General features: G+C 38.3%; 1 pseudogene; it reads left to right on the top strand.

Annotated features, from left to right (window-relative positions):
- The first annotated feature begins 34,206 nt into the window (after positions 1 to 34,206).
- Positions 34,207 to 68,525, top strand: LOC132022359 (zinc finger CCHC-type and RNA-binding motif-containing protein 1-like; annotated as a pseudogene).
- The last annotated feature ends 3,564 nt before the right edge of the window (positions 68,526 to 72,089 follow it).

Genomic DNA, 72,089 nt, shown 5'->3' with positions numbered 1-72,089 from the left:
TAAATTGGTGATACCATCAAAGCTAATCATGACACAGGAGACCTCACCCTCAGAATTAAAAACAACTACTGAAAATACAATATTCTGGTTTTCTGTTCAGAAAACTCGGCTGAGTCCAGCTTAAAACCACATTCAGTGATTCCTCTAACATTTTAAGTGAGGGGTGATCTGGAGGTCGGCTTTGAGGTCACCAGTAGGGCAATGTGATGAAACTTCCATTTCATTGTCAACCATGCATTTGAATGCAGTTCTTTTTTATAGGCACAGTTAGAGCAAAAGGCCAGTAGGGATACTCTCACTTGTCAATTACTGCATGTTTTATGTCTTGAGTCATTGGCCCTAGAACCTGAAGAACTCTATTTGTTTGTTAAGAATTGACCCAAGATCCTTATTCTAACCGCAGAACATGCAGGAAATTTCAAGGTTATTATTTGCATTATAATTACGATTACTACTCTCAGCATTGTTCTGTTGACATATTGCTTTTAACACTTTTATTACCATCACTCCTAATCTCATTTGATTTTTCACAATAGACTTGTATTGATATTTTCATTAGACATATGAAAACACACTTGGTCATTTATCTTTTTTATTTTATTTATTATTTTATTTTATTGTTTTATTTTATATTTTAAGTAGTCTCCACACCGAGCCTGGAGCCCAACACAAGGTTTGAACTCAAAACCCTGAGATTAAGACCTGCACTGAGATCAAGAGTCGGATGCTTAATCAACTGAGCCATCCAGGGTCTCCTTGGTCATTTATTTTAAAGACCACAAGTCAGATGTTTTATCTATTTTAATACAGGACATTTTTCAGAATTAAAAATAAAAAACAGCTGTTCTTCTTAATTATATATCTCCCCTTACTAAATATCCTATGGCCAAATAAAAGAGATTTGGTCAGGTCATGTCCCTATCAAATCGCCTCACTCCTAGCTGAATGTTTGGGCAAAGATGAACTAATAACAGATTGGTTAGTAAATAGGAAATTAGCCCAGAGAAATTAATATAGTTTACAACTAGTCAGATGAATTACAGATAATAGAGGATTAGGAATCTGAATCAAATATCAAATTAGAATTCAGCAAACATCCATCAGGAACTTTTCATGGACAAGGCATTAGGCTAGGCACCAAAAGACTGATAATAAATAAGATATTGCTTTTATCTTCAAGATATTTTACAAATTCATTGAAAGAAATGTATTAATTTACTGAAGCTCATATAGGATTTTTTCACTGAACCTCCATCTAATTCAAGCATTTTCAAGGGAAAAAAAAAGTTAAAAGATTGTCAACTTTAAAGTTGAATACAGTCTATATTATAATTATGATGAATATGTAGTTATAATATTCTTTGATTTAAACCTTAACTGAAAAGTTTACATGTGTACAAGTCACCTGAGACTTGATCATAGAAGATTCATGGAACCCCGTAAAGACCTCTAAGCCTCATTTTCATTAAAAAAATCTGGCGGACTGAGTACTAGTTTTTCAATCAGAATACTTGGATACAATCCTGACTTTGCCATGAATTAGTGTGATCTTCAATCTTGGTCAAGTTACTTAACTTCATATTTAGAATGATGGTGGAACTGGGGTAGATACTGACCTAAGGCTTCCTTACTTCAAATCTCCATTACTTTAAAAGTGTATTGAATTATTAACATTAAGTATTATGAGATCTATGTATATACTAGCCCTACCCATGTCAAATAACAGCCCACTACCCACTTTCTACTGTGGAAGGTGAATAAGGTAACACTTTCTTAGAACTATGGTTTGAAATTTTCAGAGTTGATAGAGTTCTCTAATACTATATAATAGGTATGAGGGAGTGGTTTTCATGATCACAAAGAATAAATGATGCTAGAAATGGTGAAAATCATAGCAGAGAGCAGGAGGGTATAGAAATGAAGACATTTACAGAAAAGTTTTGGTTTTCAACTTGCATGGAAATAATTTGAGCCAGCTCCATTGGGCCTTTTACATTAAGCTCCTCAAATCAGAGTAACAAATGCATATGTACTCATGGAAATTTCCTATTAGGGAAATGGAAATATAAAATGGAGATATAAAAAATACATAACTGTTCAATAAACTAAAATACAGTCATAATGAATATTTATTAGAGAATCATATAGTGTTGCCTTGGTTCCTAAGAAGACTAATAGGGATTTTCAACTTTGCTCGGCTTAGTTCTTTTTTGGAGTGGAATATCAGCAAGAGTTCTAACCCTTGGAGCTGGAAGGAGTCTTTATCTCAATTGCCTTTAAATGGTGTTAGGCATGCCCATCCAGAGGAACCAAGGTGAAGGATCTTGTGTGGATTGACTGTTGGGTCTCTGACTGATAATTCCTACTGTGATACACTTCAATACCAGCCCACAACAAGAAGCTGGGATTGGATTTAGAGCCAATGTAGGCTCTAAATGGAGTTTTACTGTGAAACAAAACACCTGTCTTTCATCCCAAGCTAAATTGACAAGCAATAATTTAGTTGTCTAAACTGAGAGCTTTCAGGATTCTAAGCTGCATAATGTCAAAAGACAATGTATAAAGTTGCATTTGGAAGGTTCAAAGGTAGAATGCCATGTAGGCAAACATATTAAATGACTGGTCTCTCTCTCTCTCTCTAGTTCTTTCTTCTGTTCTCTCTCTCTGACTTTGCTCCTTAGTGTTTGGGGGTGGGGGAGTGGGGTGGGGTATGGTGCAGGGGGTTGAGGCTGGCTGTAGAAATTGAATGGGTGTGTAACAGTAACAAAGGAAATCATAAATCTAAAAAAACATTTCCTCACTTATATTTTCCACTAGGTGAGCATTTCCTATGATCAGCTAAACTAATCAGAGATTAAATGGAAGAAAAACAATAATATTGGGGCCCTTCAAACAAAACATGGGGTGAGATTACTAAATTCCTACCCTATCTCCCTACATAAATGTGAAGTAATGTAGCCTGGATTTTGTCGTAACTTTTTCCGCACAAATTATTCTGATTCCTCTATCTTCCACTTCAGTTGTGTTTGTTGCAATCTGGGTACTTGGCATCAGAGCGTCCAAATTTAGGCCCCTACACTTGACTAAGTTTCACACTTCTCCTTCAAGAATTTTGGGATAAATCGTAAAAATAATCATGGCCTTTGTTTCCCACGAGCTAGGACCACATATAGACATACACTGGGCATTTTTTTTCCTCTTTCTTTTCCTTTGCAGGTTCACATGCTGTCCCTTCTTCTGTTCTCTTTTACAGAAGAGCAAATGAAGGAAGCAGGGTTATTTAGTAAAATGAAACAGATGCTACAAAAGTAGCCAGTTAGTTGTCTGCAGAAATATCTGATTGGACTCTGCCAGCTGTCAATTAGCATTTCTGTGTTTTCTTGATGAAGTGGTATTTACTTTTCTAGACTGCCATTGGCTGAGATGGGTAGTGTAATGAATGCTAAACTGAGCCTAGATCATTTTTTAAATCATAGCTTGGGGCTTAACAGCCCTTTAAATGAATTGTATAAACAAGATAGCTGTTAATTCTCAATCAATGTATCATTAATCATCAAATAGTATGAAAAAAAGGAACTGTCTTTAAAAGCTCAATAAACTCTGTTAAAGTTACCAAATTATCCATTCAGGGGTTATTTTCTCATTCAGAGTGTGTCAAGATTTTAACAGAATTGCATTGAAGATACATATTTCTTTGGCCTAGTAACTAAGATAGATATCCTTTGAGAGATAGATATCTATCTATATCTATCTCTCTATGGATATCTATCTATCTATCTATCTATATATATATATTTGTCTTCATAAATTAATGTGGCCTCAAGAAATGAGTAACTATGATAGCCTTAAATCTGTAGTCATTAATAAAAACAGAAAATGGAATCCACAGTGAGTTCCAGGTGTCTTCAGATTACGGATACCTATTAGCAAGTACTCCATAAATTTCATGTTAGAAAATTAAGTGTGGCAAAAACTAGAAAATATGTATAAGCTATTCTTTCCTATAATACAAATGAAATAATTTAAAATTCATCTACAATTCCATGGGCTTAACCCTTGGGAAGCAGTCTAATGATTCTATCTCCATCTCTTCCACTGAACAATTCTGCCCCACTTGTCATGGGATCCTAGCTCAATGTCTGGCATACACCAAGCAATAAATACTTGTTTCATGAAGGAACAAGTGAATATGGGAGATATAAAGGCTTAGGGTTGTCAAGTCAAATGACATATATTAACTTTTTCTCCCCTCATCATTAAGCTGTATGTTTTATACCTATTATCTCCTGTAACCCTAATAATGACATTTTTACATAGGTAGTATTATTCTCATATGTAATATTTAATTTGATAGTTATTTATATATGAATTTATATACAAATATTTAAGAATATTCCTATGTTTAATTAAATTAATATAATGTAATCCATAATAATCATATTTAATAAATTATGACCTCATTTAAAGAAGTCAAATAATGACGAAAAGCTTATAGTGGTAGCTGTTTTTCTCTAAGGTCAGTTTCCTTGGAAGAGCCTTCTTCAGCCTCTTTTTCTGTGGGTATTATGATGCCTGGATACCATACAAAGAAGTGAGTAACAAATTCAGCCTGCGTTTTCCAGATGGACATAATAGTAGAAATATGTTGGAGAATAAACGAGATCTTTACCAGTTGGACAGAAATAGAAAGGAGAGCACTTTAAGTTAAAGGAAAAGCAAGTAGAAGCCTTAGGTTTGTGGACGTTGTTGGTACAGGTGTGTAGCTGAGACCATAAGATATCTGTGTGTGGTTGGGTAGTTGGAAGAATTCAGGCATCAGGAAATGAAGCTGGAAAGATAAAGTTGGACTGCTGCATAAAGGATTTATAGTGCTATGCGAAGGAATTTGCATTTTGTCATGAATGTAGAAAGCCAAGCAAAAGCTCCAGGAGGCATCAAGTCCCTGTTTTGGAAAGATTTGGCAACACTGTGGAGAATGGATTGGGGAGGAAGGGAAGCAGGGTTTAGTCCACTGTTTAGGAGGCTTTTACAGTCTTCCATACAAGAAACAATGGGGCCCGAACCACCATTGAGTACTCATTGTGGTCACTGTCTATGCCCTGCCTAATGGCCCAACTCTCACCCTATCATTGGAAATGGAATTCCAGTTGGGTTTGTGCATCCACTTCTCAGTGAGGCACCCACATCCCCAGATCAGGAGTAAATCCTTAGTTTAAGGCACTTGAGGAAAATCCACTTAATTTGCTAGCGATTGGCTGAGGGGCATGCCATGTGACACTGTCTGAACAAGTGGATGTGAAGGGACCTTGCTGGGAGCTTTTGAAAAATGGTTCTTATCTTTTAGGAAGAGATACTGGGCTGGACAGCACCTTCCACTAGATATTTTCATGCTCTGATGCAATGTTGTAAACTGTGACAAAACATCTGACCATGTGGGAGACTGGAAAGAAAGAACCTGGTCTTTTTATGATACTGTGGAACTGCTGAGTTAATTAATCCTTCCTCTAACTATTGTAAGAGATAATAAATTTTCCTTTTCCAAACTGGCACACCATGTACCCTTTTCTGCCTCCTCCTGCCACTACTACTACTACTACAAACGACACTGGGGGTCTGGGAGTGATACCACATGGTGAGCACCATCTAAAGACAACAACTCGACAAAACCAGATACCATTTTTATCCCCGTTCTACAGAGGAGAACATAAGCTCAGTAAGGTTAAGTAGCTTCCTGAATATCACACAGCGATTGAGGGATACAGCTAGCCAGAGTTTGAATTCACCTTCCTATCCAGACTATCAACTTTAACCTCAATACCATATTGCCCCTGAAGGGGGGATATTAAAGGAAGATAGGGTGGAATTCTGAAAAATGTATAAGAGGTTGTATCTGTATCTAAGCTTAGGAATTTGATATTTTGGATAACAGACAAAGTACCAGATGTAGTTACAGGCAATTTTTTTTTTTTTTTTAAACTAAGTGACATGATAAATGCTGCTAAGATTAACAGAGGACTAAGAGCAGAGGTTTGGGGCAAGGAATTAGAAATGCTATGTAGCTGAGTTTGGGACCTGTTAAAAGGAGAGTGTCTGGAATATGTTCAACAGATAGTTAGGAATGTGAGACTGAAATTTTTAGTTACTCCTGCATTGCTTTGTCTGGGCACTTCGTAAACGCATGTGTAGTAAAATCAATTGATAAATAAACCACCTGTGAATATGTAGATAAGCATGCTCTTTTCTCTGCCTCCAACTTCCACCACCTCACTCAGATAGATATATAATCAAACATTAATGTAACAAGGACAGAGAATATAAAATATCTCCACTGGAGCATGCTTAGCATTATGTATAACAGCTAATAAATAGTGAGGATGAAATCCTTTCTTTCCAAAAGATACATTGGTTGTATTTCTTACCTGTACATTTTCAAATATGAATTCAAAGTCAAATACACATCATAAATATTTTTATCCCTCTACTGGTATTTTTAGTCATCACTAACAATTAGATCATCCACAAGGTGGTTTTTCAAGTGCTTTGTGTATTTTTTTTCCCTGAAAGCATTTTACAGCAAGGGTCAACAGTGCTATGATGCTTTCGGAATGACAACCAAGTGACAACACACTGCGCTGATGCTTCTGTGGCCATCCAGGTGTTTCAGGTGCAGGGGGCAGAGATGTCAGTGAGGCCGCTGAGCACTCTGCTCTTGAGCAGGAAAGGGTGTTCTTTCAGTGAGCTAGTTTTTGCAGTGATAGAGTTAAATGAAGAGCGGGGAGGTTTTCAGCTGTGAGACACTTATCCAGGTCTCAAGGGTAACAATACAGTGAGAATGAGTCACTGACAGAAAATTACAGTCATGGGGCACCTGGGTGGCTCAGTCAGTTAAGCCTCTGCCTTTGGCTCAGGTCATGATCTCAGAGTCCTAGGATGGAGCCCCGAGTCTCTTGGACTCCCTGCTTATTGGGCAGACTGCTTCTCCCTCTCCCTCTTCCTCCACCCCTCCCCGCCCACTTGTGCTTTGTCTTTCTCTCAAATAAATAAAATATTTAAAAAATTCCAGTCGTCCAGTTGCTTTGTCCATTTATTCCAGTTATTGCTTTATTTGCGTGTCATTTATTGGTCATTTCCAATGGGCTAGACACTCTACCTGTGCATGCTCATTTCTGCTGCTAGACTAAACACAACTTGAAGACAGGAATGGCTCTTAGTCAGTGTTCTATCTCCAAGGCAGAGGCTAAAAGGCTCTTTGAGCTGATGTGAGTTATGCTAGACCTAAGGAGAAAGAGATATCAAAAGGAAAACTGGTCCACAGGATTCAAATACTGTAATGTACATGGTCTACATGGAAATGGCTCTACTGTTGCACAAACAGGTGGCTTTGCGGGACTTAAATTTTCAAAGGTGTTCACAGTTCATTCAGGTAATCAGCAAATAACTGAAATACTCAACCACTAGCTTGGAAGTCATTCCATTCAATTGGTTTTAAAAACACCAAATACAGGTATTTGCCCCTTTTTGAAAGTTCGATTACATTGCTACACTTTCAAGAAAGACCTATGTTAGTACTGCCTGTTTTTGCTAACCAGAAGGAATCCCAAAGGGATTTTCGCCTTTAGGAAAGGCAAAAAGTGGAAATAGCATTAGCGTTTGTTTTGCAGGGTCACCCTTCAGGCTCAAGAGCAGCCCCTCGCACCTTGAGCTCTTCCCCCCTGCAACTACATGCAGCATCTCAGCATCAAGCCACTAAGCCAGCATCGCCTTGTACCGTGTCTCTGAGCATTTGTGCTATAGCTCAGTTTATTCTGTGTATCCATTAGCAAGATGTGTCCTAGGCTATCAGAAAACTCAGGTTATTTTGATGGTCTGGGAATGCTCAAAAAGCTTTCCATATAAATTAATGGTGATTGCTTCTTTGCTTTATGCCATTTCAACCTACAAAAAGATTCATAGGGGTACTCCCTTTTCAGCTAGTGGGACAAAACCTGTACATTTGTGGTATTACAACACCTGGATTCAAACCGTGGATGTGCCACTTTCCAGCTCTATGTCTATGATTGAACCGGCTCTTACTTTAAAGTCTTGTTTCCTCACTTTTAAATAGTTTTGTTATAACTGTCACCTAGAGTGTTATTTAAACTAGATAGTGAATATAAAAAAACCCAAAGATACAGATGTAGTGAAAAGAAAGGCCATCTGTACCCCAATGTTCATAGCAGCAATGGCCACAGTTGCCAAACTGTGGAAAGAACCAAGACGCCCTTAAATGGACGAATGGATAAGGAAGATGTGGTCCATATATACCATGGAGTATTATGCCTCCATCAGAAAGGATGAATACCCAACTTTCCTATCAACATGAACAGGACTGGAAGATATTATGTTGAGTGAAATAAGTCAAGCATAGAGAGTCAATGATCATATGGTTTCACTTACTTGTGGAGCATAAGAAATAACATGGAGGACATGGGGAGATGGAGAGGAGAAGGGAGTTGGGGGAAATTGGAGGGGGAGATGAACCGTGAGAGACTGTGGACTCTGAAAAACAATCTGAGGGTTTTGAAGGGACAGGGGGGCAGGAGGTTGGGTAAGCCTGGTGGTGGGTATTATGGAGGGCACGTATTGCATGGAGCACTGGGTGTGGTGCATAAACAATGAATTCTGGAACACTGAAAAGAAATTTTTTAAAAAATAATAAAATGTTAAGCATGGCGTGGGGTAAAATAAGTGCTGAACTAAAGGTAATGCATGTAATTAATTCTTTTTGTCATCATGTTGCACATATAGTGTTTGACCAAGAGCTCCTGGTTGCTGTTCACTTTTGTTTTTGTTTGGCCTTAGACTTCGCTGACAGTTAGGCATTATCAGTGGTACAATGTTTCACCATTGCTTTTCAGCTGTGACTCTAAATAAAGAAGTACTCTAAAGGAAAAGCTGAAAAATATCGATAGCTACATGTAAATCCTAGGAGAGGAGCTGCCTTTGGCGGACACCACCATTGCTCTGTCCCACAGCTATAGGCAAGACTGTGCACTCAGTGTCTCAAGTTAAGAATGTCTTCAGCGGCAAATCAATACACAAGCAAACAAAACCTAGTAGCAGATTTAGGTAATCTAAGTTCAGTGCCACAGCTCAAAATTGTCCTTATGAATAGCATTTTCTCTCTTTGTGCTCCATCATCTGTGTACTGGCTTTGGACTTGTGTCCTATGGCTCTTGCCTTATGATTATAAGATGGCTGCTACAGCTCCAGGCTTTACTTCTGCTTTCCAGACACAAGAATGGCAAAGGTCTTATCCTTCTGAAGCTTTGTATTTTTATTCCAGGAGTACTGTCCTCGTTGGCAGGTTTCTAGTTATATCTTGCAGGCCAGAAGCGAGTTAGACATATGCCCATCTTTAGACCATTTGCTGGCTGAAGTAATGAGATTTCAATTACCAATTTTGATCAAGAGGATAGGTAGGAAACCTATCTAGGGGTTTTCACCCGTATTTGAACTCGTGGGAAAGAAAAGCAACAAATACCTATTGGGAAGGGAACAGGGTCTTCTACACTCCAAATACCTTGGGAGAGACTGTATTTGGTTTAAAATTGAGGACAATTCAAATATTTACATTACAAACAGGATGACCTTGGGCAAGTTCCTAAACTCCTTAGAGCATCAGTTTCCTCCTGTGTAAAATGGGGAGAAAAAATCAGTCTGGAGAGATTTGAGCTCAGGGTCCAGTCCCTCCCGGGGGCTTGACAGTCACCTCTCAGTAAGTGTTGGTTTCCTACCACAAGATTTGGGCCAACTTTTAAACTGTGAACCTCAGTTTCTTCATCAGCAATATGGGTGTAACAGTGAGGTAATTCATGGAAAGCATGCAAGAGAGCTTCAAAATCATACAGCTCGATGACTTTTGAGCATGATGATGATGGCAGAGGTTAAGAATAATGATGTCTGCTGGTTAGCCTGTTTGGGTGGTTTTGTTTGATAGTCCAAAGAAAAATATTTTGGCTGAAAACAGCTCCAGAACCTTGAAGCTTTATTCTTAAAGGGAAATTCTTTGGGGGCTCCTAAGGACCTTTGGTCACTGAGAATTTCTTCATTCGATTCAAAAAGTAGCCCTGAAGGTTGGTGGTTCTTAATTTTATTAGCTGTTATCAGCTAACACTTTAAAAGAGATGGGTGAGAAATATTTGAGCCTTTTCTGTAACTGTGTACTTACTCGTTTGGTAAGGTCAGAGAGAAAATACTATCTCCTCCTCCCACCTTCCTCTGCCTATAGATCTAAGAAAATTCATTTACAGGACTCCCGTTCTTGTCAAACAGACTCTCAAATCCAATTTTTCCCTTATGATTTTAAGAATTCGTTTCAGTAGGCCCAGCAGGACAGGCTTCTGCCTCAGGCTAGACAAGACCACCTAGCCCACGCTCTCAAGTTAAGCTCCAGGTGGCAAGCTCTGCCAAGGGGGGATTCAGCAAAGATGGAGAAACCTCTTGGCCTCCTACAGGGGACCCTGAGAGTTGTCTCCTCATACGTTTGTCTTCCTCCTTGTCGCCTATTCTCCCTTTCCTCATGGCCTAACAATTTTTCCATTAAAAAAAATTCCAAATATAAACCTTTTTCATACCTCTCCCGAAAACATGTTATCTTGCCTTCATTGGAGAAGTCCTGGAAGCCTAGGAATTTGGTGAAGAACTTTTAAGTAAAATCTGAGAATCAGGAAGGAACCTTTCAACTCTAAAACTTTTAAAATAGGCCGAAGAACCAGATAGTGTGAGGAAAGAAAAAATTTAGAAAGAAAATTAAAATGGTTTGGTTCTTTCTTTTCCTTCTCTTCCTTCTCCTTCTTCTTCAGCTGATGACTTCCTATTTTTTGATTCGGCCTCTGAATCTTGACATAATGCTTAATCATATATACATTATATTCTTTTCCTATTTTTAAAAACACTATCTTCCCAGTTGTACACATGGATGGAGTTTTCCTTCTTATGTAGTTCATTAATGATGCAACTGAATAAGAAAGAATTTACATGTATTTGGAATGTGGATTTGCTTCATGTGTATAAGAGAGAAGGTACATATTTGGAAAAAAAAAGCAATTAAATTTCTAGGCAAATATTAAAATTGGAACAAATCAACAAAAATGACTTTCTAAAAATGCTGAATAAATGAATGGATGGATGCCTTCAGACTCAGCTCCAATTCTAAAGCTTTAAAGCACTATTCACTACCCTTTTTCTTCTTGGGAAAAATTAGCTGCTGTAGCTTCATACTTACTCTATCGTATTATAAAGCCCCTCCACTTGTAGGCTGTAATCCTCGTGAGAGACGGGATCTAGCTCAGGGACAGGTCCATCCAGTGGATATTCATCAACATTTGCTGGTCCAAGTAGAACTGAAAGAGAAAAGAGCTGTTAATTATTTTTAGGATGGACATTAAAGACTACGGAATCCAAAATACTACACAAATTAGGATTAGCCATTTGGAAAGGCAAAGTTTTTCCAATACTAAAGGAATGGTCTTTCTTTGGTGGTCTGACCATTTTTTAAATGGACATGATATGGGTGGCTGGGTGGCTCAGTAGGGTAAGAGTCCGTATCTTGGTTTCAGTTCTGCCCATGATTTTGTGGCTGTGGGATCCAGCTCCATGTCAGGTTCCGTGCTCAGCGCACCGTCGGCATCAGATTCTTTCTCCCTCCCTCTCTCCCTCTCACTCACTCTCCCTCAAATAAATAAAATCTTAAAAGAAAGAAAGAAAGAAAGAAAACAGACATCATAGTCACATTTTTAATCATGTTTATCATCCTAAACACAAGTTTGTTGAAACTTGGGTACACCTAAATAATGGCATTATCACTGAGTAAAGAGATTAAGTGAAAAAAAAAAAAGAGTAAATTTCTCTCACACATCTTTACTCTTATTTTTCTTTTTGTATGTCTTTAACCCAATTAGGTACATACTTGATCTTCAGAAGAAACAGTCCCCAGCGCCTAAGGATGAAATGCACCATGTTCGCTCATTTTTCACCTTCTCAGACACCCAGTAGGAGGCGCTGTGCGGCGCACTGTGAAGGAGATAAACAGGGTAGAGACTATTTAAACAGTTGGCTTTCTAATTGCGAAGGTAGAAATAATGGATACTGAAATAGAGAAATTCATGTAATCATACCAACAACAACACTAATATGAACAGTCACTGTAATAATAGGTAACAGTTTAAAACTCTTCAGATTTACCAGACATTGTGCAAAAAGTTTTATACACATTTTTCCATTTCATTTTCATAGGGATCCAATAAAGATCTTATTAATGGCCCCATTTTATGGAGGCTGAGATTCGATAGAAGTTAAGAAATATACCTAGTCACACAGTTAGTGCCAGAGCTGGGAATTGACCCCAGAATCTATTGGACACCAGAGTCTATGTTCTAAGATTAAATCTAATAATGAAAAATTCAGAAGCTGGAAGCAGGAGGGGGATAGTTGCTAGGTCATCCAATATATCTCAAACCTAGGCAAGGACAACAGTTATTAAGGGGATTAGTAGTAATAGCCTGCAACTATTATTATTATTATCATTAATTATTTTTTCATGATGATGATAATGTTGAAATAGTAAATCAGGATTTTTTACATTCTTATCCATGTGAAGGAAAGATATTGAGTGTCTTAGTTGCAGATTATTCTTTTAGATCCTTTTTTATCCTTTTTCTCTGGCTTTCTTCTTTCCTTCCCTTTTGCTGTCTGATATTGATGCGTCGTACTTCCATATCAGATCAAAAGCATATGGGATTTTGAACTTATTGACACTGTTCTGTTAAAAATTACATTTAGAAGCATGTTAAAAGGTCACCTCTCTGGTTACTTATTTCTTGACACTTTACTAGCACGGACTGTAGCCTTGGTTCATTAGTCAAGGATATTAACAGCCAGGGTTCGGCTTTCTGAGGTCACATGCTACAGTCTGGGCCCACACATATTTCTAAGGCTTGTTAGAGTCTTTATACTTTAAGAATTTCCCATTAATCTCTGCCCAAGAAGTGCAATAATAGGTTAGTTAGTCATCAGATACAAATCAGAATCATTTCTACAAGTATCTTTAATAGCGTTCATTAGTTCTGTGCTTACATTTTAAGGGAAATGAAGGCAGGGGAAGAAAGTGCCCCCTCTCCAACCCAGAACCTTTCTCTTCTTCAAGAGCATCTCATTTCGGAATCTCTGAAATTAAGACACTGAGATGTGCCAAATCAAATGCAGAAAATGTGCTTTTCCTGTGGAAATGAGGGCTCCTATAATCCTGACTTTTTTTTCACATAGAGGCATCATCTTTGATCATTATCAGATTTTACAACTCATTGTTCCCTTCCAGTCCTCAGGGTGAGAGGATCATGTAAATGGACAGGCAAACACTTGGATTATAGAAGGCATCCGATATTAATAACAGCAATAAAAAAATGTTTACCTAACTTGAGTAGATTATGTGTAGAGATAGGATTTGTGTGTGTGTGTGTGAGAGAGAGAGAGAGAGAAAGAGAGTGTGTGTGTGTGTGTGTTCCCCCCTCTCTCTTGGAAAGGAAATATCAGAAGATCAGGAAATGCATTATAGGGTTTTTGTATGCAATATTAGTCCATTTCTTGGCGGAGACCCAAATCTATTGTGGCGAGAAAGTAATAGATGAACTAACTAGGGACTCAGACTTACTGGCTAGTGTCCAAGAAACATTAAAAAATTGAGTACTGAACATAACAAGTAGGATGGTGCATGCAAATTTAGATGTCTTATTGAAAACAGCACATTTATTAATATATTAGACTTGTAGACGTGAGGGTGTTTTAATACCTACTCAGAAATTACTCATGGGTCGGCTTCACAGAAATATCACTTGCATAAAGCGTGAGCTTACAGAAATGGTGCCTGCCATGAATGATTGTGGCTGGACTATTCTAAAGAAAACTAGGAAATAAGCAACATGTTATTGTCATGGGCAAGGCATCATCTTTCTTCTTAATTAACTCAGCACTAATTTACTGAATGCCTACTATGTGTCAGGCCCTATTCTCATATGCTGGGAATACCCAGATAAAAAATTCACAACATTATCGCACAGGAAGTAGGTTTTTTTTTTTTTTAAAGTCAGCTTCATTAAAATAGGATGTATGTACAGTAAATTTTGTCATTTTTAGAGATACAGTTTGATAAGTTTTGGCAAATGTGAAGGCATATAACCACCACCACAATTAATATACAGATCATTTCCAGAATATACAGAAAGTTTCTAGTTGATTCTCTGTAGTTAATATCCTCCTCTGATCCCCAGTCCCTGGCCACCACTAATCAAATTTCTCCCTCTAGTTTTGATTTTCCAAATGCCATATAAATGGAATCATACAAATCCTGGACCTTTGTGTTTAGCTTCTTTGACTTAGCATAATGCTTTTCAGATTCACCTCTTTTTCATGCATCAGTAGTTCACACCTGTTTATTGTTGAGTAGTATTCCATTTGCTACATTAACCAGCTGATGGGCTTTCAAATTATTTCTGGTTTTGGTGATGATGGATAAAGCTACTACAGATCTCTGTGTATAGGTCCAATCCGTCATGTGGGTCTATGTTTTCATTTTTTTTGGGTAAATACTCAGGAGCAGGACTGCTGGGTCATATGGTAAGTGTATGTTAAACTGCAAAAGAACAATTTGAAGAGTTTTCAAAAGGATTATGCCATTTTGTGTTCTCTCCACAACGTATGAGATTTTTAGATGACCCACATTCTCTTCAGCACTGGGTATCATTGGTCATTTTAAGTCATACTGATAGATATGTGTATTTCATTATTATATATATTATATATACTTGGCATTTCACTCATGATTAACAATGTTGATTGTCTTTTTTTTTAAGATTGTATCTATTTGTTTGACAGACAGAGATCACAAGCAGGCAGAGAGGCAGGCAGAGAGAGAGGAGGAGGAAGCTGGCTCCCCCGCAGAGCAGAGAGCCCAATGCGGGACTCCATCCCAGGACCCTAGGATCATGACCCGAGCCAAAGGCATAGGCCTTAACCCACTGAGCCACCCAGGCGCCCCGCTGTTGATTATCTTTGCATGTGCTTATTTACCACCCACATTTCTTTGGTAAAGTGTTCAAATCTGTCAATTTTTAAAAATTAGGTTTTATCTTCTTCTCATGGATTTGTTCTGAGAATTTAAACTTTAAGTGGAGGTAACTAACTCACTGTATTTTCATGAAAGTAAATGAAATATCACACATAAAAGCATTTAGCATAATCCCTAATACAGTGTTGGTGTTACACAAATAACTATTTATTAATGTTATTGTGAGACACAATTCCTGTCCTAAGGCTCTCACCATCTAGTTATTGATGGCTTTCACTTTTTTCTAGGTAACGTCCCACTCCATCCTGGTCATAATCCTATCTGAGCTTCGACAAACCCCTAAATGATAATTAGGACATTACACGGTAATAGGTAATTATATAATATCACAGGGCTGTCATCACTGCTTAAACTTAGAAATGTCATCTAAAACCTCGGGGCTATATTGGTGAAATGATTGGGCTATAATGGCTAATTGGTGGACTTGGTTTGTCGAGCAATGACTCTGACAGTTGACTCTAACTTGCTTGGCTTGCAACTCCAGAGAAGTGATGCCTTTGGGGACCACATTCTGAGAAGGTAGAACTCAGTGCTTCTAGGATATTTGAAGAGGGCCATGAAGGATAGAGGCAAGGGAACGTCACTTCTCTAACAGTTATAAGGATAGGAATGAAAAGGGAAGCCCTACTGGCTAACAAACATATGGGGGGAAATGTTCCATTCCATTGGTGATTGGCAAATCAAAACAATATCACATACTATTTTATAACTCATAGAGAAATAAAAATTGAAGACTAATAATACTAAGGATCTTGACAATGTAAGAAAATGGTTATATCCACTTTAGAGAGAAATTTGGCAATAATGAAAAACACTGATGATGCCCCCTTCCTACTACCCAGCAATGTGACTTCTTGGTATCTACTTTAGAGAAACGTTTTCAAACTCTAAGAAGATAAGTTCAAGGGTATTCACTGCATTATTAACATGCACAAGCATTCACCTGCTTTTTACTCCTAATTAACATTTATGTAAATAATTTCTAATCTCTAATTAGACCCATTTCCTTTCTTTTTTTTTCTAGAAGTTATTTTCTCCAGAAAATCTACCATGATTCTGTGATAAACTGGCATTCTTATCTATCACGTATCAGGAGCACTGGAATCAAAAGAGATGTTTCTACTACCTGAGTAAAATCAGTGTTGTATATAAGATGATCTGCACTCTACAGGCAAATTTGAAAAGAGGATGCGAGAACTCTTTAAGGAGCAAATTGGGAAATTTAGATAATTTCTTGCTGAAGTGCTTAATATCTTGTAATATGAATACTTGAAACGTCTCTGAAATGCCAGTTGGGAAAGGAAAGAATTACATTTTTTAGAGAAAAACCTAGATTCACTGGAGCCCTCAAATAAGGAGTTTATACCCTCTGTTTTCCTCTCAAAAAAGGGGGAAATAATCACACTGTAACTTCATATTAGGTACTAGTAAAAAAAAATCAATATACCTTCAGAAATATTTCCTATACATCTTGCATTTCCATCTGGAGTCTTAGAGAATTACTGGTATTCAGTAATAGTAAGTATGAAAGAACCTCAACTGATTAAAAATATTGGTTTTGCTCAATGTGTTATCTAATAAGAAGAAGAATAAAACTTTTGAAAAACGTGATTTGAAACAATCAAGACTGGATTTGGGGGTTTCAGTTCTAAGTTACCAAGAAAATTAGTGTTTTACACATACACATTCAGTACATCAAAAAATTTAGATAGTATGCATCAAAGGCAGGTTGTCAAACCAATCTACTATATATTGCGAGAACCAAAATACCTACTGTGGAATACTTTTGTCAAGAGGGGGACAGTACACATGTTTTTTCACACAATAATGAATTCTGTGGCAAAAGGGAAACCAGCTCTATTCTTTGAAGATGTTTACTGCAATGTTATGTTATGTAACAAAACATTGGGAAGACAGTAATACCCCAAAATGTGATTGACTAGATTACTGAGCACAACTAATTACTTGAACATTATTCAGTCACTTAATATGCTAAATTAAAAACACTATATCAACAAAAATGGACAGCATGATATATATAAAAATTCTGTGTCTCTTCTATGATTGTAATTATGCCAAGTTTATGAGTTAGTGTGAGCAGGAATTTGAGAGAAGATGGCAAATAGTCATGCATTTTGTGGGCGTTTTGGGGTTATGAAAGAAATTTTTGTTTTTGAAAATGTTTCATTACTTTTACTTTTTTTCCTATTATTAAGAAAAAAAAAAAGGTAGATACAATGCCCTATCCCTTGAGTATATTGATTTATTTAGAGCTGTGCCTCCTCTCTACACACAATGGCCAACATACATGTGAGTTTTCTGAAGATATTTAGAATAATGAATCCACACTCTTTGCACAGAGGTTATGGTGTTCTCACATAAATCACAACTTCCTTTAAAAAGAAGGAATCTTTTCCTTCTTTCCCTTGGAGCTCCAGCAGTGGGATCACTTACATAAGATGTACCTATGGTGCCTTGTTTCCCTACTACCTCAGCTAAGCTGTCCCTGGATCCGTATAATCAAAACAACTTAAAAAAAAAAAATAAGTTAAGATCAGAAAAGGTGGACTTCCTGAGCCGAGTTTTCTTAAGCTCTCATGGCTCTAATTGTTACATGCAAATTGTTCAATAAATAATGCTGACCATAAAAAGAAAAGATATTAATTAAGAAAAGGATTTAGGCTGACTCAGTCTCATACATAGACAAAAGGTTAAGTAAATGCCAAGGCCGCTGTGCCTCTTCAAACAATGAATATTAGTTTTAGAATCATTAATGTCTGCTTAGAAAACAGAGTCATATTGGAGACTCGCATGCCAAAATAACCAAGGCCAGAGCTGCTTCTTTTCAATCTGGAGCAAAATAATTCTCCACCTGAGGGCTAAATGTATACCATTGGAGAATGTTGGGTACCAGCACTTTTAATGTAGCTGGACAGAGATCACTGTTTTTCTTGACTATGGTAACTTACAGGGTTAAAATGTACGAGGAAGGTCTGGATCAACTTCGCTGAGAAAAAGCAGGGCTGACTGGTGTTGGGATGCCTTCCAGTCTCTGATGTGGTTACAGCAGAATTCCTAAGAGAAGACCTGCAAGGGACAGGGACAGGAGTGAAGGCCTGGCTGGGACAGCTGTCTACCCCTGGCCAGGTATGCTTCCTCTACAAGCCAAAAAAAAAAAAAAAAAAAAAGGTATCTTCAAAGCAAGAATCCCCTCAATATCTTAAACTGGTTGAGCCTTTGACACTTCCTATATCAATGTGGAAATTCTGCTCTAACCTTTCTTTTGTAGGGAATTTTCCTCAAGGGTTACTCTTCAATCACCTTTTACCTTCTACCAGAGGTAGGTATTCTGCTACAGTTGACGGGAGCAGGAAGGGGAGCTTTTGGTGCAACTTGTGTTTTGGTAGGGTTTGTAAATATAATTTGTATTTCTTCTATTTTTCTCACGTTTTCCAAATAACTCTCAAGCCGCAATAACTCTTTTAACATTGATACTTCCTAATATGGGCATAAATAATTCACATTTATATATCTGGGGAAGCAAAGTGTGATACTCAAATTCTAAAATTCAGAGTTTTGGATTTTTTGGGGTTTTTTTGGTGTTAAATTAGTTTACAATTATATTTAATGTTAATTTGTATAGAAAATATATTTAACATGTAATTTTTTAAAAATCCTCTTAAATCCCTTCTGCATATAATGTCTGTGGTATTGAAAATACTTGGGGTTCAACAAATGCCTTTTGTCTCGAGTCCTATTTTGCTGACTGTCTAAACATGTGCATCCATTTAAAAGACAATTCAATCCTCTACACCTAATGCATTCATTTTTATAACGTTGGCTTCAGAAATCAGATTTTTGTGGAGCTAACAATGGAGGATAAAGGCCTGTGATTCCAGATTGATCCCATTAATGACTAAAGTAGATACTGGGAGGCACAATGTTGAGGTTTTCTAAACTGGAGCAAGACATAGGTATGAGAAGTGACATGAGAGGCAGTGGGGGAGGGCAGTGGTCAGGTGTCAGCTCCCAGCTACCTGACAGAGCAGGTTCAGGAAGGCATTTCACCAAGTCCTGCCCTAGTTTCTCCACTTTGAAACTTAGATAATACAACCTGCCTCCACTCTGCCCTTCTAATACTTGTCTCACTTCATAGAAATATTTTATGAGATTAAAGAAAATATATAAAGAAATAAAGCAACAATAAAACAGTCGGTTGGTAGAAAGAAAGTAATTTAATGTGAAATCTCTTCTTAAATATCTTTTTTAAAGTGTGATAAAATTTTGGAACATTTTTAGTTTTTAATGCTCTAAATAGCAAATCCTGAATTTGATAGATACTATTGCTTTTCCTCATTTTAAAGTCCTCACTAAATGATTAATTTAGTTTGCATCATTTCAACTACAAGAAATATATATATATAAGCATTGTGTCTATAATGCATATGTACATTGCATATATGCATTACGTGTATAAAACATATATGCATTATGAATATACAGTGCCTATATGTATATTACATATATAATAAACAAGTATCTAAACTATATATTTATATATAGTATTTATATTTATTTATTTATATACGTGTGTGTATTTGTGTGTATACATGCGTTCACACACAGGTAGGTGGAGAGTGAAGTCTCATTCTGTGTGTGTGTCTGTTCATATATTCCTGACACAGACATGGGACTAAAGGAAAGAACTTCTCCTTTGAAGACCTCTCCAGAAGCAGCTGGCAAACCCTAGAACACTATCACAGGACAGTTCCATATGAAGGTCCTTTTGTTAAACTCTCTTGGGTTAAAATTCAAAACAGATTGTTCTTACGCTGAATTATTTTCCTAGAAAAGGGCAGTGGTAAAGCAGACCTGGATGTAGAGGAGGCAGATGTTGGGAATTTCGCAGCTGACATAAGGTCCTGAGCCTCGGATAGAGACAAGTGGGTAAAGAGTGAAGTCTCCCGTTGCGGTCCCTTGAGGCTTTTCTGGACATGGCTGTATCAGCAGAAAGGTAATACTATCAGGGATGAATGAAGGGAGCAGTACATAACAGGGAACAGGAAGTGAAGTGCAGAGAGGAAAAAAGTAAAATGGAGCCAGTCTACATTTATAGAGTGAAATAAACAACGGCAAGCACAGAAGGTGCCAGATGCAGAGGCAGAAACAAACAAACAAAACTAGGGACCCCAATTAAGGAGACAAATGGGATAAAGGATAAAAATATAGAAGTGGGAACTGAGCCAAAGGAAGAGACTGTGAATTTGGATGGAGAAGGGAATTACGGAGAGCCGGGAGCAGGGGCTTAACCTAAAGATGGACACAAAGAATAGCTAGAAAGCGAGAGAGCAATAAGAACAAAGGGCGCTTGGAGAGGGGTCCAGAGAGACTGGTGCATCCTGAGAAGTCATAAACAAAGACAGGCAGACACTGGGGGGAAGGGAAAAAGAGGAGAGACTAGAAGAATAAGAAATTCCATTTTTAATGCCCAGGCATGACGATTGTGTTGGAAACCCCTTTTGCTGAGGAAGCTCACGTCCCTCGAAGGGGGCGGAGGTGAGGGAGACAAAAGAAGGTTGCCCTCCCTTTAGGGGAAGTGAGGAACACTCAACATTGCAAGCAGCATCTGTCTACTACAAACCACCGACCGCTGAGCAAAACGAGGAAGGTAAATTTAAGTACTGAGCTTGTGGCAGGAACAGTCAGTACTATGATTCTGAAGGCCAGAGAAGACCAACTGGGCAGGAGACATTGGTGAATTTTTTATTAAAAGACTTGAGGGGGCTGCACCTGGGTGACTCAGTAGGTTAAACCTCTGCCTTTGGCTCAGGTCATGATCCCAGGGTCCTGGGATTGAGTCCTGCATGGGGCTCTCTGCTCAGGAGGGAGCCTGCTTCCCTTCCTCTCTCTCTGCCCACTTGTGATCTTTGTCTGTCAAATAAATAAATAACATCTTTAAAAATAAAGAAAGAAAGAAAGAAAGAAAAAACCTTGAGGGGGTGCCTGGGTGGCTCAGTGTTAAGATTAAACCTCTGCCTAGGGCTTAGGTCATGATCTCAGGGTCCTGGGATCGAGCCCCACATCAGGCTCTCTGCTGTGGGGAACCTGCTTCCCCTCTTTCTCCTCCTGCCTCTCTGCCTACTTGTGATTTCTGTCAAATAAATAAGAAAAATCTTAAAAAAAAAAAAAAGCCTTGAGCTGGAGTTCATAGGAGAAGAGATTGACCACAGTAGTAGAGAGTTGGCCATTCTATTCTTTGTCCGTCTAACCTTCTTGGTGGATGTGACATTTGTGAGGGAGGCCCTGAACCTCTGACCGCTATCACCTCTAATGCCTTCCCTTCCCCTTCTTAGGCCTGGTCCTGGCACCAGAAGAGACCAGCCTAGTCCCTAATGTGTCCTTTTCTTTCACACCCCGTGCTCAGGGCCATCATGCTGCCTCTCAGTTTAGCCACCCTATTCTACCCCAGAACATCTTCATCCATTAATCCTCCACCCACCCTTCTAGGCCTAATTCAAATGCCACCTACTGCTCCTCTCATTATGAAGTTCCTTAATGGGTTCCAGTTAAAGTTCCTGCGACTTCTCTGAGCATGGAAGACACACATAGTTGCTAGTTGCCAATTCTCTGAATACGCGGGATTGGCCCATTCAAACTTTATTTCTCCTTTCTTCTACATGAAGAAACAATGTTCTCAACTTCCCCTGCGACTATAACAGTTTACTGTGTATTAAGTTGAGCCATATTTATACCTGTAAACCTCGGAAAGACGGAATGAGGTGGAGGCCACCTTCCGGCCCTTGAGGCTATGTTTACAGGGACATAACGCCCTGAAAACACAAGGCTCATCTGTGGGTGCACAGTTTGTCAATTTTCCAGTTTCCTGGATATTGACAGGCGCATGGGGTGGTGACAGTGGCAACAGGAGCTCCTTAATCCCAGTCTGGTTTCCAGTTCAGTGGCAGCCTGAGAGGCTGAACCTTCCCTCTGGAGGACCCAGATCGCTCGGGGTTGGGGGAGAGCTTCTGGAATGCTCAGTCTAGACCCTGAGCTGTGATTGTGCCGCCATATTTTTAGGCACCAAATTTCCTGTATTAAATTCTTTCCACTTAACATATTCTGTGGATTTTCTGTTTCCCCTGCTGAAACTTTACTAATATAAATATGGATACAAACAACGATAGCAATTTGGACCCACAGTTGTAAGGCAATGATACCACACCATTGTGTGCCACAGTTAATTATACATGAGCTACAGGTGTTTTCTTACCTTTTACGCTCTTAGTCCATCAGTACACTAGAACATATGACACAGGGCCAAGTACAGAGTAGGATATCCATAATAAAGGATTACATGACTGCATTGAGTTCTCAGTATAAGATCTCATGCAACACTACCTAAAATGTTTCTCTTTTGTTCTTCTCCCAACACATTATACCATCTCCAACTTGCCAATGTGTTCCTTATTAGCATACCTTATTATCAAGATGCGAGTAGGCTTCATTGATCTTGCAAACCCCTTCCCAATGACCAGCCCAGCTACTGGAGAATGGGATTTCATATACAAGTTTGCCTGAGGAGAATTCTTTATGGTGATATGGAATAGGTATACAAGGACCAGTTTGAATTTTGAAAATAGCTCCAATGTAATGAAGTCATAAAATGATGCCAAAGGATTTTATCATTGCTGGCTATTTCTGCAAGTGTCATCCTAATTTCTGTAATTAATACTTTTGTATTTGTAGCTAAAACATAAACCAGAACTAATAAGAGATCATAATCTTGAGTTTTATACATGCTTCTACCCACAAGTCTTGGGAATTTTGATATGTTTTACTTAGTTTATGATGCGGTTTTTACCCTCTTCAGGCTTCAAGTCTCAAATATTTAGTTTATCTTTTTTTAAACTCATTTCCAAATTGTCTTGCTCTCAATCATTATCAATTAGCAAAGAAAGCAGCAAAATATGTTTGTTATTATTAATTTCCTTTACCCTATATACAAAATTCCCAGACCATCCTAAGTACTTGCTTTAGAAATAGGAAAATAAAGTAAAGAAAGTTGAGAACGCTAAGAGCAAACAGTACACCAATTCACTGCTGAAGAACGAGTTCCAGTCTAGAACAAAAACGAGAAACGTCGTGGTATATGAAAATGCCACTCGTCAGTCTTAGAAGTGGTTTTCAAAATGTATGACCAAGAAATGTTTTTTCAACTCGTCCATTCCTCTTCTTCCCACTCATTCCCACTCTGCACAAGTGCACATGTCATTATATTCCAACAAACTTAAACAGCCACTTGGCAAAGATATATTTGGTTTTTCCCCAAATGCCCATCTGTCCATGTCATGCAGATGCAAATGTTACTGGGAGAAGATATGTAATGCATTAAATGCCAGGACGTTCTAAGCATGTTGACTTGTGCTTTTGATAGCATCATCGCTTAACTGGGGACTCCTCTAGTGCAAGCCCAATTTCTTAACCTGTCCTTTAGTGAGAATACAACTGAAAATCATAAGTGTTACATCCTTTCGTTCCCTGAGAAGCTACCATAATTATAAGTAAGAAACCGGAAAGTAGGAAGAGGAGGCAACCACTTCCAGTTGTCTCAGAAAGGCGCTGGGCCCATCAGAGAAGCCAGCTTTGTAACAGAAGGGGTCCCCATCCTACAAACAAATGAAATGCACCTGTCACTGATTAATTCATTCTTTCACTTTCTATGTGCTAAACATGAGGATTATTGAGATGAAGAAGCATGGTTTCAGCCTGCAAGGGTTCATCATCTCTTCAGAGAGACAGACACGTCAACACATCTGCCCTGCCTGGTGACACTTCCTGCCAGGGGGCCATGAGCAGGGCGCTCTGGGGACAATCAGGCAGGGGCAACCGGAAGAGGATCCCTGAACACGTTCTCAGCAAATATGCGAACTTCTCTCAAAATGTGTTACGGTGGCAGTGGAGGACAAGTTGATGTCATTATATTCTTTTTAGAGAGAGAGAGGGGAAAAAAAAAAAAAAAAAAAAAACCCAACCCTGAGACTTAGAAAAAACTGGAAGTAAACTTTCCCACAGCCATCATACAGAGCTGAGATTAGAACCGTTTCTGAAGGCACAGTGACTCAGCCCAACAAAATAGATGTGCTGTTCCAGCACTGCTTGGCAAAAAGCCCTCCTTGCCATGAGTAGAAAAGATGCTACATTTTGTTTCATATTCAAAATATGTTATATAACCCAGTTGGAATTCACTGAAACTATGTTCTCACTTCATTCTAGACCCTTAAGGGACACCTGGAAGTGAATTGTGGGCAATGAACCATCTGTTTTTCTGTTTAGCCTTCCCTTTCCAAAGTCAGCTCCTCCTCTTGACTTCCCAATTTGTGGTGAAGTGACTACCATTTCCCTGTTATGCAAAAGCAAAGGGTCAGACTCGACTGCCAGGCCTTTCTTGTCCCCTCCCACTCCTATCTGTTCATGGCCTACAGTTCACACATTCTTTCTGAGAGTCACATGCCCAAAACACACTTGTCTTCTTTTGTGTCTCCTGCCCGACCAGGTATATAATACCATGCCCTGTCCCGTCCAGTGGTATCCCACTCCCTGTTCATCTCTAAGCTCTCCTGATTTACACTGCCTGATTGTCTTTCTACATTTTTCCTGTCATCAATTAATTGTCCCCCTTGGGCCAAAACCTTAAAGTTTGTCTTCTATCTGAAAGAAAAAAATCTTAGCCTGACCCCTACCAGCTTTCCAGAGTCATGTTCACTGATGCTCTTCATGCTTCTGACCCACTCGGGTCATTTCCTCACTCTTGCCCATATTCGTCTGCTGTCCTCTCATTTCTAGTTTTGACCATGTCGCTGGCCTGCTTTAACATCAACTCTTCCAGATCCCTCCTTCTGACAAGGCTCCACCTCAGCCTCTTGAAACCTTTCTTGATTGCTCTTCCTTCCACTCAGAACCCTCAAAGGCTTTGTCAGCGGTACCCCTAATATGGTCCTCACCTTAGCAGACCTGGTCAGGAAATACTCTTTTTACCGACATGTCACATCTTCCCAAATATTTATAGAGGACTTGATACATGCCAGTCATTGTGAGAAATGCCTTACTTTTACTATCCTAGTAAAATCTTGCAAAAATCCCACAAGTCAGTGTCCCATTTCACATGAGAAAACTGAGGTCCAGAGAAGAGAAATCCCTGAAGGACCTAGAGCCACACGGCGAGATGGCATCTGAGCTGGACTAGAGTTCCGGTCTCTCAGACGGCAGCCCCATGCAGTTTCCACTGTGATATTACAATATAAACCCTTTGATAGAAAGGATTATGCACAGGACCTCTTTAGAACCCACCAGCAGTTAACATGGTACACATCCTTGATGGTAATGTACTAATTAAATTTTTCATTCTAAGGGTGTTCTGTAACCTCAGTTTTACAAGAGACAACAGCAAAAGGGTTCAAGCCAACGACGGACTCTGAATGTCCCACTACCTGTAGAGTCTGCAGAAAGTACACACCTGTTTTCATTTCAGAAATGCACACCCGTTTTCCTTCCTAAGAGAAGTGGAAGAAAGCAGATTTGTCCCAGGTGGGAGAACAAGATCTTAGGAACCCCTTCCTTCAGCAAGAAAGGAGAGGCCTCAAATTGTGTCTTCTGACGCCTTCCTCCTCACCGTATGATTGGGGTTAAGGTGCTGGCCCATGGCTTCCTCTTTATGTTTTGATATAAGAATGGTGATGCCAAGACTGAATTTATAGTGAACAGCTCTTTGGGAGTTTGTCCTCCACAAAAACCTACCCCTATTTTGCTCCAATAAAGTTAGATTACCCTAGTGGCCCCAGTGAGAAGTGGTGACCTGTTAACTTAGTCTTTGTCCTGGGCAGAAGGCCTGGCAAATCCTACTTGAGATGAGCCTCCTTTGGATGTAGAAAAGTCTTCATTACACCACATTAGAAACAGGAGTGTCAAGCATGTAAGGTTTCTCAAAACACTGAAAGAGAGAGAGATGACTTGCTTTAGATTCAAAAAGTTCATGTCTGCAGAACTAGTGATTAAGGAAATTTTTCGTAAAACTCAAGAGGTTCTGTAAAGATTCTGGTGACTAATAATGTCAGTCTCTGTGATGAAAAATAACTGACATCAGGTTAAAGAATAATGTTTGCGTCTTCACTGTGTGGGTTCAAGAACTGTATTCCACTAGAGTTAGCTAATATTATGCAAGCTTTGAAAAGAGAGATGTTTTGTGACTAGGATAACCTAGGGAGAATAAAAAGTCTGATTTGATGAAAAGCCTCTGGTAAAATTAGAACCTGTTTCTAAGCTTATTCAAAGAAAAGAGAAAGTAATGAAAACTAAAAGAGTGGCAGAAGAATCTTGCAAAAATCCTGACAAGATGGCAATCTAGATTTCAATAGAGTTGATTTTGTCTTTCTCTATGGTTTCATCAGCTTTTTTTCTCTTCCCTTCCATTTCTTTTTCTTTCTGTCTCTCTCAAATAGAGAGACATTTCTTAGTAAATTCATTATATGCATAAAAGCAATATTTTCAGGGAGTGCATGTAAGCTTTTAAGGAAGAGACTCCTGCATTGGACAATGAGGAGACACAGTCATAAGCAACCCGTCAACAAGCAGTTACTACCCGGTGCAAACTTCAATCAAGGTGCGGTTTAAGACCCTATGGAGAGGAGAAGTGGCTGATTTTAGACAAGCTTCAGGGATCTCATCTGGCAGACGTATCTGTCATGGTCTGGAAACTTGATATTTCTCCTATCAAGAGCCAGGCATTGAGTGTGGACACTGACATCGTTAACATGGGGGAGGGGGGAGAGGCAGGGCACAAGATGAGATTGATGTAATCCACAGAGGACAGTTAAGATCAATGTCAGGGGACAATGGAGTTAATCAATTAGAATCAGCATTCATTAATTTATTAAATCTAGTAGGTGCCATACTCTGTGCTCTGCAGGCTCCAGAGTATAAATATAGGACAGGCCAGGCCCAGAGGATCGAGCCAGACTCTCAAGTCAAAGCGGAGAGTGCATGAGAAACACTCAAGAGAGAAAAGTGGGTTGTGGAAGTCTTAATCCCAAAAAGAAAAACACCAAGAAAATTGCTTGGGATTTCTTAATCCCAAGAAAACACCCTTAGGTTGCTACCCTATAACACGGTCTGCTGATTTCAGAGGATCAATGTCTTATTTCTGGGCAGGTTCGAACAAGCCAGGGGTACAGTCTGCTTCTATAAACCAGGAGCATCCCAGGTCACTGAGGACCTTTCTTCTTGTTCCCCAGTATCGCACACAGGGAAGAAACAGTATTATGGAAATGTGTGGACTGCTGGGACTTCTCACAGTGGTGTTGTAATCAATGACGACTAGACAGGAAGCATCTACTACAGTGCCTGATGAACACTGAAGTCTAGACTGACTACTAAAGTTAATCCTGCAGTTACTAGTTGGGTAAACCACATCTCCACTGAACTTCAATATCTACATTTATAAAATGGGCATCATAACAGCTTCTGGTCTGGTTTTGGTCTCTTTGTTCTCAGATCCATTTTCTGACTTCACTCTACATGGCAAGAGACTGACCCTGCGACTGCTTTCTTCCGTTTCCTCGCCAATGGGGGCACCAGTGGGAGAAAAGAGGGTAGGAGAAAGAGAGATAGCAGGGTATTTTTTCCCACAGGCCTGCTGTGGTTGGCATTCTCAAAGTAGCTGTGTCTCTTCTGTAGTTCTTGGAGTTCTGAGCTTGGAGCTCTGGGAATTCTAACTTCTTCCTTTTCCCATCAATAGGAAGGGGTCTCGTCACCTCCTTCATGTCAGCTCTCATATTATCCCAATTTACTATCTTGTATTCTCTGTGTTACCAAGTCTCCATCTCAAATCCTCTCTGTTATGAATATATAGACAGTTTTTTTTTTTTGTTTTTTGGTTTTTTTCCTGCTTGGGTTCTGACCAAGGCACCTTTTCCACAGTGTTCTTATAAGGACTAGTGGTAATCACAGACACAAAGTATCTGGTAGGTACAGTGCCTGGTGAATACTTAAGTGCTCAGGTATTTGCCAAATAGATATGGTTATCAAAATGAAATGTGCTTTATGTTGGTTCCTTGGGTACTATTTCAGGCTCCATCTCTGGTTGTTCTTCATTGTGCACTCACTCTGCATGGCATTTGTTTGGTAACAGCGTGGACATGCCTTTGCATGCGAGGTTAGATAATATTTTAAAATTAATGTTTTATTCCTTTCATGGCCCTAAATGTGCTAGGAATAGCAGACCCTGATTAAATGCTTGTTGCCGGAAAGATAAGCCTTGAAATTTACTTCTTTCTCTACTCTAATGGTAGTTTGTGAGATTACCCTGTTTCCCAGGTGGTCCGGGCCTGGGCATACCCTCCCTGAGCCCATCTGATGCTTTCTCACATAGCCTGAGGGTCCTGAGCATGAGCCCATGGCAGCTGTGACAGATCCTGGAAATCTATCACAGGCCAAGTTTCTCTGAGCACAGTCTAAGCATCTGTGTGTTCACCTAGAGAAATAAGAGCAGTGTACTGTCATCATTACTTACAGGTGTCCTGTCCTCCTATGAGATCCCACATAACCCTTTGCCTAGAAGTATAATTAGTATCTTTACTGCCCATTTCATTGCTAAAACTCAGATGTGTTGAATAGGACTCCCAACCACCTTTTTTCCTCAGTATAAATACTCTTTCCTTGAGAACTGGGGTGCTGATTAAGAGAGATCCTTCTGTACCATCTTTGGCAGGATGTTTGACCTCCTTGAGTCAAACCGTGCTCATCTTTAAGTTTGGACCTTCTTAATAAGATCACTTTTAGAATCACAAATATATGTGTTTCTTGAAATCAAAGTACCCAAAGATGCCAATGCCATCCAATGCAAGGAAAGAATAGTCTTTTCAACAAATGGTGCTGGGAGAACTAGATATTTGTATGCAAAAGAATGAAGTTGGACTCTTACCTAATACCATATACGAAAATGAACTCAAAATGGATCAAAGACCAAAATGTAAGACCAAAGACTATAAAACTTCTGGAAGAAAATAAAGGACAAAACCTTCACAATATTGGATTTGATAATGATTTCCTGGATATGACGCCAAAGACACAAGCAAAAACAACAACAACAAAATAGACTGCATAAAAATGTAAACACTTTTGCATCAAAACATACTGCCAACAAAGTGAAAAGGAAACCCAAAAGAATGTGAGAAAATACTTGCAAATGCTATAGCTGATGAAGACTAGTATCCAGAATACATAGGAAATCCCTAAAACTCAAGAAGAAGATTAAACAACCCAATTCAAAAATGAGCAAAGGACTCAGACAGACGTTTCTCCAAAGAAGATACACAAATGGCCATCAGGCACATGAAAAGTTGCTCAATATCACTAATCATTAGGGCAATGCAAATCAAAACCACAGTGAAATACTACTTCACTCACATGAGGAAAGCTACTATTAGAATTATAGAAAATGACAAGGGTTGGCAAGGACGTGGAGAGACCAGAGCCCTTCTGCACCAGAGGTGGGAATGTAAAATGATACAGATGCTGTGGGGAAAAGTATGGCAGATCCTCACAAAATTAAAAGTAGAATTACCACATGATCCAGTAATTTGCCTCCAGAATTGAAAGCAGGGTCTTGAAGACGTATTTGTACACCTATCTTTATAACAGCATTATTTGTAATTGCTATTATGTGGAAGCAACCCAACATGAGGCCATTCTGATATATGCTAATACCCTGAAGACATGCTAAGTGAAATAAACTGGTCACAAAAAGACAAATCTATATATTTCCACTCTCAAATGAGACACCTAAAGTAGTCAAAATCATAGAGACAGAAAATATAATGATGGTTGCCAGGTCCTGGGAGGAGGGGGAAATGGGGAATGATTGCTTAATGGATAGAGGGTTTCAGTTTTACAAGATGAAAAATATTAGGAAGATGGATGGTGGTTACAGATGCACAACATTAGGAATATATTCAATACCCCTGAAGTAATTGTTAAGATGGCAAATTTTGTGTCACCATAGTAAAAAATTTTGGGAAAAGCTCCAAAAAATGGAGGGTTCCATGAAGTAAAACAAAAACAAAAACAAAAGCAAATCCCACCTCACTCAGATGACCTGAAGACTAATGGCCTGACTGGATACATTCCATGAGATTGATACATGGATGCAACATGAGATGGAGTCAGAACTGTGTGGAAGAGCCAGAGCTCCTTGGTTTCCTGTGGCTCCTTGAATAATACTCATCTTGCCTCTTGTACTGAAAACTAGAGACTTGTACACTTTAGGCTCTGTGGAAAATATGCAATTAGAATAAAACATAGTTCTTGTCCTCAAGAACGTAGCTGGCTGGGGAAAATAATACAAGTTAATAAGAATAATTAATTAAAAAAAAAACAAAAACAATTTTGAAGAAGAAAAAAAAAGAAGGTTGCTGGTCAGTTAAGGAGAGAAAAGTATTCTCTGTTTCACAGTTCACTTTACCTCTTCTATCTTACTCAGCTGCCTTAGGGTAAGTCTCATGTCTTATCAAGTTTGGCTTATTTATTTACTTATTTTTACATGAAGAAGCCTGCAGATCACTGGTAGTAACTATTCCTCTTGATACATTTTCTCAAAGAGTGGAGGAAAATCTACATTTGGTGGTGAAAACAAAGCATGAGCTAAGCTGCGAGCTCCCAAGCCAGCCTGGGTAAAATCTCAGCCTTAAGGGCTGAAAGTTCTCAGCCTGTCTTTTGGACTGACTCACCAGAAGAGTCCTGTCATAGAGTGAGGCAACTTCCCGTTTCCAGCAATCAACTCTTCAATATCTTCCAGGTTGTTTTTTTTTTTTTTTCCTCTTCCATTTTCCTTATTAAAACCCTGATCTTCAAAGCTTAGTTGAGGCTCTGGAAAAATGAAGGTCAGTCATTTAGGAACCCAGCATCTTGTCATTCTTTCTCTACTTTGATTCTTCCCTACTGTAAACAGGAAGCAGGAAACTCACTTGTAGGAAAGGTCAGCACCCAGAATGTCACTGGCCCTGCTTCTTGTCCTTGAAAAGAAAGGACTTCCCAATAGCATAGGTCAGACACAACAGAAACCAAAGGCAAAGGAACCGGGGATACAGACTACAGAGTCTTCTGCTGCTGGGTTCTCTGACTTGGGAGAGCTCGTGCCCAGATTCATGGAATCATCAAGACGGTTTAGATAGGGAGGGGAGTAGTCAAGAGTGAGGGCGGGAGAAATATGCTTTTTCCGTTGCCCTGCTCCTCATCATTTCCTTAGTGGATGACCCACTGCTAACTTCCAATGGCTTTCTTTTCCCACCACGCCGCTTCCTCCTTTTCAAAACCTCTCCCTGCCCCCTGCTTCTCTCTGTCTTTGCAGGTTGCTTCCATCTGTAATGTCAGCAATAATCACTCTGGTATTGTTGCTAAGGCAGTTTTGAAGAGTCAGAGTGGGCTGTAATTGAAGAGTTCATTACCAAGATCAGTTGGTTCCCTGATTGCAGTGGCAAGGTGAAATATTTATCCTCACCAAAAATCTCCTGCACAACCATCTTCCGAGTCACCCATTTTCCACTCTTTTTTCATTCGAACCCCGATGAGCTTGTCAGCAAAATTAAAGGTATGTCATTCACATCGTGCCTGCATTGCAAAGGACTATAAACCTGCCAACCTCTTTGATGAAATAAAAGGGTTTTATTTATGATTCATGTAGGAATATGAGGTTATTTTTATTCCGTCAGTACACTAATAATCAGACGAGGGCTCGGGAAATGAGGAGCCCAACTGACAGGGAAGGTTCTGATAAAGGGGAGCCCTCTAGGGTGTTTGCCCCGCTTTGTAATCTCCTTTCTAGTGTGAGGTTACAAGCGTGGCAGAGTGTGAGCCAGCTATAAGGCTTGGCTGCGGGAACAAAGACAGTTGCAATCCGGCAGGACTTGGGATGCCATTCGATGAAGGAGAGGAAAAAAAAAAGCAGTCCCTTCGACGAGAAAAAGTTTTTGCTCCGGCCTCAGGTTAGCAATTTGGAGCCTCCCCAGTTTCCTGTGATGTCTCAGGTTCAAAAGACAGCCGATCTTCCAGTCTGCACTCCTACTGGGCATTCTAGCCAAAGTTAAAAAAAATAATAATAATATAAAAAGATAAGTAAAAGAAAGAGAAAGGAAGAAAAGCCAATTGGCCAGGTTCCTTCCACAATCATTAACCATTTGTTCCTGCCACCCAACGTCCTTGGTTAAGGTGATCTGACTTCAAGGCGAACAAATGTGGCTGAGTATATTTCAAAGGACACCCTTGCCTTATTATTTCCAATACGCCCATAATTTGGGGCCCCTTTCATCTTTGTCCCTGCTCTAGGAGGTGCTTGGAAGCTATTTTAATTCGAGTTGGGGGTAAATTCTCATTCCTACCCATTCCTCCCATTGCGATGACCTTAAGCAATTCCGAATAAAAAGTTATCTCTGCATGAACTGGGCGGCATCAGGACCTGCGATTTGCTCGACAGTGACATCTTGGCAGAGAAACACAAAGACATACAGTCTACTGAGGACGAAGTGCAAGAAAGTTCACTGGAGGAAGGAAAATAATACTAATCCTTTATTCAATAAGCAGTGAGTAAAACGAGGTGCTTTTTTGTGTGAGGTTAAGTAAGTGAAAAGTAAATTTGAAACGGCAGTATCAGTTCAGAGGAGGCGAGTAGTGATGTGACGGGTCCCGCTGACAGTGCGGTTTTTATGACAAAGTACCAATTAATGCTATCTGCGGGTATTTATAGATCTGTGTCTGTGTGTCCTTCCAGAGAAATCGCGCTGGCGGGGGACTGGCTGGAAAAGCAGGGGTCCCGGCTATTCCTTCAGAACTGAGAGTTCGGTTCTCCAGATCTTCTTCCCTCCACGCTAATGGGCACCTCTTTTAAGGATCTTGCACACACCAGTGATTGGAACAAGCTTGGATTGGCATCAGAACATTCTTCCATGATGGCCGATTACACGGGGGAGGAGGGTGGCATCTGCAGAAGGAAATCCCCTAACTGCACACCAGAGTCACCGAGGCCTGAGCCACATGCGTCCTGTGAGGCATGAAAGACGCTTCAGCAGGATGGGTCTGCGTGGGCACCGGGGCCTAACCTCTTCCATCCCACCGGTCACCCTGTCCTATTTGGAAAATCAGAGAAAAATATCTTGCTTCGGAACTCTCTGTTCAAATCATTAATCTCTTCAGAAAGTCAGGGATTGTTGTTGTTGTTTTCAGTGCTCAATGCATCATGTGATATAAGGTAACCCTCAGCTGAAGGGAAACAGCAGGTTTGGAAAGTAGCCTTGGCTACTTTGAAAGTGGCCTGGTGATCCTGTATTCTTATCGGAGTTCCACAACTGAAGTTCTGTGTTCTGCCTAACATCTGCGGGCCTCCGTTTTGTCATCTCTAGAACGAGATTCTCTTAGCCTCTTGCCTGACTGGTTATGCGGCAAATGAGATATTGGGTGTGAGTGCTTAGAAAAGGATAAAGCTTGATACAGAGTCGGGCTTTTTAAGTGTGAAATTTTACACTCCAAAAATGGGCTTCGTGGTAATGCATGCCAGCCCGTCTTTGCGCTGGGTTCTAGAAAGGGTTTCTCATCTAAGACAGGGGCTGTCTTCTCCCTTGCTGACATCGGGTAGGAAGGGCTGTGAAGGGGGGGGTGTGCAGCTAGACACACAGTCCTGGTACCCTCAAGGCCCCTCACAGATTGCTACTAGAGAAAGCATTGGCTTCGTGGTCACCATGAGAACAAAACAGGAAAAGTCCTGAGCCCCAATATACTGCAGAATGATCTGGTTCATGGGATCCAGAAATTCCAAAACCCTATTTATTTTCATGGAAATTGCACAAAAAACGAGGAGCCCTTCACCCTGTTGGCACCAGAGACTGACGCAACAATTAGATGGAAACACTTGAAAAATGATAACATCTCTCAGGTTCCAAATATGGATCTTTTAATGCAGCCCCTTTCACCACAGCAGAGAAAAGCCTGAGGGGTGTGAAGAAATGGCCTTGCCCCTTTTATTTCCCAAAGCCAGGAAGCAGACCTCTGACGCTGGCCCCAGGGCCAAGAGGTACAGCAGGTAAGAAGTCCATCAGCCTTCGATTTCATTCTCATGGAGCAGGGAGGTTCATTATCCTCCCTTTATCGGCAGTGAGGTTTACAGCTGAATCCATAAGAGAGCTCCGTGTGAAACATGAGCCGAGAGAGAGGCACTGCGTCTCACCATTAATAAGCCCTCTTCTGGGATCCGGCATTAGCGAGATTCAGCGGATCATGGAGCACAGGGGTATCATTTTTACATGATTACTCTAAATTCTTAAACCAGAGGCTTAAGAGAGAGGCTTCTCACAAAAGCAGCCGTGGGAATTGTTGAATGATTGGTACCACGCTTGCAGTGGGTTAAACCACTTCAGGTAGCTCCACGTGTGGGGCTTAGGACGGGGTATCTAGCAACCTCCTTTCCAAAGCAAGGGGCCGGGGGTGGGGGGGCAAGAAAAGGCAGGACTGTCATGGAGGGAAAGGGCCAGAGCCACGGTGGGCGTGGCCTCAGCAGACCTCGTGGCCCCGCCCTCCTCCCCCGTTCCTGCTGGAGCTGCCTGGCATCTCACCAGTCTGGTGTTTGGGATTATCTGGTTTTGGAACACTGACACTACTTCCAGTCTTTGAAGAGGCTGACACTGGTCTCCATAAATACCCACCTTCTTCCTTCTCTGCACAAGGGAGAGCCCTGGTGAGAATCAGTGGTTCAGACAGCCAGAACCTGTCCTCTCAGCCCCCGGGGGCCTCCGTTTTCTAAAATAGCCACAACTTCAAAAAAGAAAATGCTGATGCTGCTTTCTCCCTTCCTCTGGACCAAAATTCCAGCCACTCCTGTAGTCTGCCTAGGGGGTCTCCCAGAAGGTAATGTGTCTAACCGATCCTGGGGGACATCACCCAAGGTTTGATTCACCAGCTCAGACCCAGGAATACCTGCCTCCATTGAGAACAGACCAACACTCAAACAAGAGAGTTTTCTCAGGGGAAATGTGATGCAACTTTCTGCTCTGCCACTGAATAGGGGAAGTCCCAGGGGCCAAGCCAAGGGCTCAGCATACCTTCAGTATTTGAACTCCTAAGATGCATCGCTTACCTGATTGCCTAGTGTGTAAGTGTATGATTTGAAGCCCCACCTTGCCCTTCACCATACTGGGTTTTGTGTTATTCTCGCATTATTGCAAAGGTTAGTATCACCTCCCCACATGGAGAGACAATGCCATTGAAGGCTAGGGACTGTGCTGCATGATTCTTTTGAACACCCAGAGACGTCCAGCACAGCCCTGGACATATTTGACATGCTAACAACAGACTGGCTGACTTCAGTAGCAATGCAGTTTGCATTCTTAGGCTCCATCTCCTGAAGCTTCTGACACTTATTTGAAACTATTTTCAAAATGTTTACATCTGCATGAGCTCTAGAAATCCATAATATTATGGACTGAATTTTTGCCCCCCTAAAATTCATAAGCAGAAGCCTTAACCTAATGTGACTGTATTTGGAGATAGGTGCTTTAAGGGGGTAAATGAGGTCGTAAGGTTAAGGCTCCAACCCAACAGGACTGGTGTCCTCATAAGAAGAGGAAGAGACACCAGTGATTTCCCTCCACACACGTGCACAAAGGAGATAACGTGATGACACAGCAAGAAGGTGACTGTCTGCCAGCCAGAAAGACAGGCCTCCTCTGAAGCCAACTCTGATGGACTTCCTGCCTCCCGAACTATGAGAAGATAAATCTCTGTTAAGGCGTCCAGTCTGTGCTGTTTTGTTTCAGCAGCCCAAGCAGACTCATACACATGACTACCCATTTTACAGACGACTCAGAGAGATGCGTGGCAAAGCCAGGGTCAAAATAAAATTCTGCTCTCACATTGCGCTCATTTCACTCTCTCATGTTGCAACGGCGAGTGTGGAAAAGCTGGGAGCAAGGGGAAGGGAACTGGAGACCAGGAGTGAAATCAAACCATCCTGAGTTGCTTACATTATTTTCTCCTTTACGGGTAGGTTTACTGGAGATATGCCAGCCTATGGAAACCTCATACCTGCAGATGATGGGAAGGAATGGGAAGGGAAGGTCGGTGGCTTCCTCTGGAAGGCACAGCACTGTCGCTTCTCGGCCTTTTGGCTAAGATCAAGTGTGGAAGACACAGCACTTAGCAAGTCTCAAAATCAACTTCAGAGGAAGCCCTACCGTGGAGCCAGGACAGGGAGGGACCCCCCCAAAGACAGGATTTGTTTCTCTCAGACCATTCATGTGAATATAACCCAAAGAGCTGCTCAGAATGTTTCTCTCACAAAAAAATAGGAGGACTGATAGCTACTAGAACAAAAGACTGACAATACAGAAAATAAAGTTAATCTTCCATATCAAAATTTTCAGATGGATCAAAACTCTAAATGTAAAAATAAACCATAAAAATACTGAAAGAGCATATAAGTGAATATTTATATAATTTTGAAGGAGAGGTCTTTCTACATGAAATTAAAGACAGAAATTCTACAAATTTCTAAAAAAATTCATACATTTAACCTCATAAATATCAATAGTATCTGTGTAACAAAAAAGCTAAGGAGTTAAAAATATGAATATGAAGTTTTGAGAAATATATGAGAATATATTTGCAAATGGGTAGCCAACAAATTTAATATACTTAAATATATGAACAGTTCTTCCTGGTTAGTAAGAAAAAGACAAGTGTTGCAAGAATATAGTAGGCAAAGAATGTGAATAAACAGCTCATAAAGCGAACTGGCAAATATATAGTTTAAAAAATTCATTCTTTGAGTCAAATAATTGCACATTAAAACAATGAAAATAATTTTTTTTTTATCAGAGCATATGGGTAATAGGTTTTTTTTTTTCAATATTATAATATCCAGGGTGTGTTTCTTCCCTTTTATAAACTGCTGCTGGGAGGGTAAATCAGGAAACATTTCTTAGGGGACATTTAGCAATATCTGCAATACTTTGCATATAGTAAATTTATCAGAAGCCTTAAAATGTATTACCTTTGACTTGACAATTCTGCCACAAGAAATCTGTGCTAAGGAAACAACTGGACAAGCAGGCATATGCATAGAAATGTTGATCACAGGTTTGCTTATGAGGATAGAACTATTGGGGAAAATCTAAATATTCAACACTAGGGCACTGACTAAACAACCATACATCTGTTTAATGGAATAGCCATTAAAATGACGTTGAAGGTATTATGGGTTTGTCAACATGCAAGGACATTCCTGATATATTCATAAATGAATACAATAACCTATAAACCTATAAAGTGTGTGCGTGTGTGTGTACAAAAATTGTGGAAGAATACACAACAAAATGTAAGCAGGTTAACACGGGTTATTTGTCTGGGTATGAGTTTCGATTATGTTATTCAATTTTAATTTTAGTTTTCTAATTTTCTAACAATAATCCTGCTTTTCTTGTATAACAGCTACAATAAAGAGGATGGGATAAAAGGACAGAGGATGTAATTGGAGAAACAATTTTTGGGAATGGAAACAATGAGAGATCTTTTACTCTCCTGACTGTTCTTAGTGTTTCTGGAAGTGTGGTCTGAGTCTCAGAGCCACCAGGAGGCCTTGTTAGATGCAGATTCTAGAGCCCTCCTTGGACCTATTCAATCTGGATCTCCGGGACAGGGCCCAGAAATCTACGAATGTAACAAACTCCGGAAATGTTTTTTTATGTAGTGTAAGGACTGAAAACCATGACTGTAGAAATCACCTGGATTCTTTAAATCTCAGAGTTACCGAGTAACAGTCAGTCATGGTCAATGATTAAATGTCACATGCCAAGTAGCTTTGAGTAGCTTCCTTATCAGTGTAGTGACTGCTGGGTATTCATTGAGACAGCTGAAGGAGGCAGTTCAGGGCATCCTAGGTGCAAGGGGAAAGCCCTTGCTCTAGTTAGCTCTCTTCATTTCTCTCCTCAGGCCTTCCCATTCCATGATCTGTAAGCCATAGAAGTCACCCTGGCCTCTGTCTCTTTGCATATAGTGAATGTCTGAGGGAACTTTCAACCAGCAACAAAGTAGACATTATTCTTTGGGAATGAGCTCCAAGAGCTGGAGAGAAAGAGCCCACTTAGGGACCTGCCAAAGAGGTGATGTTGGAGTAGAGTGAAAAGAGAGGCGTCCAGAGAACCGAAGCTTTCCCAAGGCTGAGGTATGGCTGGAGTGGCTTGAGGGAAAGAGGAGAAAGGGTTCTTTTCAAAATGAGCCAGTTTTCCAGGGGCACGAGATGCCAAAACTAAGTTTTTCGTAAGTTTAAGCACAGGCACTGCTTCTGTCAGCCCTTCAGACTCTGATGATAATATGATACCCAAGGAGTGTGGTTGTTCCCAAATGCCACCGTGTCAGTCCACGTCTGGCATTTAATTGCTTTCCTAAATTACCAGCAGGTGGTGCAAGAGTTTCCAAGTTCATGAACTTCCCTTTCACATGGCTTCTACTCTGGGGAGTCTCTGTCAATAGCTTACTCCTCCTTGCTGTGAGTTCCTCTCATAATCCTTACATGGCTCCTCTGTACTCGAATAATCACAAGGGAACAAGAAGCATCTTTAAAACGCATTTTGTACCTTTTAAAATGTGTTAAATATAAATGTAGAATCAAAGAAACATGCATTAATTATAGAACTGTGTTAAGGAAAAGGGGAAAAAAAAATCCCATTACTAGCAAACCCAGAAGAAACATAGCTTCCTCCTGTTGGCAAAGAGGAATGGAGAAATTTAGAAGAAACCTTTAGGATTTAATGCCCTTTACCTCCCACTGAGGAGACTGTGAATATGGATTTGGGAAGGGAGCTTGGTGTGGAGGAGGGGATGAAATGAGTCCAACTAGAAAAATCTAAAGGAATGAAAGTCGATAAAATTGGCGCTGTCTGAATTGTACTGGTAGCTTCACGGTTCTAGAAAAAGTGAGGAAGAATCTCAGATTGGGATTCCCAGAAGTGATGTTTTGGAATATTTCAGGCCAAGGAGGAGTTGGGAAAGATTGTTTTAAGAAGGCACCAGGCAGTTAGAGGAAGGTTCAGCCAGGGTCCTGTGCTAAGGAAGAGCTGGAAGCAAAGGGGACTAAAGCTGGAGGTTGCCCGTAGTGGGGTGGAAAACCACATTCTGTAACTGAGAGTGCAACTTTGGCCAGGTCTCAAGTCACTGGTGCAGTGGGGCTCCTGGGTCTCAGGCAACCACAACAGAGGGCAGAATTAGGGAGTGGTAGTGAATTTGGGACTTCGTTCACACATTACATGCAGGAATTCAAATGCAGAGATAGTTTGCATCATCTCTCTATTGCAATTCATGGAATTAAATGGGGAATCAGGTAAATATTGGATTAAGGCATTGGTGAGTATTTGCCTGTCACTGATGAAAGCTGGAAAATGACACTACAATCTTAGACAAACGGAGCTCCAAAGAAGAATGGTAGAATTTGGCTCCTGAGACAGAAAGTAGTTTAGGCAGAATGAATCTGTTTTGTTTGTTTGTTTGTTTGTTTCTAAAAATCTCCCCCCTTTTAGGGACCCTTCATAGACCCTTTTCAGGGCTGCCTTATTGTTTCTGAAATTGCCAACTACTCTAAAAAACGAACCTACGAAGACCATGAGTAAGACGTCGATATGTTGGGTGGCTTCGGGTGAGCTATTCAAATTCTAGGTGCCATTATGTTTGAGGCCACAAATGCGGAGTTCCCTACCCATGGTGAAAACCTGGGTATTACTCTGCAAGCAATGGTTGAAAGGAATTTACCATCTACAAATATGGAAAGGGGGGTTGTGGACATGAAATTAACCCCAAATACACTTAATTATACTCACAGAAACCATATTACATACATAAACTTGTTCTCGAACACAATGGAAACATGGTTTCCTCCTTGAAATTAGGGCTTTTTGTGACAATTAAGGCTACACTGATTGTCACTAAAAAATGACATAATGAAGTAAAATGTGCTAGTTGATAGGTAGGTGCAGGTGACGTATGACAGCTAATGAATGTGTATTTGGAAAAGGCACTACTTTGGTTACTGTGAATTAGATCACCATTCATAATAAAGGGGCCAATAGTTAGTCCTCCAACATGTGTTAATTCCTGCATACGTCTAGTAGTGAAGTAGGAGCCCCACAAAGTCTTGACAAATATATGCTAAGAGAAGTATGAAGCAAAAGCAGAGATAAAAGGCCACTTTCCTGTGCAAAATGACTCAACTGTCCTCAACCACTTCTTTTTAGGAGTGTCCCTCTAGGTTCATCTGACATTTTTACTTATTTTCTTTTTTTTTCTTGGAGGGAGAGGCATTTTTCCTCCTCAAAAGGTTGAGCATCACTTGGGAATATTTCTCCTCTGCAGCACACATCAGCATCTAAAAAATTACATATTCCACTTTTTTATTTCCTGGATATTTTCACTAGAATGTAAATCACAAGAAGCAGAGATCTTTGCCTCTTTCTTTCACTGCTGTATCTCTGGCACTGAAAACAATGTCAGACGCATAGTAGGTGCTTGATAAATAGTTGTTATATCGCACCACTACTTCTTTACATCTGTAGACCCCCCTTCCTCCTAATGATAAGCTTTGGAATTTGTGCCACAAAAGTAAGAATTTCCTCTCAAAGTTCATGTTCTAAGTCCTCCTTTTTCCATTTTTCCTACCAGACACCCCAAATAAGTAGTTTGCCTTTGACCAGCCTCCCTATTCTCACCATCTAAAGCTATGTTTTATCCATTGCACTCTACTCAAAGAGCTTTCTCAAACCTGACTTCAAGTTCAAGAGGCCTTTTTATGGCCAATACCCTCTGCAATCTTTACCATGAGTAGTGGATTGATTACATGCCCTGTTGATTACTCTCTTCCTCTTGAAGTTTTCTTTTTATCTCGTCTTCAACAATTCTGCATGATCTTGTTTCTTTTCCTATGTCTTCATAGGATCTATACCCGTCTCTCCTTCCCTCTACTATAAGCCAAAATTTTTTAAAAAATATTTTTATTTATTTATTTGTCAGACAGAGATCACAAGTAGCAGAGAGGGAGGCAGAGAGAGGAGGAAGCAGGCTCCCTGCTGAGCAGAGAGCCTGATGCAGGGCTCGATCCCAGGACCCTGGGATCATGACCTGAGCCGAAGGCAGAGGCTTTAACCCACCTGAGCCACCCAGGTGCCCCTATAAGCCAAAAAAAAATTTTTTTTTAAAGATTTTATTTGTTTGACAGAGAGAGATCACAAGCAGGCAGAGAGGCAGGCAGAGAGAGAGAGAAGGAAGCAGACTCCCAGCTGAGCAGAGAGCCCGATGCGGGGCTCGATCCCAGGACCCTGGGATCATGACCTGGGCCGAAGGCAGCGGCTTAACCCACTGAGCCACCCAGGCGCCCCTAAGCCAAAATTTTTAATGATGGTTTATACGTATGGGTGTATGTATGTGTGGGTGGGGTGGGTTGCTCCTTTTTATGTCTCCCATATTTCTTTCTAAGTTCTGTCTCATCCAGGGTTGGACAAAATAAAGAAGAATTAAAAAAAAAATTCTCCACCATATTTGTTATCTGTTTGGAGGGAAATGGCTGATAGCTGATGGTTCATATAGGGGCATACTGGTAATTGATTGTAGCCCTGGTAGGATTTGTACTGTTTGATTAGGAGTATGAGATACTTGATGCCTCACTTATTTGATCTCCCACTGACTCAAAACAAGAACCTACCCTCTCAACATGTTAAAATGATGTGCCCAGCTCTCAGTTATTAGGTAGTGGAATGAGAATTTGCCTGAGTATATAGGACTATACTGCTATTAAATAGTTATATCGATATACTCTCCTAGTTCTGATATCCTGTTCAACAGCATGCCTTCTGATTATGGTGGTTCCTTTATAGATCTGCTTATAAGAACAGGATGGATCATTCAAGCCAGTGGAAATAGACTGTGTGTGTGTGTGTGTGTGTGTGTGTGTGTGTTTGAGAGAGAGAGAGACACAACTATAGTTCTCACTGAAAACTGGTAATTCTGGTTTCTTCATCAGATTCTGTGAGCTGAGAAAATGCAACTCTGCCCTGAGAGAAGGACCCATTATTGAAGTATGATGATATAAAACCAGAAAGGCTGAACATCGGATTTTAGAAGTGTGATGACTTCACAGTTCTTCACCGTAAGAAGAACCTGATGATGCCAATTTACAAAGCAAAGCAAACAATTAAGCATTATCGTCTCAAGATTTTCACAACTAAGATCAATAATTGGGCAGATTTGCCGGGACATGATTGATGACTGAAGTGAAATTTCCTTTAATTCAAGTAAAATGGATTTTGCATAACATATATGTGTCTGGGAAGATCAAAGTCTATTTTTTAAGTTTTTTGATTAATTTATTGCTTAAAGGAACCCTTCAATGGGATGTTTCTGTTATGTAAACATTTTTATTAATATATTATAAATTGTGTCTTTTAATTATCAGTATTTATTTGTAATAAAAAATACATTCACTGAACCCCTGCTAGATGGCAGTTACCTCTAAAGCCTTTTCCTAAGACAGTTATTGAATTTCAGGTGCCATGTTGGAAACTGTATTTCTTGATACTTATTACATATGTATTTTCAAACAAAGCATTTTACCAAAACATAATCCTCAGACTGTTAAGAATTCCTCAATGAGTACCCATGTATTATTATAATTTATTAAAACCAGGTTGGCACTTCTAGTGCTGCCCAAAATGGAGTAAGCCTATGATACTTATCACTCCAACTGATTACAACTCAAGATTCTAGACATCATTTTTATTTTTATTTTTATCTTTTTGAAAGATTTTATTTATTTATTTGTCAGAGAGAGTGAGCACAGGCAGACAGAGTGGAAGGCAGAGGGAGAGGGAGAAGTGGGCTCCCCGCTGAGCAAGGTGTGGGACTCAATCCCAGGACGCTGGAATCATGACCTGAGCCAAAGGCAGCCGTTTAACCAACTGACCCACCCAGGTGTCCCTAGACATCATTTTTAAAAAGCAAGTAGTTGAGGACTCTGAAAAGTTTGCAATAGCAGACAAATTGGAGAGGGAACAAAGCTTGAAGAATGACCATAACCAGGGTGATTTTCTAAACTTTTTCCCAACTTTGACCTAAACTTGAGATAGTGAAACCTTTGAAGGGAAAATCCTCCCTAAACACTAATATGTGTAGGAAAAATCTTAAAGACAGAGCTGGAAAAGATAAATCCTTCCTCCGTATAGGAACTGACACAAGTCATGGGCTTACCTCCATAAGCTGTGCATGTGCATAGTAGACACAAACCAGCTCAGCAAAGGTCTTGAGAATTGAACTGTAATATAAATAAACACCAAGTCCCAGACTAACTGCTGCACGCATAGAACATATCTAAAGCAACATAGCAAAAGCTGTGACATCTTACTCATGTTGGAACCATCACCCACAGAAGGCAAGAAAGGCTTTATCATCTGAACCTACTAAAATTTAAAAAAAGAGTCAACATTCACCACTAATTTTAATGACACCTGGAGTCTCAGAATGCAAAATCCCCAAAATTACTGGAAAAACAAGAACCAGAAAAATATGATGAATTCACAGAGAGATAGAAGAAATAGAAGTAAAAGAAGGAGCAACAGTCAAGTCCACAATTATAGTTGGAGACTCCATACTCCACTTCCAATCAATAGAACAAATAGACAGAAAATTAGCAGAGATACAGAAGACCCGAACAATAATATTAACTGATTTGATACAGTTGCTAATTTATTAACATTACACCTAAAAACAGCTGAATACACACATTCTTGTTAAATGCACATTAAAAAAAAAAAAAGACAGCTAGGCCAACTGTATTGTGGACCATATAAAAAACCATAACAAATTTAAAAGAAAGAAAAACTGTACAAAATATATTCTTTGATCATAAGGAAATAAAAAACCAAAAAATTCTGAAAAGTGTGGAAATATAAAATATTTTGAACTGAATGTGAATGTGGGGATGAAGCTAATTTTTTTTTAGGATGAAGCTAAAACAGTGCCTAGAGCATAATTTATAGCATTAAATGCTTATGTGAGTATGAAGAAAGGCCTCAAATCAACCATCTAAGCTTCACCTTAGGAAGCCAGAAACAAAAGAACAAATTACAGAGCAAGCAAAAGATAGAAAATTATAAACATAAGGACAGAAATCAACAAAACTGAAAACAGAGAAAAATAATAGAGACAAACAAGTCAATAATACCAAAAGCTGGTTTGCTGAAAAGAAACAGAAATGACAAATCTAAGTCAGACAGAAAAGGTAAGATACCAATTTTCAATATCAGCAACAAAAGAGAAGATACTGAATTTCAATATCACGAATAAAAAAGAAATATCACTTACAGACCATCAGATGATAAGGAAAGAATGGATTCTAAAATAATGAGAAAATGCTAAAAAATATTCTATGTCTAAACATTTGACCATTTAGATAAAATGGGCCAATTACTTGAAAAATGAATACAAAAACTCACTCAAGAAGAAACTATATAGCTAGAATATCCCTGTGTCAATTAACGAAAATTCTTCATTAAGAACTTTCCAGAAAAGAGAAGTCTGGTACCAAATGGCTCTACTGATAAAGCATACCAAATATTTCAGAAAAAAATAATACAAATTTTGTAGAGTCTTCCACAATTTCACAAAAAATGCATGAGAAGGGAACATTTTCCAACTCATTTTATGAGGCAGTACCCCCATATAAAAAGCTAGACAAAAATAATACAAGAAATAAAAAAACTGTCAACCAATGTATTACACAGAAGTATTCAACAAAATATTAGCAAAAAAAAAAAAAGAAAGAAAATTTCAGCAATCCATAAAAGAATAATAATACATCATGACCTTGTGAGGTTTAGTTCATGAGTGCAAGGCTTATTCAACATTCAAAAGTCAATCCATGTGATTCACAACAATGAACTAAAAAAGAAAATATGATTATTTCAATCAATTAAGAAAAACAAAATTCAGAATCCAATTTCCTGATGACAATGATATTGAGGATCATTTCGTATGTTTATTTGCAATCTGTATAATTTCTTTGGTGAGCTGAGTGTTCAGATCTTTTAACTGGGTCATTTTCTTATTATTAAGTTGTAAGCGTTCTTTGTATAATTTGGATACAATTCCTTTATCAGATAGGCGTTTTGCAAATATTTTCTCCTGGTCTATGATACTTGTCATTGCATTCTTTTGATGTGGTCTTTGGTGGAGCAGACAATTTTAATTCTAACAAGGTAAAATTTATGCTTTTAGTGGCATATCTAAAACCTGATCACACATAAATTGTCTCTAATTTTTTTCCCTAGGAATTGTACAGTATTGTGTTTTATATTTAGTCCTATGACCCATTTTGAGTTAATTTTTATAAAAGTGTAAGGTCTGTTTCTAGATTTATTTGCATGAATTTAGGAAATTCATGAATTCAACTTTTTTGCATATGGACATCCAATTTTTAGATTCCACATATAAGTGAGATCATGTAGTGTTTTGTTTTGTTTTCTTTCTTTCTTTCTGTGTCTGGCTTATTTCACTGTGTCTGGCATAACACATTCCAGGTTCATCCATGTTGTTGCAAATGAATAATAATCTGTTGTGTATATACATATATATCCATCCCATATTTTCTTTATTTGTCAGCAACAGAAGTAATTTCCTTATCTTGGCTATAGTGAATAATGCTTGATGAACATAGGAGTGCAGATATATCTTTGAGATCTTGATTTCAATTCTTTTGGATATATACCTAAAAGTGGAATTGCTGAATCATATTGTAGTTATATTTTTAGTTTTTTGAGGAATTTCCATGCTGTTTTCTATAGTGGCCATACCAATTTATATGCCCACTCATAGTGTCCAAGAGTTATCCTTTCTCCACTTCCTAACACCTGCTATCTTTCAAATAATAGACATCCTAACAGGTATAAAGTGATAACTTATGGCTCTGATTTACATTTCTCTTATGATCAGTGATGGAAACCAAGCTTTTTTTTTTTTTTTTTTTTTTTAAAGATCTTATTTATTTGACACAGAGGGGTGGGGGAGAGAGCAAGCAAGCAGGGGGAGCAGCACGCAGGGTTGAGAAGCGGGCTCCCTGCTGAGCAAGGACCCAAAGTGGGGCTCAATCCCAGGACCCTGGGACCATGACCTGAGCTGAAGGCACCCAATTAACACCGAATGAGCCATCCAGGCACCCTGCAAGCTTTTTTTTTTTCCTTAAATATGTATTTATTTATTTGAGAGAGGGCACATGCATTTGGGAGGATGGGCAGAGGGAGAAAATCTTCAAGCAGACCTCTCACTGAGTGAGGAGAGCCTGACACCGGGCTCCACAAGGAGCTCCATCTCATAACCGATGAGATCATGACCTGAACCAAAACCAAGAGCAGGATGCGTAACCAACTGAGCCACCCAAGTGTCCCAGGAATGCTTTATAACTCTTGGTCATATGCATGTCTACTTTGGAAAAATGTCTATTCAGATCCTTTCACCAATTTTTTTAAATCAGGTTGTTTGTTTGGTTTGTTTTTTCCCCCAATTGACTTGTATGAGTTCCTTATATATTTTGGACATTAATTATTAGGTATATAGTTTGCAAATATTTTCTCTCAATTCATAGATTGCCTTTTTTTATTTTGTTGATCATTTCTTTTTCTGTACAGAAACTTTTTAGTTTCATGTAGTCCTACTTTATTTTTGCTTCTTGTTTTTTGTTGCCTGAGCTTCTGGTATCTCTAAGATATCTAAGAAATCACTGGGAGACCGGTATCAAGGAGCTTTCTTCATATGTTTTCTTCTAGGAGTTTTACAGTTTCAGGTGTTATATTTGTCTTTAACCCATTTTGAGTTGATTAGTGTACTTGGTTTAAGGTATGGATCCAATTTCATTCTTCTGTATATGGATGTCCAGTTTTCCCAATTCCATTTACTGAAAAGATTATCATTGGCCCATTGTGTATTCTTAGTGCCCATATTGAAAATTAGTTGATTGTATATGCTTTGGTTTATTTTGGGGCTCTCTATTTTGTCGTCCTATTGGTCTATGTGTCTATGCCAGTACCATACTGTTTGATTACTATACTTTATAATATAATTTGAATTGAGGAAATGTGATACTTCCACCTCTATTCTTTCTTAAGGTTGGTTTGGCTATTTGGGCTCTTTTGTGGTTCCATAATAATTTCAAAATTGCTTTTTCCACTTCTTCAAAAATGCCATCAGAATTTTAACAGGGATTGTATTGACTCTGCATATCAGTTTGCTAGCATTTTATTAAGTATTTTTGTATCTTTGTTCATCAGAGATGTTGGCCTGTAATTTTCTTTTCGGTGGTGTCTTTGTTTGGTTTAGGTATCAGGGTGATGCTAGCTTCATAAAATTAGTTTAAGAGTATTCCCTCTACTTCCATTCTCTGGAAGCATTTGAGAGGATTAGATCAATTTTTCTTTGAATGTTTGGTAGAATTCATCCGTGAAGCCATCTGGTTCTGAGCTTTTCTTTTTTGTGGAGATTTTTATTACTTCAATCTTATTTATGAGTGGTGTATTTGGGGTTTTCTGGTTCTTCTAGATTCAGTGTTGGTTACTTGTGTGCTTCTAGAAATTTGTCCATTTCTTCTAGGTTATCCAATTTGTTTGCAAATCATTACTCTAATAGTCCTTTGTAATCCTTTTTGTTTCTGAGACATCCGTTGTAATGTCTCCTTTTTCATTTCTGATATAATTTATCAGAATCTTCTCTCTTTTTTCTTAGTCTAACTAAAAGTTTGCTGATTTTATTTAAAAAAAAAAGTTTTGTTGGTTTGTTTTTTTCTATTGTGTTTTCATTCTCTGCTTTATTTTATCTCTGATACTTATTGTCTCCTTCCTTCAGTTGACTTTGGGTTTAGTTTGTTGTTCTTTTTCTAGTTCCTGAGGTATTAAGTTAGGTTGAGATCTTTCTTCCTTTTAAGGCAGGCTTTATTGAAAGGTAGCATATCAAAATATGACACAGCATGAACATAATCTATTGTTCCTTCCCCTTGTAGTAAGAAGGAAAGTATGAAACACGATTTGACAATCCTTTGTTTAGAAGAGTGCAATTAATGGCTTTAAATATGCAAAACCTAGAAATAGGGACTTGGTGCCCAAAAGGTCTTTTGAAGCTAGACAGTTTATCAGGATAGGCCTTCAAAATGGGGGTCAGAGATAAAAAGAATTTTTGATGCAAATCCTCAATATCAAAGCAAGGAGTACCTGAGGTTGATTATTTAATGGCCACAAATACCTCCAATTTCAGTATGTACAACTTTTTGTGGTGTAGCATTGACAAATCTCCCACCCAGTGGCAGAATCTCCTTCTTGACCTCTTTGAATATGAACTGGCCTTGTGGCCTATTTTGCCCAATAAAATGGGGCAGACATGACTTTGTGTACGTTCTGGAGCTTTGTCCTTAACAAGGCCATATTGTTTCCATGGTCACCTTTCTGCCATAGAAGGAAATCCATCTTGCCTACTGGAGGGGAAGAGACCACATGAAGAAGAACCAAGAGGCTCCAGACAAAGTTCTTAGAGTTTTCAACCCAGCCAACACTCCAGCTAAATGCAATTTTGTGAGTGGATCTAGGCTAACCCAGCGGGGAAACCATCCAGCTAACCCACTGACTATGAGAAACAACTGCTGTTCCAAAATACTATGTTTTAAGGTTATTTGTTATACAACAAAAGACAACCGATAGAACACAGTAAAACAGAAATATTTATGTTTTGAGGTTTAACAAACAATGCGTAAGCCCACTATGAGCTCTGAAATCCTGTTTCCTAAGCCCTGAGGGCTTAGAAATTGGATAATTGAATACAATTTGGTTAGGTGAATAGAAGAAAGGAAGGTGTTGCAGGCAGGTAGAACAGCATGTGCACAGGCAAGAGACAGGACAGGGCACAAAAAGCTCCTTCTTTTGTGCATTTTTCTTCTCAGAAGTAGTTCTGTGTTCCTCTCCAAATCTTCCAAGATCTTCTTCTATAGGAGATATATTTAGTGTGTTCATTTCAGAAAGTAGAATTAGATTGTAAGTTCTTAGGGGCAGAGAAATAAAAAGGAACCCAACAGTCGGTGAGTGTTTCTATGTATTAGGAATTTGATATTGATTAATCTCATTTAATCATCAAAACATCCCTGTGCCACAGTTTTGTTTTTTTTTCCTATCTCAGAGTAGAAGAAACTAAAGCTCAAAGAGATTAAGTAACTTACCGAAGTTCACTGCATTAGTAAGTGGAATCATTTTGTTTGTTTCTATTCCAAAATCATACAATTTCCATAACCATTACCTCCCAGACTCTGTAAGCAATGCTTGTTTATTTCCTAGAACAATCCAGGCACTCCAAAATGTCTCTAAGATGGAATTCAGAGTAGGGTATCGTATATGACAGGACTTTCATTGATCTTTTACTCTAGTGATATTAATAGTTTCTTGTGCACAGCCTACTTCCGTTATGTGTCCATTAATTCACAACTCGGCCATTTATTAATTCATTTAACAAACAGGTATTGAGCACTTCGTAAGTACCAGTTTTCTAGGCACTAGGAACACCGGGGTGAGGGGAAACACATACACACTCATATGCACTCTCACTCACAAAGTCTCTGACTCCTGAATGGTAAATTTTGGTCATTTCTTTGTCTTCACCAGAGATATCATGGGTAGTAGCATACACCCTTTTATCACTAAGTTGGCTTCTCACTCAATTGTTTCTATCTTTGCTTGGCCTCCGGACAAAACAATGCGGGTAAATAACATATTTCAGTCTCTTTGTTTCTCTTCAATGAATAATGGAGTACCCCTTCCTAAAAGGGGAAGCAGACTTTACTAAAAATTCCTCGTTTATTTTTAGGGATCACAGTGACTAGAACATATATTTGTTACCTGTAAAACACTTACACGGAGGCTGGATGGAATGATTTAAACTCATCTTAAAAATTCAGTTATTCTATAACATATATCAAAGCCCTTGGAACTGAAACTTAACTGAAATGTGCATCTAAGTCAGACCACAGTCTCCTGAAGTTTTCTATGGCAAGTTTGTCAAAAGTTGGAGAGTGTCATTTATTCCCAGCTGTTTCTAAGGTTCCCAACTTCCACCCCCCATACGTCGTCTGAGATTCTTGGCTGAGAGAGCTGTTTGTTTCCTTATTTAGCAAAAACTAGCACAGCTCTACTTAGCAGAGGGACAAGCTGGAATTTGCAAGTCTCTGCGATATCACCCAGGCAATTGCCAAGTTGTCACAGGTGTACACGACAAGAGCAGTGGGAAGAGTGAGCCGCAGACTGGTGTGGACCTGGATGCTGGGGCCCCATCCAAAACGTTCCACACTTCTTCCCTCGTGTGTTAGAGAAAAGCTGCCTTCAGTGACAGGCAGAGGTGGGGTTGGGTGGGGGGGTGCGGGTCCTACTTGCAGTTTACAAGACATTTTGAGTCAGCAATTATAAGCAGAACTGTTGACAGAGAGTTGCTCGATTATCAAGCCACAAAGGAAAGAATGGCAAGAGTAACTCGAAAAAAAAATAAACCCAAACCGGTGAGTTTTCTGAAAAGCAGAGAATAAAACTGCGAGATTAGTTTTATTTTTAAAAGCTGCTGAGTTGGTCTCACTTCTTTGCTAACTTAGTCTCTTGATGTTTTTCCCCCTCAAGACTTGAATACCTGATCTGAACCGAAGGGGAAACGCAGAGGCTCATCTTACCGGCAGGTGGACAGGTGGCCGAACAGGTATGGCATTTCTGTTTCAGGTCAGCTTCATAGGGGACTTAATTGAATAATATCACCTCTCACTTTTTTTCTCTTCCCCCTCATTGATCAAGCTGCTTTTGAGAAAAGTGATACTTTGCATATCTGGCTAAGTGCTGTTAACAGCCTCTGCCTGCGGTTTGTTAAAATTAAAAAAAAAAAAAAAAAAAAGTGTGATCTTGCCGGAGAAGTAATTTGCTTCTCTCCAACCAATGATGGCTTGTACTTTATGCAAATTGGTATCTAGGGACAACAAATCCCATTTAATACATATGCATAGTTCATAAAAAAAACGACGTGAGAGAAAGAGGAAAAAAGATAAAGCAACGAGTCAGCAAAAGAACAGGTTCCGAGGAAATTTATTGTCCCAAATTGGACATTTGTAACAGATGATGTGAACAAGTGTTAACTTTGTTTTCAGCGCTCTTCACGCACATTCACTAGACATCACACAGATTATGTTTTAAGGATCTGAACTGTAATAAAAAAAAGTGTCTATGGGCTTTAGAGTGTTGTGTTCCATATGGTTAGGGAAGTACGGAGTTACTGCGACAAGCATCTTGTGAAGCTCATTACGCGCGGTGGTGTTAGATGCGAATTGCCGCGCATAGCTATAGGGTACGTACATGACATCCCACAGTCAGCAGATAGCAACTGGAAATGAAAGATATGAAGGCACAGAGTACAGCTTCAGGGAACATGTTAGACAAAACATCTGCTGGTATCAGAACACTGCATTATCAGATCATTGTGGCCATGAATTTTTTATAAAGACACTTTTTTTTTTCTCCCCAAACCGCAACTTTGAAAGTGACATTTTGTGCAAAAAGTTTTTGATTGAAGTGTGATGTCAGGAGGAAGTCCGGTGCTGTGATTCATTGTGGAGAGGGCCCACCCACGTCGATGGCCCAAGGAAAGTCCTTTTTGCAAAATGGGGCAGTATCTGCTAGCAAAGTCCATGCTGTAGTCCATGTACACGAGAACGCACAAACAAGAAAGTCTTCCTGCAAACACGATGGCAGCAAACTGGCCTTTAGTACCACTCAGTTTGTGGAGCGGTCCATATTCTAGACATCCACTTAACACTCTCATTTCTCCTGTGGACAGTGTCAGTCACCAGCTTCCATTAAGCAAGGAGGCCATATTCCATCAACTCACCTCTTGTGCTCTACTTGTTAATGGCAGCCATTAATGAGCCTTTTCGTGTCTCCAGAAATCTTGCCATTTCTGCCCAAGAGGGCTCTTGCAAGGCGTTCCTTCATTGCAGGAAACATGCATGGATGAAAAACCAGTCAAGCTCTGATCTTTGGGAGTGTGTGGTGTGTACATTAGTGCTCCACAGTCCTTAGGAGAGGTTAAGATGCTGGCTTGAAGAGAGGGAAGGAGTGAGGAGATGGTGCTCACCTTGAGAAAGGTCACAGGTCCTGATATTTAGGTCCCATTACAGGATGTCACATAATTCATCTTGGGAGATAATTAAGTGCTTCTAAAAGCATGGTGACTTATGGAAGAACCAGACTATCCACAGCCATGTTTCTATTAATGTGGCTCTGAGACATGGAATGATTTCACTGATTCAGACCAGCCAGGCCAGAGGGTGAAGGGATAAACATATTTCTCTTGAAAGATCTAATGCAAAAGAGCAGTTAGAGAAAAAAGAGTTCAAAGACAAGTAGCAGGGCCATGAAATGGATTCTAGAGAACTCAGAGGAAGTATTTTCCTCTACTGGTCGATCTTCAGTTTAACCTTCTCTTCAGTAAACTTCTGGATTCCTCTTTCAGCCCATTGGAGTACTGGCATGCGGGATGAGATCAGAACGTGAGGTTGGGAAACCCTTGAGAGTCAGAATACATTCATTTATGGCCATAGATGTGCAGGAACATCTGTACAAGAATTGGCAATAGTTCCAGATATGAAAGAGAAATGTAAAAGATCCTCATGAATGAGTAAACCCTAACTAGGGAAGCCTACGATTCACAGTTCCGCCACCAAGCATTCCATGCATTCCCTCCTCTCCTCCTTTTTCTCTTCCTTAGTCCCTTCTTTCTTTGTTTCTCTCTTAGCAAAGGCAAGATGGGAAAGAGGGTTTCTTTTTCCTTCATAATTCTTGTTCTGTGCTGCCCTGTAGAAAAGATATTGATACAGAGAAATATTCTCTGGGAAAGGGATCTGGTTCTCTACCATTCCCTGTGACAGCTTGGAGGAACCATCTATCTAACATAGGAGGGCCTGAGAAATCATTCATTCATCTCTTCAATAAGTATTTCTTGAGCACCAGTTACTGTGAGTGACTTTTGCTAAAACAACTAAATTATTGATGTCTACATTCATTTTGTAAAAACATTAGTAAAAACTTAGTAATCCTCAGAACAAAAGAGGAACAAAGAAAGTAGCCCCAATTCTGTCTTTATCTTGAGAACATGTGCTGTTCTGACTATATCTGGCGGTTGGTTTTTTTGATGTTTAAGGATATGGGGAAGACAAAGTCCCAGGGGTCACCATAAGTGCGAAATATAATATAAGGCACTTCTGCATACAACTCCAAAGTATACGTACCCAGTGTAATATAAAGCCCAAGTAAACACATCCCAATGACCAGGCCATCACCAGCCCACAATCCTTGCCAAAGGAAGACAAATAAAACTGCATATCTGTAGACTCTGCATGGGATGCTGGAGGGTATCTTCTCTTAAAATTAATAACCATGATCCAGTTATGACATGGTTATGTCAATAAAAACTCAAACTACATGGGGTGTCAAACACATGTACACACATGTATGCACACATGCACTCATGCATACGTTCATGAAGAATTTGGTAAAAATCCCAGGCTGGTGGCAGAAATGGGACAGTTTTTTTTTTTTTTTCTAGTGGAACCCATATTTAATATAGGCCTTCATAAATCCCTACAAATAAAGCTTCAAGAAATATGTACGAAATGCACAAGACAAGATACTGTGAGTGAGAATCATTAAAATTGTGGGCAACATAATCAGATAAAGAATTCAGTAAATAATTGGAAATCAAATATAAAACAAAAATGTGTCATCAAATTCTAAGAAAGCAAAGAAAGACTGAAATTATTTTTAAAAATGTAAAGATTATAAAATGTGAAAGTGTATTTGAACAAGAAGCAAACAACTTCTAGAAAAAGACATATAACTCAACAGGTAGGTTTAAATTTGATTAGATATAAAGAGAAACTTGGGGGCTGGAAGATATCTCTGAAGAGAAGCAGAGATGTAAAGTATTTAAAAAGTTGAATCAATATAGGGGAATACAAAGTTCTAATATACGTTTAATTAAGTGTCCAAAAGGAGGAAGAGAGAAGGGGACTGAGGTAATATTCAAAAGAATAGTGCTTAAGAATTTTTCAGAAGTTATTTTTTAAAAAGTACCAATTCTCAGATTCATGAAGCTAAATGAATCCTAACCATAAAAATAAGTACCTAGACACATGAAAGTGCAGACCATGAAACACATAAACGTACTAAAGTACCAAGAAAAAACATTAGAACCTTCAATTTCCGATGCACTGACAGCTAGCTTCTCAACGGTGACAAGGAAAGCCAGAACACAGTGTGATAACATCTTCAGCGTGCTCAGAGAAAACAACTGCCAACCAAAATTGCATGTTAATCAAGTACTTCTCTTTTTTCTTAGCTTTATTGAGATATAATTGATGTATAAGGTTGTGTAAGTTTAAGGTGTACAATGTGATGATTTGATATATGTATATATTGTGAAATGATTGCCACAATAAGGTTTTTTAACACATCCATCACCTTACATAGTTACAGTTTTTATGTTGAGAATTTTTAAGATGGACTCTGTTAGCAACTTTCAAAAATGCAGTAGAGTATAATTTACTACAGCCATTATGCTGAATGTTACATCTCCAGGCCTTAGTCATCTTATTACTTATAACTTTGATCACCCTCACCCATTCCTCCAACACACCCCATGCCTGTCTCTGGCAAAAACCAATCTACTCTCTTTCTGTGAGTTTGGGTGTTTTAGATTCCATATGTAGGTGATATCATACAGTATATGTCTTTCTCTGTGACTTATTTCACTTACCATAATGCCCTCAATGTCCAGCCATGTTGTCACAAAGACTAACATTTCTTCTTCTTTTTTTTTTTTACAAGTAGCTTTTTATTTTTATTTTTTATTCACAATATAAAATCTGTGTAACATTGATATTTCAGGAATCATTTAAATTCTTTTTTTTTACAAGTAGCTTTTTATTTTTATTTTTTATTCACAATATAAAATCTGTGTAACATTGATATTTCAGGAATCATTTAAATTCTTTTTTTTTATATTTTTATTTATTTATTTATTTTTAAATTAATTTTTTATTTTTTATAAACATATATTTTTATCCCCAGGGGTACAGGTCTGTGAATCACCAGGTTTACACACTTCACATTTCTTCTTTTTAATGGATGAATAGTATGCCATTATGCAAATATGCTACATTTTCTTTATTTACACATCCACTGATGCACACTTAGGTTGTTTCCTTTTTGTTTCTGTAGATTTGCCAATTCTGGACATCATTAAAAAGACTTTTTTCAGGGCACATGAGTGGCTCAGTGGGTTAAAGCCTCTGCTTTCAGCTCAGGTCATGATCCCAGAATCCTGGGATCAAGCCCTGCATTGGGCTCTCTGCTCAGCAGGGAGCCTGAACTCTCTCTCTGCCTTCTTCTCTGCCTACTTATGATCTCTGTCTGTCAAATAAATAAATAAAATATTTAAAAATTTTTTTTCAATATATGGTGTTTTGTGAATAATTCATTTCAGCATATGATGCTTTTGAAGTTCATGCATGTTGTAGTATATATTAGTGCTTCATTTCTTTATATTGCCAAATTTAAATCTGGTACTCCAATGAATCCCACTGGATGTACCAGATTTCATTTATATGTTCACCAGTTGATGAACATTTGAGTTGTTTCCACTTTTGAACCATTACAAGTAATGCTACTAAAGACATTTGTATAAAATATGTTGTGGACATAGTTTCATTTTTCTTAGGTATATGCCAAGGCAGGTGTATAGAGAATTTTTAGGGCTTGGAGATTAATGGGAATTTTGGAACTTGAGATTCCTTAGGGAGGGACTAAAGAATTACGAGCTATTTAATAACAAGAAATATTTTGGAGCACCTGGGTGGCTCAGTGGGTTAAGCCTCTGCCTTTGGCTCTGGTCATGATCTCAGGGTCCTGGGATCCAGCCCCCGCATCAGGCTCTCTGTTCAGCAGGGAGCCTACTTCCCCCTCTCTCTCTGCCTGCCTCTCTGCCTACTTGTGATCTCTGTCTGTCAAATAAATAAATAAAATCTAAAAAAAAAAAAAAAAAGAAATATTTTGAGGATATATAAGAAGACATCAGATGAATTACTTGGGTTATACTGTAACTCTCTGTTTAATGTTTTGAGGAACTCCTGTTCTCCAAAGCAGCTGCATCATTTCATAGTCAGTATATTCAGGAGTATATGAGGGTTCCAAATTCCCCCCATCCTCAATACTTGTTACTGTATGTCATTTTTATTAACAACCATTCAGGTGAATATGAAGTAGTATCTCGTAGTGGTTTTGATTTCCATTTCCCTAATGACTAATGATGTTGAGCATATTTTCATGTGTTTATTGGCCATTCATATATTTTCTTTGGATAAATGACTATTCAAATCCTTTGCCTATTTTATCATTGGGTTGCCTTTCTATTATTGGCTTGTAAGCATCAATTATATATTCTGTATACAAGTCTCTTATCAGGTACATTATTTACAACTATTTTCTCGCAGTATGTAGGTTACCTTCTCACTTTCTTGATGGTGTTCTCTGAAGCAAAAAAATTTTAATTCTGAGGAAGTTCCACTTGTCAGTCTTCTCTTTTATAATTTGTGGATTTGGTATCATAGGTAAGGTATCATAGCTAATAATAAAATAGCATATCATTGCTTAATCCAACATCATAAAAGTCACTTCTATATTTTCTTCTAAGGGTTTTATAGTTTTAGCTCTTGTATTAGGTCTATGATCCATAATGAGTTAATTTTTCTATATGGCATGATGTAGGGAGTCCAAATTTATTCTTTGGCATGTAGCTATCCATTTGTCCTAGAGATAAATTTTTCTTTCTATTTACTTTTTTATTTGAACCATGTGAATGTATTCAGAAAAATATTTGGATAGGTGAAAAAGATAACAATTCTATTCACAAAGCAAAATAGAATAAAATCATTATTCTGTCACTATCATTGAAGAATAGATATGATCTGGTCTTCAAGAAGCAGGTTTCATTTTATCCTTTTTTTTTTTTTAATTCCCCAGGCTTTCCATTAAAGGAAGGGTTATCTAATAATGTAATTTTTGAAAATAGCTTACAATATATATGTGCAATAGAATACTCTTAGTAAGTTAAGAAGAAAAAAGGAGATGTTTCTACATGCATACATATGGAAAGCTTCCAGAATACATCATGATAAAAGTAAGTTGTAGAAAAGTGTTTATACCATGCAAACATTTGTGTGAAAAAATATATAATACATGCATGAAATGTATAGAATATTTATGTAGGGATCTATCCAGAATGATAGTCAAGAAACTGACAAAATGCATGCCCAGATAGAGTAATAGGTGGCCAAGGAGTAAAGAGAGAGATGACAACTATTAGCTCAGTGTTATTTTGTATCTTGTGACTTTTGAACAATGCATATGTCTTAGATATTTAAAACTTAATAAAAGTTAATAAAATTGCCTTATTAATTTACTTAATTTTAATGGAGAACATCTTTCCAGGTTTCCTCTGAGATACTGATCATAGAACTCTAAAATATTTCCTATCAAATGGTATGAGTAGGGCTTCCTGAATGGCCCAGTGGGTTAAAGCCTCTGCATTCAGATCAGTCATGATCCTAGGGTCCTGAGATCAAGCCTCGCGTTAGGCTCTCTGCTCAACTGGGAGCCGGCTTCCCCATCCTCCCAACCCTGCCTGCCTCTGTGCCTACTTATGGTCTCTTTCTGTCAAATAAATAAATAAAATCTTTAAAAAAAAGTATGACTATACAAATGATGCCGAAAAAGTTTTCAATTCAAATTGCCGGAATATTCCAACATTTCAGCCAGAGACCACTCAGTACTGAGCAATGTTCAAAAAATACCCAAAGGGAACATATACTGTTCTTAAAGAGAATTTGGTGCATTAGCACACACTTATTCACAAATCTCAAGACATTCAAATAAACAAACAAAAACCTTGCCTTGCATTTTGAGAGATGTATAATTTTACACGGCAGGTAGCAAACTCCTACAGGCCAAGGAGTCATAAAGCACATTCTTCATTGAGAAGACATTAGGTAAAATTATGGCTTCAGTGAAAGAAAGATATGGAAGTGTGAGAGAGTACTTTCTAACATTTATTTGAGGCTAATTACAGAGAGGGAAACAATTTACTCCCAATATTATGCTTCTCAACTATCACCATCCCTTTAGCTAGCAAGTTTGACGGACCCACTGATCTGTTCTACCATGACATCCCCTGATGCTCTCAAACCAGTTTAGAGATGGTGTCAATGCTCCCTCAAAAATGGCCATTTCAAATTATGCTCCTGTTACTTTTCCAGAAGAAAAACGTGTATATTCCCACATGTTTATTATAATGCCTTGACTGCCCCCAGGAATTTTAATATCTGACTTACTGTATGTTGAGAACCACTATTTGCTAGCCCAGATTTTATTTTTAAGTTTATTAAAAATAAAGATAAAAGCTTGATGTGAGCAAAGCATACTTGGCTGTAAAAATCCAGATGCTCCTACTTTGGACATTCTGAAGTCTTATTATCAATTTGCTCCAAAATCCAGAAATGCCCATATATTACAATGGACACCTAACATCAAATTGGTTCATTCTTTTCAGTCGAAAGCCCGGGTTTCTCTACTGCAAAGTGTAGGAACTTAGGTGCACCTTAATTCTAAAAAGTCAAAAAAATTTACAAATGAAGTTACCTCCTTGTTAAGTTCCATGATTGGGAACAAAGAGATGGCCTTTTTACATATTACTCACCCCACTGCTGAGTCTGTCCATCTACAGACTGTGATGATGATGTCACCAAGACAAAGGAGTGCATTTAGTCTAAAAAGCCAACTTGAAAAGACATTGAAAGGTTGGAATTATGTATGGCAGAAGACAATTATGCAAGCTAAATGATTCTTTAATTAATAATGAGATCCATCACAGGCTAAAGAGAAAGACTTACAGGATGGAAAGCTTTGTGATTTACTCAGTGTGTGTCCATATGTGCCTGCAGTGTATATATTTGGGATATGAATGATACATGCACAGTGTTCGTACCATGGCATCTGAAACTACATGCTTGTTGTCTCAGCTCATGACTCATTTATACACTGAGTGGGTGAATATCTAGAATGTAAGAATTGTCTCTTAAGACATAGAATGCATTGCCTGGCTCCTGGAGCCATATGGTTTATTATTAGAAAAAAATTTGAATTTCATTGATTCATAAACTAGGTTCCCTTATTTTCAAAATATAAGTAGTTGCTTTATACTGGCCATATTTAAAACTTGTAAATGTTAAATCAAAACATGAATGTGCATAAATCTCTTCATGTATGTAAAGTCATACTAATGTATTGGTGTAAATGCATAAACTAACAAAATAGTATTTATTCAACTTTAAATGTGTCCCAGTCTCTGGATGAACAACTGCTTTAACCAGTTCTATTTGCTTCCAAATGTGTTCAGTATGACTCCCTGTTCACCCTCCTCCCTTCCTCCTAGAAGCCAGCAAGGGTGGGATATAAGGAAAATGGGGAGAGAGAGCTCTGACCCAAACCACTGTAGCTTTCCTAGGGGCAAAGTTTCATTTATGTCTTGTTTTTTTCCAAACAAAGTATTGGTTAATTGAACATAATAAACAAACAAAAAAGTGTTCTATGGCTCTAAATCGTCTTAAAACTACCATTAAAAGGAATCTGAAACAAAACTAAAGTGTCCTCTTATGCCATACACACAAAAAATTTGACATAACCCATGCTATATAGAACTACAGAAAAGAAATCTTTGGACAATTTTTTTTTTAAAGATTTTATTTAGTTTTCAGAGGGAGAGCGAGGGAGAGAGCAAGCACAGGCAGACAGAATGGCAGGCAGAGGCAGAGGGAGAAGTAGGCTCCCTGCTGAGCAAGGAGCCCGATGTGGGACTCGATCCCAGGACGTTGGGATCATGACCCGAGCCGAAGGCAGCTGCTTAACCAACTGAGCCACCCAGGCATCCCAAATCTTTGGACAATTTAAAAAATATTTTTCTTATTAAAATAAAGCCGATATAAGAAAAACATTGGCAGATTTAAAATATAATAAACTTCTACATAGCACAGAACAACACTTTTTTCTTTTTTTAAAAGCAGGCTCCATGCCCAGCATGGAACCCAGCATGGGCCTTGAACTCATAACCCTGAAATGAAGACCTGAGGTGAGGTCAAGAGTTGGACATCTAACCAACACCCAAGCACTCCAAAATAACAATTTAATGGGAAGTTAAAGGAAAAACACTCACCCAGAAGAAATATTTTAACATTCGTGATAAATAACAGATTACTATCCATCATAAATAAAGACCTCTTAAACATGTATTCAAGTGCAAGTAAATAGATTTAAAACAGCAAAAGATGTTAAAAAGAAATTCACCACAGAATGTATATGGTCAATAAACACAAAACACTAAACTCACTAATAACTAGGTAAAATAAAAATTTTAAAAATATATATTGTTTCTACTCTATCGGATAGAATATATATATATATATATATATATATATATATATATAACAGATTTTCTAGTGTCAAGTGTTCTTAAGCTTTGGGGAAAATAACCAATATTTAAGGACTTTGAGGTTACATGAGTACTAACAGTGCTTTTGGAGGACAAAAGAGCAATATCTTTTTTACTTTTGAAATATGCATATGCATTTATGCATCAATTCACTTCTAGTTATATATCCTTGAAATACATCTCTGTGTCATTCATTTATTTATTTGTTTCCTTACTTGTTCATTATTTTTGTGGTGGTTTTAAAACATATCTGCAAGTTCTTTGACAGTTCTTCCTTTAAAAAGTGAACTCTAATTCTCCTTCCCTTGAATGTTGGCCAGACTTTGTAACTTGCTTCTAACCAAAAATATGTGGTAGTAGGAGAAGTGATGTCAGGAATATTGCAGAATAGTGATTTTCAGCCCTTGTCCCCAACCATATATGGACACAATACCTTCATGAGATTTCTAGATCTAGCTAGAAAGTTGAAATAGCCCAGAAAAGCACAAAACTGAGAACAGCTGCATTAAGATAGTTAACAGGAGCATTTTTTCTTTACCAGCATCATCCCTTTCGTTAAGCCATGATAAGCCCACAGTTAACTTCATACTCAATGGTGGAAAGCTGAAAGCTTTTCCTTTAAGATCAAGAATGGGACAAGGATGCCCAGTCTCACCACTTTTATTCAACATAGTACTAAAGTGTCAGCTAGGGTGATTAGGCAAGAAAAATAAATAGAAAATAAAGAGGAAGAAGTAAAATTATTTCTGTTTGCAGATGACATGATCTTATTAGAGAAAAACATAGAGACTCCACTAAAAAACAGATCTAGTACATGAATTCAGTAAAGTCGCAGGATATAAAGTTAACTTAAAACAATCAATTGCATTTCTATACCGTGACAACAAACTATCTAGAAAGGAAAGTAAGAAAGCAATCTCTTTTTCAGTAGCATCAAAAAGCAAAATGCTTAGAAATAAACTTAACCAAGGAGGTGAAAAACTTGTACACTGAAAACTACAAAAACACCAATGAAAGAAATTAAAGAAGACACAAATCACTGGAAAGACATTTCCTATTCATAAACTGGAAGACTTAATATTGTTAAATTTTTCAAAAAACCCAAAGCAATCTACAGATTCAATGCAATCCCCATCAAAATCCCAACCATATTTTTATAAACATAGAAAAAAACAAAACAACCAATCCTATAGTTCATATAGAACCACAAGGTCCAGAGTAGCCAAACTGACCTTGAGTAAGAACAAAGCTGGAGGCATCATACTTTCTGATTTCAAAATATACTACAAATCTGCAATAACTGAGAAAAGTATATATGGCATTGGCATAAAGACCAGTGGAATGGAATAAAGAGGCCAGAAATAAACCCATGAGTATATGGTCAACAGTTATATGCTAGGGATGCCAAAAATACACAATAGGACAAAAAAAAAAAAAAAACCACACACACACAATGGGGAAGAACAGTCTTTTCAACAAATGGTGTTGGGAAAACTTGATATCCATATACAAAAAAATTGACACTGTACCCCTATTTTACACCAAACCAAAAAAAAAAAAAATCAATTCATAATAGATTAAAGACTTAAACATAAGATCTGAATTTATAAAACTCCTAGAAGTAAACACAAAAGAAAAGTTCCCTGATGTTGGTCTTGGCAATGATTTCTTGGATATGACAACCAAGCACCGGCAATAAAAGCTAAAACAGACAGGTGGAACTATATCAAACTAAAAAGCTTCTGCAGAGCAAACAATCAAACGAATGAAAAGACAACCCACAGAATGGGAAACAGTATTTATTTACAAACCACATACCTCAAAAGGAATTAATGTCTAAAATATATAAGAAAGTCCTACACCTCAATAGCAAAAAGAAAAAAACAAAAACAAATAACCCAATTAAAAATGAATGAAGAACTAGAATAAAAATTTTTCCATAGAAGACACACAAATGGCCAACAGATATATGAAAAGGTGCTCAACGTCACTAATCATCAGAGAAATGCAAATCAAAACCACATGAGATAATCACCTCACACCTGCTAGGATGGCTATTACCAAAAAACCGAAAGTTAGTTAAGTGTTCATAAGGATGCAAAGGAAAGGGAACCCTTGCACACTTTTGGTGGAAATATAAAATGGTGAAACTGGCATGAAAAACAGTATGGAGGTTCTTTAAAAAATTACAGATAGAACTACCATATGATCCAGCAATTCTACCTTTGTGTATATATTCAAAAGAATATAAATTGGGATCTTGCAGAGATATCTGCATTCTCATTTGCATTCGTTGCAGCATTATTCGCAATAGCCAAGAATGAAAATTGCTCAAGTGCTATCAACAGGTGAATGAACTTAAAAAATGTGGACTATACATACAATAGAGTCTTTTTTAGCTTAAAGTTTTTATTTAAATTCCAGTTAGCTAATGTACAGTGTAATATTAGTTTCAGGAGTAGAATTTAGTGATTCATCACTTTACATACAACACCCGGTGCTCATCATAACCAGTACTCTCCTTAATATCCATCACCCATTTAACACGCCCCCATCCCTTCCAGCAACCCTCAGCTTGTTTCCAATAGTTAAGAGTCTGTTTTATAGTTTACCTCTCTTTTTTTCCCTCTATGTTCATCTGTTTTGCTTCTTAAATTCCACATATGAGAAAAATCGTATGGTATTTTTCTTTCTCTGACTTATTTTGCTTAGCAGAATACTCCCTAACTCCATCCACATAGTTGCAAATGGCAAGATTTAATTCTTTTGTATGCCTGAGTAATATCCCATAATAAATATTTACATATATATGTATATCTCATATAATAATATCCCATATAATATACACACATATGGTATATACCTATACATATATATATAATACCTATACATATACCTATATATACAGGTATATGTATATATACTTCCTTTTCTTTATCCATTTATCAGTATATGGACATTTGGGCTTTTTCCATAATTTGACTATTCTTGATAATTCTGTGATAAATGTAAGTGTGAGAGTGTTCCCTTTTCTCCATATCCTTGCCAATACTGCTATTTCCTTTATTGTTAATATTAGCCATTCTGACAGGTGAGAGAGGTGATACCTCATTATAGTTTTGATTTGTATTTTCCTGATGATGAATGACGTTGAGCATCTTTTCAGGTCTGTTAGCCATCTGTATGTCTTCTTTGGAAAAATTTCTTTTCATGTCTTCTACCCATTCTTTAACTGGGTAATTTGGCTTTTGGGTGTACTGGTTTGGGTGTTTGATAAGTTATTTACATATTTTAGATACCAACCCTTTATCAGATATGTCACTTTCCAATACCTTCTCCCATTCTGAAGGTTGCCTTTTAGTTTTGCTGATTGTTTCTTTCTCTGTGCAGAAGATTTTTATCCTGATGAAGTCCCAGTAGTTCGTTTTGTTTTTGTTTCCCTCACCCTGAAGATGTATCTAGTAAGAAGTTGCCATGGCCAATGTCAAAGAGGTTACTGCCTGCGTTTTCCTCTAGGAATTTGATAGCTTCCTGTCTCACACTTAGGCCTTTCATCCATTTGGAATTTGTTTTTGTTTATGGTGTAAGAAAGTGGACCAGTTTCATTCTTTTGTATGTAGTTGTCCAGTTTTCTCAACATTATTTGTTGGAGAGACTATTTTTATCCCACTGAATATTCTTTCTTGCTTTGTTGGAGATTAGTTGACCATGTAGTTTTGGGTCCATTTCTGGGTTTTCTATTCTATTCCATTGATCTATGTGTTTGTTTTTGTGCCAGTACCATACTGTCTTGATCTCTACAGCTTTGCAATATAACTTGAAGTCTGGATTTGTGATGCCTCCAGCTTTGGTTTTCTTTTTCAAGATTGCTTTGGCTGTTTGGGATGTTCTGTGGTTCCATACAAATTTTAGGATTGTTTGTTTTAGTACTGTATTTTGATAGGGCTTGCTTTAGATGAGTAGATTGCTTTCAGTAGTACAGACATTTTAATATTTGTTCTTTCAATCTACAAACAAGGAATGTTTTTCCATTTCTTTGTGTCATCTTCAATTCTTTCACAAGAGTTTTATAGTTTTTTGAGTATAGAATTTTTACCTCTTTGTAATGACACACTGGACAAGATGAACTTAACAGATATATGCAGAACATTGCATTCTAAAGTAGCAGAATACACATTTTATTCAAGTGCACATGGGACATTTTCTAGAATAGATCATTTATCATATCACAAATCAGATCTCAACAGATACAAAAGGATTGAGATCATGTCATGCATATTTTCCAATCATAGCACTATGAAACCTAAAGTCAATCACAAGAAAAAATTTGGAAAGACCACAAATACATGGAGGCTAAAGAACACCCTACTATAGAATGATTGGATCAACTAGAAAACTAAAGAAGAAATTTTAAAATACACAGAAACAAATAAAAAACAAGATGGCCCAAAACCTTTGGGATGCAGAAAAGCAGTTAAGAGAGAAGTACATAGCAATATAGCTCTACCTCAAGAAGCAAGAAAAATCTCAGACACACAACATAATCTTATACCCAAAGGAGCTAGAAAAAGAACAGATGAAGCCTAAATCCAGCAGAAGGGAAATAGTAAAGCTTGGAGGAAAAATAAATGATACAGAAACAAACAAACAAAACCCCAGTAGAACAGGATCAATGAGGCTGTGCCTGGGTGACTCAGTTGGTTAAGAATCTGCCTTTGGCTCAGGTCATGATCTCAAGGGCCTGGGATCAAGTCCTGCATCCTGCTCCCTCTGCCTCTCCTCCCTCCCCTTGTATTCTCTCTCTCAAATATACAAAATCCTTTAAAAAAAAAAAAAGAAAGAAAAACAACGTATTAATGAAACCAGGAGCTGCTTCTTCAAAAAAAAATAATAAAATTGATAACCCCCTAGATAGACTTATCAAAAAAAGAAAGGACCCAAATATAATCACTAATGAGAAGAGGAGAAGTCACAAGTAACACCACAGATAAACAAACAACTATAACAGATTACTACAAAAAATTATATGCCAACAAATAGGGCATTCTGGAAGAAATGGATAAATTCCTAGAAACATACAAACTACCAAAACTGAAACAGGAAAAAATAGAAAACTTGAACAGACTGATAAACAGAAAAGAAATTTAATCAATAATCAAAAACCTCCCAATAAACAAAAATGGCTTCACAGGGGAATTCTACAAAACATTTAAAGAAGAATTAGTATCTATTTTTCTCAAACTATTCCGAGAAATAGGAATGGAAAGACAACTCATTCTCATTCTATGAGGTCAGCATTATCCTGACCCCAAAATCAGACAAAGATCCCACTAAAAAAGGGAACTATAAGACAATATTCCTGATGAATATGGATGTAAAAATTCTCAATAATATTAGCAAATTGAATCCAATAGCACATTAAAAGAATCATTCACCATGATCAAGTGGGGTTTATTCCTGGGTTGCAAAGATGGTTCAATAGATGCAAATCAATCAACATGATATACTACATTAATAAAAGAAAGGGTAGGAACTATATGATCTTCTCAGTAGATGCAGAAAACGCATTTGACAAAGCATGGCATCCATTCTTGATTAAAACCATTAACAAAGTAAAGATAGAGGGAACATACCTCATCATAAAGGCCATCACTAAAACCCACAGCTAACATCCTCCTCAATGGGGAAAAACTGAGTTCTTCCTCTATGTTCAGGAACAAGATGGGGATGTCTACTCTCACCACTGTTATTTAATGTAATACTGGAAGTCCTAGGCTCAGCAATCAGAAAACATAACAAAAAATAAATAAAAGGCATGAAATTGGTGAGGAAGAAGTCAAATTTCCACTATGTGCAGGGGGATGATATTCTATATAAAATACCTGAAAGACTCCAGAAAAAAACTGCTAGAACTGGGGCACCTGGATGGCTCAGTGGGTTAAGCCTCTGCCTTCGGCTCAGGCCATGGTCTCAGGGTCCTGGGATAGAGCCCCACATTGGGCTCTCTGCTCAGCAGGGAGCCTGCTTCCCCCTCTCTCTCTTCCTGTCTCTCTGCCTACTTGTCATCTCTCTCTCTGAAATAAATAAATAATACCTTTAAAAAAATTGCCAGAACTGATACATGAATTCAGTAAGCTTGCAGGATACAAAATCAATGAACAAGTCTGTCACATTTCTATACTTCCAATAATGAAGCAGCAGACAGAGAAATCAAGGAATTGATCCCATTTATAATTGCACCAAAACTATAAGGTACCTTGGAATAAACCTACAATAGAATATTATTCAGCTTTTAAAAAGAAGAAAATCCTACTCTTTCCAACAAATGGATGAACCTGGAAGACATTATGCTAAGTGGAAAAAAAAACACTTACAAATATTGTAAGATTCCACTTATATGATGTAGCCAAAATACTCAGATTCATGGAAGCAGAGAACAGAATGATGGCTGTCATGGTCCAGGGACAGAAAATGGGGAGGTATTCAATGGGTATAAACCACAATGAGATACCACCTTACTCCAGTTAGAATGGCTAAAATTAACAAGACAGGAAACAACAATGTTTGCAAGGATGTAGAGAAAGGGGAACTTCTTACACTATTGGTGGGAATGCAAGCTGGTACAGCCACTCTGAAAAACAGTAAGAAATTTCCTCAACAAATTAAAAATAGAGCTACCCCACAATCCAGCAATTGCACTACTAGCATTTACCTCAAAGATACATATGTAGTAAAGAGAAGGGGCATCTATACCCCAATGTTCACAGCAGCAATGTCCACAATAGCAAACTGTAGAAGGAGCCAAATAGTCCTTCAACAGATGAATGGATAAAGAAGTTTGGGCTGTCACTGCCTTCTAGTCTCAGGTGCCTGATCCCTCCCAGGACCCAAGGCCCAAGTGGGGGATGATGAAGAGTCCAGGTTGAGCCCCAGCTGAGTTGTGAGCTCACACTCTAGTCTCCCAGGTCCACCCTACCTAAAGAAATTGAGTGGTGTATTGGCCCCAAGTAAAAGCACAGTGTATGTATCCAACTTGCCCTCTTCCCTGACCAACAATGACTCATACCAGATATTTTCCAAGTATGGCAAATTGTAAAGGGTACTATAATGGAAGATAAAGATACCAGGAAGAGTAAAGGGGTTGCATTGATTTTATTTTTGGATACTCTGCACAAAACTGTACCAGAGCAATAAAAAACAGTTATTTGGTAGAGTGATAAAAGCAGGCATTACTATCAACAATGGAAGAACAGCTGAGTTCATTCGAAGACAAAACTACTTTGAGAAATCTAAGTGTTATGAATGTGGGGCAAGTGGACACTTAAGTTCTGCCTGCCCTAAAAATATTGGAAAACGGGAACCTCCAAAGAAGAAAGAGAAGAAGAAAAAAAAAAAGAAAGAAAGAAAGAAAGAAAATTCCTGCACCAGAAGAAGAAATTGAAGAAGTAGAAGAAATTAAAGATGAAGGGGAAGATCCTGCTCTTGAGAGTCTTAGGCAGGCCATACCTTTCCAGCAAGCCGAAACTAAAGAAGAACAAAAAAAATGGAAACCCAGTTCGGGGGTCCCTCAACATCAGATGATTCAAGATGCCCAAAGATAAAGAAAAGCATGTATTTCAGTGATGAGGAAGAACTGGGTGATTAAAATTGTATTTATCATGTAAATATCATTACATTTTTTTTAAATCTTGGGGTACCATGTTCAGTTGAAATTAAAGATTACTTTTAGAATTTGAGCATAAAAAACACTTAGTACCAAATAAGTTTTTACTATAAAGTAGGTTCTCAGGAAATTGAAAATGATTTTAAAGTATCATGTTTCTATCTTGCCTTAGCAGAGTAACAAAAATGAAGATTTGCTAGTAACCTTGAGAACAGTTCATTTGAATTAAAAAGAAATATTAATACTATCATAGTATTGCCATTGTTATCCCGAGAAAAAAGATGAATATATAAAAAAGATGTGTTTGAGAAGTTCATTAAAAAAGTTCATTCATGTCAGATTGGTTTACATGAAGACATTTGAAGTAAATTTCATTTTTAAGACAAAAACTTCATGAAGACTGGAAAATGCTGACTGATTTATTGTTATTAAATGTTAATAAAATTTTCAAGAGAATTTTGTTTAAGAAAAAAGAAGACAATGGAATATTACTCAGCCATCAGAAAGGATGAATACCCACCATTTACATCAACATGGATGGAACTGGAGAGTATTAGGCTAAGTGAAATAAGTCATTCAGCAAGAGACAATTATCATACAGTTTCCCTCATATGCAGAATATAAGAAATAGCACAGAGGATCATAGAGGAAAGGAGGGAAACCTTAATGGGAAGAAATCAGAGATGGAGACAAACCATGAGAGACTCTGGACTCTGGGAACCAAACTGAGGATTGGGGAAAAGGAGGTGGGTGGAGGGATGGGGTAACTGGGTGATGGGCACTAAGGAAGACACATGATGTGATGAGCACTGGGAGTTATACATAACGAATGAACCACTGAATACTACATCAAAAACTAATACGTACTATATGTTGGCTATTGAATTTAAGTGAAAAAATAAAAAGTAAAGTTTCAATTATGCAGGATAAGTAAGTTCTCAAGATTGCCTGCACAACAGAGTGCCCATAGCAAATAACACAGTACCATGAACTTACATTTTTGTTAAGAGGGGAGGTTTCGTGTGAAGGAAGTGTTCTTACCATACAAAAGGGGAGGGGACACAAGGAAACATATAGAGGTGATGGATATTTTTATTACCTTTACTATGGTGTTGGGATAAGTGGTGCTAAAGTGAACACTTGATTGTGGTGATAGTAACATATGTCCAAAGTCTCAAATTATATATATTAAAGCATGTATAAAGCCATAAGCAATATGGAAGTGGTGATGACAGGTAGCTACCCAGATTAGGTGACAGAAGGGGTAACTTCTGTTACCTTTTGCTCTACTGGATTGCTCATCTTGGGGCAACTGGCTGTCATGCCAAGAGGACACTCAAGTAGCCCGTGTTGGAGAGAACCGTGGTCTCCTAATAACAACCAGCACCAACCTGCCCACCATGTGACTAAGCCACCTTAAATCATCCAGGCCCCACCCAGACGTCGGGTGACTGCCAATATCTTGACTTCATTTGAGTGAGGGACCCCAAATCAGAACCAACCAGCGAAGAATCTCCTAGATTTCTGACCAAAAGAAACTATGAGGTAATAAGGGTTTGTCATTGATTGAGGTCTCTATGTTTAAGTGTAATTTGTTCTGCAGAAGTAGATAACTATTACACACTATTTTATGGTAGCTTTGTGTGTAATAGTAAAAAAATCAGAAACAATTTAAATTTCCTTCAATAAGGGTATGGTTGAATAAACTGTAATTAATCCATTTATGAAACATTATGCAACTATTAAATTAACAAGGTAGCTCTATGTAATGTTAAGTAAAAAAAATCTTTAGGAAGTATTAAATAATAAAATCATCAAACATTATGCATTGTATTAATTTTTATAACAAAGCATATTTGGAAATATGTAATTTATATATACACCTACATACATTTGTCTGTATCTGTATAAGCTTTTGGAAACCTCTGGCATAGAGAATTGGCCTGAAGGGAGCAGCCAGGAGATTTCACTTTATACACTTCTATATACTTGGAATTTTTTAATAACAAACATGTTTTATGCATTCATGTTTGCTTTTCTAATTTTATTTTAAAAATTAAACTAATGAAAAATAAATGAAGTAGTATTTTCTTCTTTTAAGAGCTTTTATTGTTGATATTAGCTAATTACCTCGAAGTACAAGACAAGAAAATAAGTTAAAGTCAAAATGTACAATTTGCCTTAATAGCTTTGTGGCTATGAAAAGGAAAGTGAAATGGCAATTAGTTTTGACTCCAAGCAGGGTCGTTTTATGTCATTCTATGGCCACAGCTTACCTGTCTGTCAAATGGGGTAGCGGATCTGAAGAAGGACCTTGGGAAGGGATAAGAATGACTTGACCCAAATACACATACTGATACTGCACAGAGTCCCGAACCCACACCAAATACCAAATGGACTGTGGGTCGATAGTGACATCTTCATGTACAATGGACAGCACATTAAAGAAGCGGATGAAATAGATGTCTACCTGTGGGAGCTATTGATTGGGTTTAATGCTAGGGCTTTTATCCTGTTATGCTGCATGTAATATGCTGAGGATTTCAGAAAAAAAATAATAATGCATGGGCTGTCCCAAGAACTAGAGGTCAAAAGGGAGTGGATAATAGAATTTGAATAAAAAGGAAAAATTGATTAGCTGATAGCGATTATTAGGCAAGGTTACAGAAGGCAATATTACAACTGGTGGAGCGTCGCTAAAGGACACTCATCCCTTAATACGAAGCCATCTGAATCAACCTGAAGTGTAAAATATGAAGACTCAAGTGACCAAGGCAAACTTTAATTGGGATTGCAAATATTACCTTGCAAAACATGACTAAAAAGGCTCCTTGAGAGTGTTTGTGTAAAACCTTATGCCTTTCTTTCAAATGTTCCTTACAAGGAGTTCCAAAAAAAATTCTTTAATTCCAGTTTATAGATTTTCCTTCTTTTAATGTTCTCATCTCTGGTGTAGGCATATTATAAATGGAATTAACTACATTACTAATGCTTTTAATCTGATTTTACTGGTGCCTGGGGCTGATGACTAGGAATCAGCGTGTGTGTCATTAAGAGAAAAATACAGTTATAGAGAAACAAAATTACATGTCCAAATAAACATATCTATCAGTGTATTTTATTTATTATCCCAACTAGCCAACGCACCAGTCCCTGACTGCATGTCTTCAAAAAAAAAAGATAGCTACAAAGCAGTTTGCACGGCTGCTAGAATCAAAAACTCACCCTTGATCAAAGAACTGGCAAGAAGAGTCCACAATGTGATGGGCTCCTTTGTTTGTAACTCCTGAATTTGAGGCCTGAAACTACATATTTGTGAAGCACCACATGCATTTTTGTAAGACTATTCATATATAAGAAATAACTGACAGTTTTTAATTCAGTCCCATCAACTGCCGACAATCCACGGGATTGCCGCAGAGTTGATCTGATTTGGTTATTCAGACAAATGCAGGTTCAGGACTTACTGGCTACTGTGGACTGAAAGTTCTCTGTGTGAGTCCACCACTTTGAATCTGGTGACAGGTGAAGGAAAGAAAGGCTGGA

This window comes from Mustela nigripes, chromosome 7 (genome assembly GCF_022355385.1).
Source record: "Mustela nigripes isolate SB6536 chromosome 7, MUSNIG.SB6536, whole genome shotgun sequence".
Lineage (NCBI taxonomy): Eukaryota > Metazoa > Chordata > Mammalia > Carnivora > Mustelidae > Mustela > Mustela nigripes.
Note: the sequence above shows the minus strand (reverse complement) of the source record. Positions and strands in the feature narration are given on the sequence as shown.